The following is a 61,936-nucleotide window of genomic DNA, read 5'->3' as shown; positions in this document are numbered from 1 at the left end:
CCGTTCCCCGTTCAGTAAGAGTCAAATTCGGAAAACACGACATGTATTCTTTGATCCATAAGTATTTTGTTGCATGAATAATTTTTTGTTGTTTTAGTTTAATAATTTTTCTCAAACAAACAAGATGTACCTTTTTCCACTTGCTTGCATGATTTGTTCTACCTACATGTTGTCCCACTTAAATAACATTTTCTTATAGTTAAGCTACAAATATTTTTCTTATAAAATAAATATTTTTTATGGAAACCCAAACATATAGCTTTTCTTCTAAACATTGAATTTTGTTCCTGATTCAACAAAAAAAATTCCACCCACTTAAAAATATATTCTTAAATCTTGAAAAAAATTATTTAAATATACTCGAGTGTGTTTGAAGATCTTGCTAGTTTTATCTTGTTTTACAGCCAGCAATGGCCCAAGATCTTGGGTACCTTTTGAAAGCGTGTAGACCCTAATTTGAATTTTGATAATTAATAGCAACATTTGTGGAGCAACAATTTCATTCGACATATGAGTATATGTTAGTCCCAGAGATGAATTGAGCTTCAACTGAGATTCACAGTGGAAAGCACAAATGTATAATTGAAGAATTGAGCTTCAAGTATAGGTTGTCTATTTTACCGGTCAAAAGATGTTTAGAGGATGATAATTGATCGGATTAATAGGATAGGTAGCTATACTATCAAGAAGGGTCGATGTTCATTTGCTTGACGATTCTATAAAACCACTTTGCTCAACAGTTGCACTGGGTTCGGAAAAAAAAAGAGTGAAGAATAGTTTTGAAAGCATATTTGTGAATGGCCAGCTGGTTCCTAACGGCAAACTATCCAACCTCTTGTGGCTGAGAATCAAATTGACTTAGCTAAAAATTGACTTTGATCTGTCGAGCTAACGTGGACAGTCCCGTCATGGATGACGGACAGTTTGCCGACTAACAATTGTTTGTGGAAAAGTTTCAAAAAGAAAAACAATTGTTTGTGGATAGATCAGGTGAGGTACTGGGAAGACGAAACCTCACAATGGCTGACATTCGGTAAGAGCACGCAAACAGCCTGCCTAACAATGCTAACATTTACACAGATCTAGTGAATGTCCTATGCTGGGCGGACAGTTCGTCCTCCTAGGGCGGACAGTCCGCCTACTAACTTCTAAGTTTGGACATAACCTTACATGGTTTTGAGTTCGGGCAAAAATTGACCAAATGACAGTCCATTGTGGTAAATTGGAACTTGGACAAAACCAAAATGATTCTGTATGATTTGTCACGATGAACGGCGGATTGTCCGGCATTGTAAGGGCCACCAACCTTGTCATGGTCACCACCGACACGCATTTATTACAAAAATAGTGCTTGGGTTGAACGACGTATTGTCTGGATGGAAATTGAATGGAACGACATAATTTTGAGGGTTGCTCTATATATACCTCATGCTTGGTTATGGGTGAGGTCTCTTGGCACATTGAAAATCCTTCTTGACATACTTGAGGCATAATTCTCATCTCTCCCACTCAATTTGCTAAGAGGTTGAATTCTTTATGAGATTAAGAGCATCCTAGTGCGTTGCATTACGAGTTTGAGTTTTGAGGTACTAGGGAGTTTTCAAGCAAGCATCATCTACTTATTACTCTTGGATGTTGCCGCCTTCTAGATGGCTTGGAGGTTGTAGAGTCCTTCGAGAAGACTGTGAAGGAGTCTATTTTTCCTTATGTGAGGTTTTTGTGCTAACCTCTCATCGGAGCAGTGAAGAACAACACTACTCAATGTGTGGATTCCTTTTTTGATCCAAGCCGGCTCAACACATCAAACAGTGCCTTTGATAGAGTAGCAGTTGAAACATTGAATCCACCTCAACGTGGATTAGGAGTGACTGGCAAGTCATCGATACCACGATTCTCTTGTTTAATTTCACTATTGCAATTTACTTTGAGCATTTACAATTTTAGAGATTGAACTATATCTATCTTATCATCCTAGGTTGACCCTCACCAAGTTTAGAAAAGAGTAGAAAAAGAATTTCTTTTGTGACTCTAACTAAATTTGCTTAGTATCGTGTTTTTAAGTATTCACTCTACTCAGTATTCTAATCCTACACCATTTTATAAATATGTTTATTTTTTATAAGTTCTAAATTTAAATGCCTCTTTTGAAAGGAGACACTAGGCACTTGTCGCCTATATGTCATGGAAAATGTATAATAATTTGCCAAACCAAGGGTGTTATGGCTAGGTCTACCATTCTCATTAGTGGTAATATGTGGGCTGTTAAGTGGACTGATAAAATAAAGAAAATTTGATAAATTAAAACAGAGAGTTTAGCATTATCTTGCGATGGTAAGATCCACGACTACTCCATCCGTTTCAAACTATAAGTTGTTTTGGCTTTTGTAGATTCCTAGGTGTTTATATGCATCTAGACATATAATATATTTAGATGTATACAAACACCTATGAACCTAGAAAAACCAAAACGACCTATAATTTGGGGCGGAGGAGCAACTAACATCCTCTTTTCATACTTAGATCATGTATTAAACCAATCCATGCTGGGAACGCCAGGGCGATGGTTGTCGTACATACATCTATGGGCTTACCAGAAAGTTTGGACTGGACACTGAGACACATCTGACATGGAGACCATGGCGCAGGATGACATAGTCTACATGGAAAGGTAGGAACTAGTCGAGGATTAGGAAAGTACTTGCTGTAATAAGAGTAGGACTCCTCTAGTCGTATCCGACTAGTATTCTTGTAACCAATCGACCTGTAACCCTGCCCCCGTGTATATAAGGAGAGGCAGGGACCCCCTCCAAAGCAATTCAATACAACCAATGCAATACAACATACATGATGTAGGGTATTAGTATTATGCTATTCAGCAGCCCGAACCTGTCTAAATCGTGTGTCAGCGTTTACCTTTGAGTTCCTGATCTTGACGAGCCCCACCAACCAAAACACTACCTTAGGCACCCCCTCGGTAGGTTGCTGGGTCTAAACACCGACAGCTAGCGCGCCAGGTAGGGGATCTCATCGAGAATCCGCTGTCGAACTCGATGGCACAAGTCATCATCAAGCCAACCATTGCGTTCGAAGAAGGCACGATGTTTGTCTTCGGCTCCTAGGTCTACATTGCAGACGGCACCAGAAGTTTTCGCCACTACATTGTGCCATTGTCTTGATGAGGACATCGCCCTGCTGGACACACACAAGTCATGGTCTTCACAAAGTCACAAGTCGTCACCAACTTGGTTGTCGCGTTCGGTTCGGATTTAGCCGACACCCCTGCACGGTTTTGGCCATATCTCCCTCATACGACATCGAAATGAGATGTTCTTTGATGCGTTGGAAAGTGGATGATGACGCCATTCTTTTGGTTCTAGTCCTAGCTCCAGAAGGTTCGTGGATCATTCTGTGTGACCACAACAAAGTGCTGCGTCACCTGTTTGGACCAACTTGGCCTTATATCGTGTCAGGCCTTAAGCCCATGTTGTGGGTGCCTCCCCCCTGGTTGCCCCAAACCCTAGGATGCCCCTTTGGGAATAAAACTCAGTAGTCGCCACCTTTAGAACTCGGGTTTTGTTTAGTTCTAGTTTTCCATCGAGAAACTGAGATTGATTCATTGTAATTGTGATGACAAATTTGTTTACAATGATCCAGGGCCCCTGTTTTTGTTCTCCTCGCCTATGACGATTAGTCCATTCGAATCGAGAGCTTGAACCCCATATTAATCTTTGCTTCATCCATATTTGCAATTTCATATTGCGTGTTTACCGTTCTCTTGCTTGTGTTCTTCGATTCACTTGCAAGGAAAGCCTTTTCAGCGAGGTCAATCAAGTTGTGCTTGGTTGATAACCAACGGAGCAGCGGTGTAGCGGTTGCACGGTTCGGATCGTGTTTAATTTGAAGCCGTATCGTCAATGTCGAGTCTCCACCAAATCGAGTTTATCTATACCTATCGGAAGATCAGGCCAGTGCTACATCAAGTGGTATAAGGATTCCAGGTTAGCCGTGAGGTATACTATCATGTTTCCCCTTTAGATTCAGTTCGTGTTCATCACCTATAGTCCACAAAAAAGCCCAGAAATATTTACACTTTCCGCTATCCTATCACCTTTTTAGCCTTTGCAATTTTCGTTTCAGATTCGCTTTGTTGAGTTCGTGTTTGTGGTCAAGTCTTGTTGCTGATTTAGGTTGTGATTCGTGGTCGTAGTTCAATCGCGCCGTTGTTGTTTGTTTGTTTCTGCCACTATCCCATCCACCATTACCCAAACAACAAGTCGAGCCACCACATTACTTGACTTGCCCCGCTAGCCACCTTGTGTAAACTCTCACCACGCCGCTAGCCACCTTGTGTAAACTCTCACCACGCAAATCCTAGATAGGTTGCAAGACGTATTGTGTCGACTTTGCATCGCAGCCCTTCTTGTTTCATCTGGCGAATACCTATTGCTGCATACCAGGGAAGTTTTGCCCTTAGATTTGTTGCTGAGAACCTTTGCTCAACCGTGATCGGTGTTGCAAGGATAGGGAAGCTTTGCCCTAGCCGCTGCCATCTTACTAGCCGAGTTGTGCCTTCCGAAAACCCTACTTCGGGTGACCTTCCTTAAAACGGGCATAACTTTTCGCTCGTAACTCCGATTGAGGTAATTTTTTTTTCAAATTTTCAGAACAAAATTTTACACATAAAATTCAACCCTTTGGCATTTTTGCGATTCTCAGAACTCCAAAAAAACATCTGGAAGTGGGAGTTTTCAAGCTCCTAAGTTGTTGCATGGTTTTCAGCAAACGTGCCTGTTTTTCTGTAGACAATATCACACCTCTGTTTAAGGTGAAAATTTTTTGTGGTTCCATCTTGTGTGATCCCTGTTTGGAGAAAAATATAACAAAAATATTTGGAAAAAATAAACAAAGTGGTTTTCTACTAGTCCTGGAGGGAATATCAGGGAAAAGAATAAAAACAATTGTCTGAGATGCTCTTTGCTTGTTCTGTGAGTTCTATCCATCGTCCCTTGTTTCAACCTGTTGTGCTACGCCTAGAACACGCCTTAGCTAGCAATTATGACTTGTACTTTGGATACTTATTGAACTTTGCTAATCTGCTTCATCTATTGCTAATCCTTGCTGTCGTATTGTGCCTACCCATAGCCCCACATATACTTCTGTCAGCACATGTTCACCTTGCAACTATTACACCCAAGCTTGACAACAAATTGTGCCGCCCTGTTGGCTTTGGTAAGAACACTTGCAAGACGGTGGTAAGCCTCCTAAGATATTGCATTCAACTTTCTCCACCGTCTAGTAGTTCCTAGTTGATAGGGATAATATTTTGGTGTTGTCTTTTGTTGTCTTCTAACAATGGCAGGGAAAGGAGTGGAGTCCCCCTCAGACTTCAACGAGTGTGTTTCCAAGGATGAGCTTCAGAGGCTTCTTGATGACCAGCGCGCATATATTACCGAGAAGTTTGATGATCTGATGTGCAATGTCACCAATCTGGTCACTCGGATTGAAAATGTCGAGCAACGACCTCCCCCTGAGCAGCCACGCCGCCGACCCCGTCCTCGTGTTGATGGTGAGGTGCATGAAGATGATGCTGATGATGATGCTGATTTTGATTATGGTGATCGCGACGTGGACCATCTTCGGCATAATCGCTATGGTATGGGAGGTAATCGTAATCGTGGTAACAATGATCCTTTTGCTAAAGCTAAATTTACCATGATTCCTTTTGCTGGTAATGCTGATCCTGAGGCATATTTAGATTGGGAACTTGCTGTCGAACAAAAGTTTAATTCTCATTTAGTTCCTGCTGAGCATAGAGTTAGACTTGCTACTAGTGAGTTTACTGGTTTTGCTCTCTTTTGGTGGAATGATCTTTGTATTACTGCTAATAATGCCAATCCTACACATCAGACTTGGAATGCGTTAAAATGACATATGAAATCTCGTTTTGTTCCTCCTTATTACCAACGTGATTTGCGTATGAAACTATAAACTTTAAAACAAGGTGAAAAAGGAGTTGATGAATATTATCAGGAATTGCTTATTGGTTTAGCACGTTGTGATATACATGAGGATGATGAAGATAATTGTGCTAGATTATTTGGTGGTTTGAATCTGTGGACACCAAAACTTGGTGCTGGTTAACATAATTGTGATATACAGGATATTCTTGATTACAAAGATTGGAACAGATTCAACCAATTATATCATCTTGCTCTTAAAGCTAAAAGGGAAGTACAGGGACGACGTCAACAACACACTTTCAAGTCCAACCCTAGAAGATCTTTTCAACAGCAGTGTTCCAACATCGACAAGCCCAAGACTTCTGTTGCTAAGAAACCAGTGACACCGCCTGCTTCTACACATGCTTCCAAGGTGAGCAATTTGTCTTCTATGCAGTCCCAACCGCGGAAGAAGGCCATGTCCTTGGGTGCTTCTACGAGCAGCGCCACCAACATTGTTTGCCATCGCTGCAAGGGCATGGGACACATCATGAAGGATTGCCCAAGTCGTCGTGCTTACTTGGTTTCCGCTGATGGCACAGAATATGTAAGTGCTAGTGATGTTGAAGATGAATTGGCTCTTGCTGCTAACATTGTTGAAGATGAGAAGAAAGAGGAGAAGGTTGCCATTGATTCTCCGGCTGCCTCGGCAGGTTATGAGAGCCTTCTTGTGCAGTGGGTGTTGACTTCACAATTGGGACATGAGGAAGAGAAGCTCCAACATCGCAATTTGTTCCACATGTTTCTCATCATCAAGGATCGCCATGTCCTCACCATAATTGATAGTGGGAGTTGCAACAACTTGGTGAATTCTGATTTTGTCAAGAAACTTGGCTTGACCATACGTGCACATTCTAAACCATACCTACTACAATGGTTCAACAACAGTGGTAAGACAAAGGTAACTAGATCAGTGTGCGTGCATTTTTCTATTGGATCATATAATGACTATGCTGATTTTGATATTGTACCTATGCAAGCATGCTCTTTTTTGTTAGACCGCCCATGGGAATTTGATATTGATGCTTTACACCATGGTAGAACTAATAAATATACTTTCATGCATCAGAACAAAAAGATTACTTTGCTTCCTTTATCTCCTGCGGATATTAGGAAACATCATAACGAGCTTGCTGAAATTGTTAAGAATGATCCTGCATTAGATTCATGTCACACTAAACATAATGGGATTAAGTTAAAAGAGGGTGTTTATCTTGCCACCACTGCTACTACTGCTGCTTTATATGATAATCATGATGCACCTTGTTATACTGTGCTTTGTCAAGATGTTTGAGTCACCGATAATCCTATGTCTCGTACTTTGCATCCTGCTATCCCTAACCTTCTGCAAGAGATTGATGATGGGATGGAGTCGAGGACGACTCCAATTCAAGAAGGGGAGGATGATGAGGACATCGTCCTGCTGGACACACATGAGGCATGGTCTTCCCCAAGTCACAAGTCGTCACCAACTCGGTCATCGCGTTCGGTTCGGATTCAGCTGACACCCCTGCACGATTTCGGCCATATTTCCCTCATACGACATTGAAACGAGATGTTCTTTGATGCGTTGGAAAGGGGATGATGATGCCGTTCTTTTGGTTCTGGTCCTAGCTCCAAAAGGTTCATGGATCATTCTGTGTGATCACGCAAGGTGCTACATTACCTGTTGGGCCAACTTGGCCTTGTATCATGTCGGGCCTTAAGCCCATGTTATGGGCGCCTCCCCCTGGTTGCCCCCAACCCTAGGACGCCCCTTCGGGTATAAAACCCAGTAGCTGCCACCTTTAGAACTTAGGTTTTATTTAGTTCTAGTTTTCCATCGAGAAACTGAGATTGATTCATTGTAACTGTGATGACAAATCCGTTTACAGTGATCCAGGGCCCCTGTTCTTGTTCTTCTCGCCTGTGACGATTAGTCCATTCGAATCGAGAGCTTGAATCCCATATTGATCTTTGCTTCATCCATATTTGCAATTTCAGATTGCGTGTTTACTGTTCTCTTGCTTGTGTTCTTCAATTCGCTTGCAAGGAAAGCCTTTTCGGCAAGGTCAATTAAGTTGTGCTTGGTTGATAACCAACGGAGCAGCGGTGTAGCAGTTGCAGGGTTCGGATCGTGTTTCATTTGAAGTCGTATCATCAACGTCGAGTCTCCACCAAATCGAGTTTATCTATACCTATCGGAAGATCGGGCCAGTGCTACATCAGCTCTGGAGGATCTCGTAGAGAATTTCGACGAATTTTCAATTTCTGACCTAGTCAGAGGCTAGGGGATGAGTATGAGTACAACTCGACTTCTCGTTCTAGTCGTATTGACTCGCACGAGCCGGTACAGTAGCCATTGTGTGAGTCGGACTACCCCCAAACTCAATTCCCATTCGGACTCCTCAATGTGGCCACCGCCTATCAGGCGGTCATGTCCAGATCGCAATCCAACTCGGATGAGATCGAGGACCTCGACTACTACTCGGATCCAGATGAGGAGACTCCTTTATCAGGTCTGCAGCAGGTCCTGGTAATCACATCAACTCCACAAGGCAGATTCATCTATTGGCTCAACATGAAGCCACCTGCTCTTTCCAAGAACGACGACTCGTGCCTCATCGCCTACTTTGACACTCTCCCGTACCAGGAGGGAGCTCCTCTATCGCTCATTGCAGAAGAGGATGGCTCCACGTAAGTCATCACCTCTAGCTCGGGAAGTTTCTCACCAGAACAAGAAGTCTTCGTCGTCCTTGCTAGACAAGAGGACGACGAAGAAGAAGTCACGGAGGAGCACCCACAAGCGTGAATTCCATCCAGACGACATATCAGAAGATGAGAAGACTGCCGATGCTGGAGATGAGGCTGATGCGCAAAGAACTCGACAAAGAGCAAAGAACGCTGCGAGAGCAGAATGACGTCACCGCGTCATAGCAGAACTACCAATCAAAAACCTAGACAATGCCTTCGTCGCAGTCCAAACACGTCACCATCGTACTCCGCTGGCTACTGTCACGTCCATGGACCTAATTACCCAAGCAATGCCCCAGAAAAAGTACACTCAATAGTAGGCGGAGCTGGCAGAACTCGCGTACGAAGAACTTGACCGCCAGAATCCCATACAGTCGGTATAGCACTCCGGATCTTAATGGAGCCAATGTGGCAGTAGTCATAGAGACGCACCACCCAGACCGAGCCAGATCCAAAACGATGCTCCGTGGGGAGTGGCCGGTGGGGCTAGACTAAGCCAAGTGGGAGGCGGCAGCAGGGCAAGCCAGGAAGGACCCTCGGGAAGCTGCGACCACCGTGATGCCCCACCAGAGCTTGAACGCCCTATAGTAGACCTCCGCAGTAAGTTAAATGCCAGCTGCAATGCCCGCACTATCTTCAACGGCCGGTACCGCGAGCACGAGCAAAAAGTCGATAACCTAGGGGATGACGCTGATGGGTTTCATGCCTTCTCTAGACATGTGAGAAGGACAATTTTACTCGAGAAATTGAAGTCCCTAGGTATCACCAAGTATGACGGCAAGTAAGACCCGGTGCGATGGCTCTGATGCTACTCGTTGTCAATACAATCCACTAGTGTAAACAACGGCACCAAAGTAGTCTACTTCCCCATCTGCATGGAGGCAGCACCACTCACATGGCTGGAGTCACTCAAAAAGAACTCTATCAACTCATGGGATGACCTCAAGACGGTGCTCACTAGCAACTACGCAGGGCCAATGCAGCGTCCTGGCAACAAGATTGTCTTGTCCCACAAGAAGGTGAGACCCTGCGGAGCTACGTACGTTGCTTCTTCGACAAGAAAGCCATGATTGTGGATGTCACAGAGAACGACGTCATCCACTACTTCCAAATAGGCTCATCGATCGCCGGATGTTTCAAGACTTCAGAAGAAGATGCCCCAGTGACGTCAAATATCTCAAGATTATGGCACAGACCTAGGCGGATGAAGAAAACAAGGAGATCGAGAGGTTCGAGTCCAACCGCAACAAGGGCCAAAGCAACAACAACCAGAACAGTAATGGCCCGCGCAATGACAAGAACTGCAACGATCGTCCCAACAACAACAACAACTGAAACAACTACTCAGGAATCCAAAACTACAAGCGCAAGCCAGACAATATAGTCGCGGATATGCAACACTCCTCCAAGCCCAACAACAGCAGAGATTCGAGCAAGCCTTCATTCAATGAACTCCTGCAGAAGCAATGCCCATGGCACCCACACCACAAGCACTCTGCGTGGGATTGCTTCAGCCTACTCAAAGCCATGAAGGATGCGCCGGAACCATCTGGCGCTAAGGACAAGGGCAATGCCAAGGAAGATGAACACGATGGGGACAACAGGAAGTTCCAAAACCCGTCTAATATAGTCAACTTCATCTTCGGCGGAACCCCCGTCACCGCTACTATGTTGTCCCAGATGCTAACTCTACGGGAGATAATGTAGATCGAACCCGCAACACCTACATTCCTCAAGTAGTCTGAGGTGCCAATTAACTTCTACAGGGCAGATCAATGGACTAGTTTCTCAGACTTAGGACGTTATCCTCTCGTCCTGGACCCGGTGGTTGTAGGCTTTAAACTCACCAAAGTACTCATCAACGGTGGTAGCGGCCTCAACATCCTGTTCACCAAAACGCTGAAGATGATGGGCCTCGATGTCACTAACATGTTCACCCCCACGAACTCACCGTTCTACGGCGTTGTCCCATGCAACGCGGCTGTACCCCTTGGACATGTGATTTTGCCAGTTACCTTTTGGACCAGAGAACACTACCGAATAGAGTACATCCGATTTGAGGTGGTAAACTTTGAAACATCGTACCACGCTATCCTTTTTAGGCCAGCTGTGACGACTAACCCCAAATCTCTCGAGTTAATCTTAATCCGAGTCCCTAATCCCCGTCTCAAGCTTCCCTGAGTTTAAGTGCTCAACCTCCAGTCCGGTTCCGACCCCTGAGAACTGACCCCTTTCCACCGCTTCCCCAGTTCCGACCCCAACTTACCCGCCGGATTCTTCTAAGTCTCCCCACCACACCTCCCTTCAATCTGAGCAGTGGACCAACCGAGACTGACCGGTGGACCCACAAAATCTTTCCCCCAGATCTCCCACGACAGGCACACTCGAGTGGCATGCCCGCTTCAGAGTTCCTCCGCCGCGTGGCTCAACTTCTCCGACCCCCGCCGCTCCGCCCCGTCGCCGGCCGCGATCGGATGGATATCCTCGCCCCCTTCCCCAATCGCAGCGGAAGCTCCTCTGCTACCCTTTCTACAGCGTCTCGCGGCTCGCGCCCATCATCACCCCGCCGGACCCCCGGCTGCAGAGTCCGATGCCTCCCGGCTGTTTCGCTGCCCCTCCACAGTCGCGCTGCCCCAGATTGTGTGAAATCAGATCTTAGCTTGATCTCTGACTCTTTTGCAACACGTTTGGGATGCCAGACTGTGTGAGTTTGTGCTGTGACCACACGCTCGCTTTCTGTGGGTCTGACCAGAGTTTGGCCGACCCCGGGTCGCGAGGTTGGACACGCCCGACCCCTCGAGGCGCTTCTCCGCCTCACCCGACCCCCTTCTTGTGCGGTTCGTTTCGCCGACCCCCTTCCTGTGCGGTTTGCTTCACCCGACCCCTTCTGGTGTGGTTCGCTTCGCCCGACCTTTTTGTGCTGTTTCGCCTAGCCCGACCCTTTAGCCTAAAGTCAGATATGATGGAACTCCTGGAATCTGGTTATGGTTCGCCCGAAGTCGTGTGCAGAACTAAGATAGTTGCTAACTAAGATGGCAAAAGGAAGTGTGTGTCTCCTTTATAAAGCTGTTTGTGTTACATTGTCGACAAGAGTCGCATCTGAGGATTTAACTTGTGCGTTCCTATCTGTTTGGAATACTTCTGAGGTTATGTAATTAATGGAACATTGGCTCTTGCAGATGGCGTATCGCACCAGATCCGACTTTGTGCCCAGCAGCAGCGAGCAAAGGTAGGATCTTCCCCCGCCCCCGCCCCCGTCTCCGCTGGAGGCGATCTTAGCGGCTCAGATCGAGCTGCTGAGGCATCTTGTACAGGAGCAATAACAACAGCAGCAGCCCCATGGGGGAAAGGCACATCAGCAGCCTCATATTGCTCGCTATGAGGACTTCTTGGGGACGCAACCCCTTTGTTCCAGAAGACGCAGGACCCGCTCGACGCCGACGCCTGGGTTTGCACAATCGAATCCAAGTTCGAGCTTCTCACCGCCCCGTGCCCCGACCATAACAAGGCTTGGTTTGCGGCTCAGCAGCTACGTGGTTCCGCCCGGCTCTGGTGGGATCACTACCATGCTATGTTGCCGGCCGACCATGTTGTCAGTTGGAACGAGTTCAAGACCGCGTTCAGAGGGTATCATGCGGACTATCATGCACTACGCCCAAGCTTTCAATGACCTGTGCCGTTATGCCGGCTATCATGCGGACACAGACGAGAAGAAGCGGGACAAATTCCGCCGAGGGCTAAGTCTGGAGCTCAGAGAGAGGTTGAACCCCATTAAGGTGGACACCTATAACGAGTTGGTCAACTTGGCCATCTCGCAAGAAGATTGCATGCAGGCTCTCAAAGCCGACCAGAAGAGAAAGGCCTCCGTGGCATTTCCGAGCCTACCCGCTCGAAGGTTCAGGATGGTTCCTCCGCCGGCGCCCAGCCGACCCCAGCAGTCGGGAAGATGGGTTGCCCAACCCCCGCCTGCGGCAGCGCCTCGTTTTCCTGGTTTCCAACCACAGGCGTCCCGGCCGACCCTACAACCACCACCACGTCCTGCAACTGGTAACTGCTGCTTCACCTGCGGCAATGAAGGGCATTCTAAGGACTGCCCCAGGAATAGGAATCAGCAAACCGGCCAGAACCCCATGGCGAACAGAGGAAGAAGGCCCAAGGTTCAAGTCCGCCAAGAACGGCTCAACTACACCAGCTTGACCAAGCTCCCCGAAGGTGCGCCAGTGATGACGGGTACTTTCCTTGTCTTAAATCAAACTGTTGTTGTGTTGTTTGATTCGGGAGCCTCCCATAGCTTCATCGGGAGTAAGACTAGAGAAAGATGTGAGCTAAGTGTCGGTCACACTAAAGGATCATATGTGATCTCCACTCCTGGAAGGAAGATAGCCTCAGACCAGATCGTTACCCTTGTATCTATCCAGCTAGGCGAGACCCTTTTCAAGGAAAATCTCATCATCCTTGACCTGGAAAGAATAGATATCATCCTTGGGATGGACTGGATGACCAGACACCAAGTGGTTCTAGATACAGCTGCCCGAACTCTCCACATTAACTCACCCTTTCATGGCAGTTCTACCCTACCCTTGAAACACCTCAAGTGCGCACTTCCTTGTGCATACCCTCTATCGGAAGCCCGGCTAGAAAGCCTCCCTTTTATCTGTGAGTACCCGAATGTGTTCCCAAAGGACTTGCCCGGCATGCCACCCGATAGAAATGTGGAGTTTTCCATAGAGTTGATCCCCGGCACCGCTCCAATATCCAAGAGACCCTATCGGATGCCACCTGCCGAGCTGGCTGAGTTGAAGACCCAGTTGCATGATCTGTTGGAAAAAGGCTTCATCCGACCCAGTACATCACCCTGGGGTTGCCCAGCCCTGTTTGTGAAGAAGAAGGACGGGAGTCTACGCATGTGTGTGGACTACCGACCCCTCAATGCGGTGACTGTCAAGAACAAGTACCCACTCCCCCACATTGATGTCTTGTTTGATCAGTTAGCTGGAGCAAGAGTGTTCTCCAAGATCGATCTCCGATCAGGATATCACCAAATCAAGATCCGACCCTGCGACATCCCCAAAACAGTCTTCTCCACAAGATATGGACTATATGAGTACTTGGTCATGTCTTTTGGACTCACCAATGCACCCACATACTTCATGTATCTCATGAACTCGGTGTTCATGCCCGAGTTGGACAAGTTTGTAGTGGTGTTCATTGATGATATCTTAGTGTACTGGAAGAACGAAGAAGAACATGCCGATCATCTTCATGTAGTTCTCCAACGGTTGAGAGATCATCAGCTCTATGCCAAGTTCTCCAAGTGTGAATTTTGGTTAGATAGTGTCAAATTCTTAGGACACACTATCTCTAGGAATGGCATAGCCATCGACCCCAGTAAGGTACAGGAAGTCATGAACTGGAAGCCTCCCGCCTCAGTACACCAGATCCGAAGTTTTCTTGGACTAGCAGGCTACTATCGGCGTTTCATACCGGACTTCTCCAAGATAGCTAAGCCGATGACTGAGCTGCTGAAGAAAGAGGTCAGATTTGTGTGGAACGACAAGTGTGAAGAAGTCTTCAAGACCCTGAAGCACTTGCTGACCACAGCGCCGGTTTTGGCTCAACCCGACCACTCTAGGCCGTTTGATGTGTACTCTGACGCCTCTGGCACTGGACTTGGGTGTGTTCTTATGCAAGATAACCGAGTCATTGCCTATGCCTCATGTGCATTACGACCTCATGAGCTGAACTACCTGATCCATGATCTTGAGTTGGCAGCAGTGATTCATGCCTTAAAGATATGGAGACACTATCTGATAGGCACCCACTGCAACATCTACACCGACCACAAGAGACTCAAGTACATCATCACCCAAGCCGACCTCAACATGCGCCAAAGAAGATGGTTAGAGTTGATAAAGGACTATGATTTGGAAGTGCACTATCACCCCGGCAAGGCCAATATGGTGGCCGATGCTCTTAGCCGCAAGACCTTTTGCAACTGCTTGTCGGCAACAACCTTCACCGAGACCCTGTGTCATGAGATGGGAAAACTTAGTTTGGAAATTGTTTCCCTTGGAACCCTCGGCCACATATCTCTTGAGTCTATTTTGGAAGACCAAATAGGGTCAGCACAGCTAGAGGATGCGGAAGTGAGACAAAGCAAAATGAAGATCTCATTGAAGGATGAAGGGTATAAACAATTTCGGCAGGATGAAAATGGGAAAGTGTATTATGGAAACCGACTTGTTGTACCAGCCGACCCCAATCTGAGAAAGCAAATCCTAGATGGGGCTCATCTCTCTAAGTTCTCAATCCATCCTGGCAGCAATAAGATGTACCATGATCTCCGTTAGACCTTCTGGTGGAGTGGAATGAAGCCAGAGATTGCCCGGTATGTTTCAGGGTGTGACACCTGCCAACGCGTCAAGGCCAGTCATCTAAAGGTAGCAGGTACCCTGCAGCCCCTACCTATTCCCTCTTGGAAATGGGAAGACATCAGCATGGACTTCATTGTTGGACTACCTCTTACATCATAGCGACATGACTCCATCTAGATTATAGTGGACCGCCTGACCAAGACCGCCCATTTCCTTCCTATCCACACCACCTACACGGCCAAGAAGTATGCGGAGTTGTATCTTGACTGCATTGTTTCCCTACACGGTGTGCCTAGGACGATCATGTCTGATCGAGGAGTTTAGTTTGTAGCACGCTTTTGGGAACAACTACAAGCATCAATGGGCACCAAGCTCATCCGTAGCTCAACCTATCATCCTCAAACCGACGGTCAGACCGAGAGAGTTAATCAGATTCTTGAAGACATGTTGAGAGCTTGTGTCATCCGCTATGACAAAAATTGGGACAAGTGCTTGCCCTTGGCAGAGTTCTCCTACAACAATAGCTATCAGGCTAGCTTGAAGATGGCACCGTTTGAAGCCTTATATGGCCAGAGATGCCGGACACCATTGAATTGGTCACAAGCCGGCAAAAGACAAACTTATGGTCCTGATCTAGTGGTAGAAGCCAAAGAGCAAGTGAAGGTAATTCAAGCAAATCTCAAGGCTGCACAATCTCGACAGAAGAGTTACTCCGACAGGAGAAGAAGACCCCTGCAGTTTGATATTGGTGATCATGTGTATCTTCGGGTCTCCCCGACCAAAGGAGTGCAACGGTTTGGAGTACAGGGAAAATTGGCTCCCCGTTACATTGGCCCATATGAGATTGTGGAAATTTGTGAACCAGTTGCTTACCGGATCCGACTCCCAGAACAGCTCTCGGCCATACATGATGTTTTCCATGTATCTCAACTAAAGAAATGTGTCCAAGTCCCAGCCGAGATCTTAGAGCAAGAGCAACATCAAATCGAGCCCGACTTGACCTATGCCGAGTACCCGGCCAGAGTTCTCGACCATAAGGAGAGGCGCACCCGACGCCAAGTGGTGAAAATGTACAAGATCCAATGGGATAACCACACCGAAGATGAAGCCACATGGGAAATAGAAGAGTACTTGAACAAACATTTCCCAGATTTCCTTTCCAACCAAGGAGGTAAGGACTGCACCCCCCACTGGTTACTCTTACACCCGAATCTCGGGATGAGATTCTTTTTAAGGGGGGTAGGCTGTGACGACTGACCCCAAATCTCTCGAGTTAATCTTAATCCGAGTCCCTAATCCCCGTCTCAAGCTTCCCTGCGTTTAAGTGCTCAACCTCCAGTCCGGTTCCGACCCCTGAGAACCGACCCCTCTCCACCGCTTCCCCAGTTCTGACCCCGCCGACCCCAACTCATCCGCCGGATCCTTCTAAGTCTCCCCACCATGCCTCCCTTCAATCTGAGCAGTGGACCAACCGAGACTGAACGGTGGACCCATAAAATCTTTCCCCTAGATCTCCCGAGACAGACGCACTCGAGTGGCATGCCCGCTTCAGAGTTCCTCCGCCGCGTGGCTCAACTTCTCCGACCCTGTCGCTTCGCCCCGTCGCCGGCCGCGACCAGATGGATATCCGCACCCCCTTCCCCAATCGCCGCGGAAGCTCCTCTGCTACCCTTTCTGCAGCGTCTCGCGGCTTGCGTCCATCATCACCCCGCCGGACCACTGGCTGCAGAGCCCGATGCTTCCCAGCTGTTCCGCCGCCCCACCACAGTCGCGCCGCACCAGATGCGCTACGCGACGATTCCTCCGCCAACCCCGACCCCGCCCGCGACAGTCCCTTTCCCACCTTGTCAGAGCTGCGCCCCGACAGTCTGTTGTTTCGTGCTCGCCCACGCGACCGCAGCCCACCTGTCTTCTCACCTGAGCAACCTCGCTTCTAGCGTCGTTCCCTCGGTCACGTCCATCAGATCCGCCGCACGACGACGCCCGCCTCCACCAAATCTCAACCACCAGCAAAACCGCGCCTGCGCCACCCGGTCTCTGGTGCCCAATGGCCGACGGTGTCCTCCGCAAAGTCCTACACCGCCGCCCCGCTGCTCAATCGCCGCCCCGGCAGAGCACTCGATCGCTTCTTCTCGGTCTTCGTGCTGCTCCAGCTCTCTCTCTTCCGCTCAGCTATAAAAGAGGATGCCAGAGCCCTGTCGGAGTCCCCTTCGCCATCGCTGTTGGAGGTATGCCCTAGAGGCAATCATAGAGATGATGATATTCCATTTGTATCCATGATTTGTATATTGTGTTCATTGAATATCCATTAAAGGCTACTTGAATTGATTTGCAATTATGTGAATTGTATGTGAAACTCTTTACTTGTATGGTTATTCTAAAGTTGTCCCTAGTCGGAGTTCATGTGAGGACACACATGAATATTAGACTAGCACATGTATTAGTTGATGACTATGTTTCACAAGTCATGGACATGGAGATGTTGAACTAATAATGTGGACACATGTGGAGACATGTGCTAGGACTGACCCAACACGAGAAGTAGTTCTCTCTTTAAACAACATATACGCTTTGTCCTTAGACCTGAGATTGTCGCATGTATTCTAGATGTGGATCGACCTACTTAGGGGCTATCAAACGCTACGCCGTAACAGGGTAGTTATAAAGGTAGCTTTCGGGTTTGTCAAGAAGCATGCTATGAGACATGGTCAATCAAGATGGGATTTGCCCCTCTCTGATTGAGAGTGATATCTCTGGGCCCTTTGAGTAATCGGATCCGAAAATGCATGGCCATGCTACGTACGGTTAAGAGTTAACCTACAAAGGGATTCCAAATCACAGGATCGAGAAAGAGCGGTTGGCTTGAAGCTAGACCAAATATCATGAGGCAAAGGGAATAGCATGTATATTATGTTGTGATGGTTCGTCTGATATGATCTTCGTGTGCGTATAGGAGTTGGCACGTCTTGCTAGAGGCCGCTACCGACTATTGGGCCGAGTAGGAGTACTCGGGCTATGTCTATACGTATCCGAACCCATAGGGTCACACACTTAAGGGGTTGGAAGCCCAAATTCGGATCTGATCCGAGTTGGATTAGGTTTAGATGTACTAATGGGCCTCGGACTCAGAGGCCCATCAGGAACCTCTATAAATAGAGGGGTGGGGGCGCCCTAGGGTTTACACCTTTTGGCGAAACACACCTGCCGCGCCTCCCACGCCCTCGCCTATTGCAACTCGCGGATCTAGCAGTCCGACTTGCGACGCTTCCTCCCTGCACGTGTGGATACCTTGGAGGTGTTGCGCCTGCAGCACTTGGATGAGCCGCCGACGAGCCACGACGAGCCGACGATGAGCCGCGGCACCGGAAGCGATTTGCTGCACGTGGACGAGCTGCTGAGGAGCTGCTGGACGTGACGTGATCGACTACGTACGACTACGTTGATCGACTAAGTACGACTACGTGATCATCTTCACTGCATCGACGCATATCTACATCTTCCGCACCAGTAGTGCGTCGAGTGGTAATCCCGTGATCCTTATACGACAGTTCTTCCTGGTTATACGCGGTAGAAATTTTGATTTGCGCTAGCGTAGCCTACCTCGTATCCCAACAATCGCTGCCTTGCTGCCGTTCCTCTGCTTCGTGCTCAAAGCGCTACCGCCTAATTCCCTGAGGAACTCTCCTCTTCGCTCCACGCCCGCCCTTCCAATCCACCCAACCGCTTGCTCCTCTGTGCTACGCAAGAGCTTGCTTGTTTCCACAAGAAGCGCCGCCGCCGCCGTCGGAGCACCGTCGGGCATCGCCGTTGCCTAAGTCCTTGTGCTTCCCTCCTTTCGCCCAAGTCTGCTTCTTCCCGACCCCAAGCTTCACCTGGAAGACGAAGGTAAGCTGCCGACCCTTCTCCGCCTCGTCCGACCCCTTCTGCTCGTCCGACCCTTTTTTCCGCCTCATCCAACCCCTTCTGCTCGTCCGACCCTTTTCCGCCTCGTCCGACCCCTTCTGCTCGTCCGACCCTTTTTTCGCCTCGTCCGACCCCTTCTGTTCGTCCGACCCTTGTCCGTCTCGTCCGACCCCTTCTGTCCGCCCGACCCCTATTCCGTCTCGCCCGACCCTATCCGCTCGACCAACCCCTTCCTCCATCTTGCCCGACCCTATCTATTTCACCGACCCTTCCTCCACCTCGCCCGAGGGCTCGGCTGTATCCTTTTCCTTGACCCGAGGGTATATGTGTAAAAATCGGGGACTACTCTGCGTTAAGTCTGAGGACCCCCAGCACATCTATTCCTCTAGTCTAAGGGTCCGATCATAAGTTCCTTCCCGTCCGACCCTTATATCTTGATCTCCACCCACTCAAGTACACTTCCCTACCTTTTCTGTAGCTTTGCTACCAGTGTCCGAGCCTTAACTCACAAGTGTTGCTGTTGTTTAAATCGTCTAAAAGTGCTAACTCTTGCATTTGCATTTCGTGTAGAGTTGCATCTCGCCGACGGTGACTACGAGCTGTACCCGGCGCCCGAAGAAGGAGTTGCAGCAGAGCTCCCGCCTCCAGAAGCCGGAGCCGCCCCCGCAGAAGAGCAGTTTCCCTCCTCCTCGTTTGAAGGCAAGCCCCAGAGCATGAACCCAATCTTTCCCAAACTTGCGCATGCATGCTCCATCTTGTCTTGTGCATTTACGTATAGGTGTTGTTTGAAACCGTAGCTTGCATGACTTAGTTCCCTTGAGCTGAACACTAGTCTGTTGGGTCCGAGTAGTTGCTATGCTTAATAGGGAGCGGTAAAAGCCGAGTGATCTCTTGTCACTCGCGAGTTTATAGGAGTTGGTTGTTTCTCTTCTGTTACAACTATAAGGACGATGGACGGGGTAGGATTTTGGTTAACTCTTTGGTGGTCGGCTGATCGCCCCGTCTGTCTATGAAACTTGTTAAGGCCCGACAGTGGTGGTGTTCGTGATCAAGTGTTTTGAAAGTACTAACCTCATACTCAGTATGGGATGAGGAAGCCGAGTACCGGATTGAACCTAGACGTGAGCGGTCGCCCCGTTGTTCTTGGAATGGAGTTCCCCTGCGGCCGCACGTGGTGGCAAGTGTGGTCACAGAACGGCAGAGGCCGGGTCTGTGGAACATTGCACCAAAGGAAATAGGCCCGACACGGGTTAGGGAATTGATGGGGAAGGCCGACACAGGAAGCGACCCTCAGTGGTACGCGGATGTCGTGAGGTTAGGTTCGCCATGCATGGTTAAAGAACTCGAATCGATTCGTCTGCCTCTCACAGCTTGAGACTACTTGATCACTATGCTACACTGAGTAACAATGAAATATGATGATGATATGGTCTTGATGATGTTATACCCCTTTGGTTGGTTCTATGTATGCTTAGAGTAAGTTGCTAACTTAGACCGGATAATGAACTTAGAATCTGAGCTAAAACTTTGAAAATAAGGATCTACATAGTGCTTTTGGCAAACAAACCCCCTCAGCCAAGGAGCCGACATGTCTAGAAGTGGTGGAGTAGCTTACTCCCGTTGGTTAAGTCTTGTTGAGCTTAGTAGCTCAGCCTTGTTGTGGCTTTTCTTTTTCAAGTGAAGTTGCTACTCCCGAGTCCTCCCCTGTTGGCACTTGGCCACCCCAACTCCCTCCGGGTTGGACGGTCGAGTGGGATCCCTCCTCGGACGGCGAGGAGAGGGATCACTGATGTCTTGGCAGGCCTCACCAAGGACGTCCGACCCCTGCGTTTAGCTTCCGCCGTTTTACCTTCTGTTGTTTTCCTTTGAACCTTGTAAAACTTTGTTGTTGTTTTGTTGTTGAACTAAAATGGTCATGTTATTTAACTTGGTGGACTTGTTGTATTCTCTGGAAGCAAAGTGTTTGATGAAATTCTCAGTTATTTTCACCGATAAACCGCTTATAAGCGGAAACAAACAGGGCGAGGTCGCTGGCAAGCCAGTTAAGGCCCGCGACAGTGTTCACCCAGCGGTTGAGGTAAACCAATTTTGAAAAGTAAACCTACTACTTCGTCTTTGTGCTGTGCGCCACTTCGTTTTATTTTCATTCTGCATGCGTACGGTTAGAATGCAATAAATAATGCTTTGGGTCAGCTGGCAACGTGTATGCTATTTGCATCAGTAAAAAAAAGTAACTAAGTGTATAGTGGAATGGATCATCCGTTTTTCATCGGACCTCATTAACTAAGGGCAGGAACTAATTCTATATTCTTTATTCAATATTATGTTAGTATTAATCATGCCGAAGTGTTTATTCATAGCGAACATATTTGTACCTATTTTCCTCTATCGGTTAATTCCGGCCCTTATATACGAAGTTCAATTTGATGTCAACTTTTTTCAATTAGGCCTCTTGGTTAGTTCTGGGCCGTCCCCTCTTTTGGTGAGTTTTGGGCAAACATGTTTTATTTCTCGTCGTGAAATTTTGCAGAAATAGACCTATGCCGCCGTACGAAATGGTGGTATGTCCGCTTCCACCGGTTGGATTGGCGGTAGGAAGCCCGGAGTGCTGCACATGCATTGTTTTCGCCGTATGAAATGGCGGTAGCTTGCTTTAGCCGTTTCATACGGCGGTAGGTGCCTTCCGCCATTTCAAGTGGCGACAGGCTCCCCCTGCCTGGTTTAGCCGGCCTTAGCGTGGTGTAGCATCACGACTATAGTGGAGTTATAGCCGTTTGAATCGACTATAACTTTGTTTTAATTTTGATTAGTTATTTTTCGTGTAATTTTGTATGATATTTTTAGAAGTGAAATATGTAGTTCAATTGCAATATGTAACTTTGTAATTTGAGAGAGGTAGAGCGATTGAACGAAATAATTGGAAATGATTTAATCCCTGCCATTAGATACATAGCTGTTTCCAATGAGATTACAACGGATCCAAATGAAAGTCCTAAACCAAGTGGCATGTTGCTAAACCTAGCATGCCTTAGGTAATTGATATAGCCGGGGAAAGAGCCATGTCTACTTCCTAGTAGAACTGGCTCTGCGAGGACTGTGACAGCCCAACTCCATAGTAGCCAGCACCCCTAGAGGATGGCGGAGACGGGAGGCGATCCTTGTTGTGGTGGTAGGGGCACTTGTACCATGGATCGGTGCAAATCAAGTTACCTGCAATGTCAACCGCCCAAGGATTCGTGTCAATTTCGGATTGAAGATCCTCGACCTTAGGCTCTAGGGCAAAGATCTTGCACTTTAGGTAGTGTATGTACTCCTGGGTTGGCTCAAGAAGCGGTGAATCGACCCACTTGGCGTAGCGGCAGTTTCCTTCATCGAGATATGTCTGAACGTGATGTTAGTTTGAAGCACGAGAAGCTTAGGAAGAGTAATGAAGTAATAACTTTACTCACCAACCCATACGGGCATCGAAAGAAACAGCGACTTCCATCACCGTAGCCGTCATAGAGCTGGACAACACAAGCCACGCCATGGTGACATATTGGCCATGCATCCTGGCGGTCGTTATAAAGTCTAAGGGAGTTTGGAGGGGTGTAGTTAGCCCTGTCCTCCAGAGGGAACTCGTCGAGAGGTGCCTCATACTCCATTGGGCCAAAAGAACCTAGCCAAGTGATGGTTGGAATAGGAGCACCCCTCCTCTTCCCCTCCTCTCATGACCTCTCCCTCTTGCGGATGCCATAGTTCTTACTCGTGCTCAGCGGTGTGGAAGGATATGGGAGTCTTACTCGTGCTCAGTGGTGTGGAAGGATTTGGGAGAGGGGGGGTTCAATATAAGGAGTGTTGAGATGAAGACGCGCTGCACCCCCATGTTCTAAGTATGCTGTCATGTTCAATCATCCTAAGAAATGGTACATATAGCCTTTGCAGGTGTAGGGATGTAGGTGTAAGTGTGGAGTCCCATCCGCCCAAGAAGGCATCACGTTTAGGGTCCTTGCAGTCTATAGTGTAGCCTTTTCAGTGAAGGTTCACGTCAACAGTATATAGTGTAGGCTTTTTAGTGAGGGTTCATGTCAACAGTGTGTAGTGTATGCTTTTTAGTTAGGGTTCACGTCAACAGTGGAAACCACTGTTTGAATACTGAACTTGCCATAGAGTAGTGTAATTGGAATAGTGTGGAATCTTAGTAATCGATGAAAGGAGATGAAATGTTACAACAGTAGAAGCAACAGTACAAGCAACAGTACAATGGCATCCGAGACGCCCAACATGACAAACCTAAAAGAGCACCTTCGCTAGGATAGAATGACTTAGGTAATGTAAATTGGTGGAGAACAAGTAACGTTCTACTGGGTAAACCGGGGAAGTTTCCCCTTCCTCATTGTTTTGGAGGAGAATTCTGCCTCCTATTGTTCCATCTTCTTTTGTCGTCCTTCTTCCTGGAGGAGCTGTGCCTGACGAGCTTCGAATTCTTCCTCCTGCCATTTGAGTGTTGCCTCTCGAGCACCTAACTCCTCACGCCATCTCTGCAGTTGATCCTCCTTGACCTTTAAACGGATTTGCCATTGACCTTAGTAGGATGGGTTAATTAGCATAACTGAATACATGCATGCACCTTGCAAATTACAAAGATGACAGTCTGCATGTCCTTGTAACCTTTTCCTTGTTGGTTTCATAATTGAAATTCGTGGACTCCTATAACATAAGAAAGTATCTATATTGATCTTTTTGCTTATTTTTCCTGTTCATACATTGACAGGGTGAGTGACAAGAGCATTGGCTTGTTCTTGCGCTATGTATTCACCAGTAGGTACAAAGAGTTTCTAAGCAAATCCCACAATTCTTCCATGATGACAATGCCCATGTTTGTTTTGTGCCTTAGCAAAGAAGAAACTAGTGGTAAGCAAAACATCTGTTATACTTCTCCTCGTGCTATTGTCAACAAATTATAAAACCAACTATTACTGCAATGCACTGCCTAACTCACTATATTTTCCTGAAGTGTTTGAGTCTGCTAGGGAGTCAATGGCTGCTTTCAAGAGATGGCGTGCTGGTGGTGTGAGGCTGCAAAAGGCTTCCATCCTTGGTAGGAAGAGGAAGACGAAACTGCCTGATGCGCCTTCTACTCCTTGAACCTGGTTTACGGTCTCTATGGATGGAGTGCTTTGAGCAGTTCACCTGATGTTTCATGTATGTACTCTGATTTGAGCTGGTACTGTAAGGGAAAAGGCTAACGACACTTTTATAGTTGTTTAAGTTGACACATATTTGTGCTATAGTCTGGTGCACCTTTTGTGCATATCTATTTAGTGTGACAATACAGGCGACAGCAACTCTTTTAAGTCCATGCTTCATAAGAAAAACTGGATGTTGTATATCGCCATCTCCTCCCGGACTTTATTTGGAGCAAGTTTCTAATAATCTCAACAAGGCACCTAGCAGGTCTTTCGGACTTTGTTTGGAGCAGTTTTTAATATCGCCATCTCAACGTGGCAGAACTTCCTCACTCAGATTCGAGGTTTCAATTCAGCATGATTTCGGACTTTGTTTGGAACAGTTTTTAATATCGCCATCTCAACGTGGCAGAGCTTCCTCACTTAGATTCGAGGTTTCAATTCAGCATGATCTTTCAGTAATAGGTGGTGCGCATTGATAGTGATTTTATGGATTTTAGTGTTTGCCAGATGCAGGTTGACAAAACAAATAAGAATTAGTGAGTTTGATGAGTTTTAAATAAAAGATCTTATTGTAAATGACAAGCTTATGTCATATGAAGTATGGAAAAGTGAAGATTTGTCAAGTAAAGACTGAAATAAGAGAAAAATACATAGATGCAAGTGAAATTGTATTATTTCATTGGTTGTTGACTTGCTTAGTCAAATGAAACATGAACAGTGCATAAGGGTTGATTAAGATCAAATATTGAGAAGGAAGGTGACCAAGAGCTTAGGTATTAAGCATAAGTTTTGTATAGAAGCTTGCCCTGTCACAGAATCAATGTGAAAAAAAGTGATTTGGAATTACAATGATAGTTCACTTGGTCACATGGTTGGTATCATTAATCAAGAAAGAAGTTTCAAGTATTAGGCATTTCAAGAAAAAATAATATAGGAGGATTACTTGATCATAATATTAGTAATATTATGAAAGCATATATTTAAAATTAAAGATCATGGTAGTCTACATCTTTTCCCTCTGGCCCTCAAAGTGTTATTCTCTACGATAGTCGAGAATCAACCAATGATCCTTCACGATGAACCTCTTGAGATGGAGAACCCATAGGTCGTGGACAAACTTGAGGCATCGACACTAGAGTTCGAGAAAGGGACTCTGTAAATGAGCATGAAATCTTCTTGAAGCACCATAAGGTACATGCTCATATGATAAATCTCTAGAGTCAGTGACGCTTTGTGCCATGAGCGCACGAAGACTACAACCACCTTAATGTCCTTGTTTGTAAAATGTTTAGAAGATTGGTTGTAGATGCCTACGTTTATCGTCAACAACCTTGCAGCTAAAATGTCAATGACACATCAACAATTGGCGGCAAAGATGGGAAATACATCGCCAATTGTAGCTGCAACATGAAGACTACCCATGGTCGAGCTTTTTACCAAAAATAAAGCACTGCCGGGAGATGCCTCATATCATCATTGAGTTTCCCTTAATCAATAAAAGCAAATAAGCAAGAACATATTCTTATTATAAGTTGCTTTCGGGTATTTTTGGTCATTAACCATTTCAGGTGAAGATAAAAAAGAACGATGGTCATGCGATGTCCAAGAATATGGAAGTTGCATCAACATAACCCCTTGGTGCTCTTTTGTAATACTCTAACCCAATATATCATAGTTGTTGAAATTGTTGGCCCATGTGACCCAATTCGAGTTGTAGTTGGTGGGTTTAGTACCACCTTGGAAGTTTAGAGGTGAGGGCCAATTCTTATCATTCCAAACATAGCACCTTCGAGTTAATCCTTTTACAAGAAGCAAGGACGAAAGTGTAAGAGAGGTGTTATGCATATGCAGGCTCGTTCCACGTGAGGAGCTAGGCCGTAAGAAGATTTTGGAGCGGGGTGTTACAGATGGTATTCAGATCATGAACCCTCGCTGCATGTACGCATGTGCATGTGGCTAGGCCCATATAAGTAGTGTAGGGATGACATTGGAAGGCAACACTAGTTTCCCTTTAAGCAAGAATTGACTTACTGTGATAGCCCTAGTAATTAAGCAACTAAATTAGAGAATCATCAAAGTGATTAAGAAACTAAATCAAAGAATCAACAAAGGGATTAAGGAAAAAGTGAGAGCTAACTCTAAATTGCTAAGAGTTAAGATCTAAAAACACCTCAAATTTTGCCAAGTCTTAAAACTCCTTCCTGCTCATAATATCTTGTGAGGCAAAAAGTAAAAACAAATTTTATGAAAGAACTTAAATTGGCCGATATACTGTGGTAGCCCTTTTCAAATGGAACCCTTCCACTCATAATACTTCCTCTGATTTTGAGCAGAGAGTGTTCCAAAAGTCGAGTAGACGATCGGTCAAATTTCAAATCAATTCCAAAAATAGCTTTGGTCGATGCTCTGCCAAAGATCCCACCATCCAAATTCCAAGCCCATCGAGTTTCTCATATGTGACCTTTATGAAACTTATAGCACATACCTTGTTCTCAAACTTTCACTTTTGGAAATTCAACCACCTAGTTCAAACTTGTTGAGAAAACACACGTTAAACGCGACTCCTTTGCACAACATGCATCACGAGCATCATCATGCATAATTAAGCATTATGAACATCTATTTGTGCTTAGTTGACCATCAGAGCATCATCTGTGCATAAATGAATGTTTTGGCCATGCATTGTTAAGTGCCAGAAAATTTATATTTATTATTGAAAAACCAAATTTGTGAAGGAACCCCAATTTCTTCCATACAGCTGTGCCCCCAATTCTTTTATTTAAATACTAGATACCATTTAGTGATTTTATAATATTTTTACCAAATTTTTTAGAGATGTTTTCTTGTCCCAAAATTAATTTTAAGTTCAATTTTAGCTGTTTTATTTTGTCAATTGTGTGCAAACCATAACAGCTTTTGAGTTGATTCTTGTTGCATTGTGTTCTTGGTGATTTTATATTTCCAACGACTATTTTTGGGCAATTTTTGGTCACCTGTAGCTAGGTCGTTTAAGGGGACAAAGTTGATCCGTTCTATTTTTGTCGCGGGCCCACTAGTCAGAGTCTTCTTCCTCCTTCCTCTAGCACCAGAACGCCACCTGCACGCGCATGCAGCATGAGGATCGCTAGATTGGCCCCTCCCTAGCGACTGCAGGGCTCCTGCTCCACCCATAGGCCACTCGAACCTCGCCCACGTGATTCCCCTCTGCGCCACGCCTCTTCTCGCCATGGATTGGGTAGAACCCCGTCCGCACGGCATGAGTGCCACCCGTCCAAAGAACTCGGCGACCGTCCCTCACTGCCAATGCCACGCAACATCGTTGTGGCGTCCTTATCGCCTCACCGTTCTTATCCTCACCTCGCCCTGGCTATATAAGTAGCACCAGCCCCTCCAGAACCACTTGCCCCTTCCTCCCAACCTTTATTGCTAGTACTGCCACCTCCAAATCCCCAAATTTCGCTACCGAAATCCACCGCTGTGAGCGAGCCTCGGCTCGATTCCTTGCAGCCGCACCTTCTCCTCGATGTCGCGCATCCGTTTTGCTACTTCCCGGGCTCTCTCCCTCGCCGGACAGCGCCCTCCACGGAAGCCCCATCCGCCCCTTTGTGCTACCGTGAACTTCCTGGAACCTGCATCGCCTCCCCTCCCCAAGGTGAAGTCCCTCGCTGGTGAGTCCTTCATGGCCTCCATGCACCGCCCCTCTCCCTCCCCAAGCAGTGCCTCCTCCTTCCCCCTGTCGCCGGCAAGGCCATGGCCGGCCATGCCGTGTCTATTACTGTGCCTGTGATCTGTTATGCGTGAGGACCTGTGTGGAGGAGAAGATAGAAGTTCACGGGGTTATCCATAAAGTTTGGTTTTATGTTTGAAGGTGGAATCTTTCAAGGGGCTAGATAGTGAAACGCAGGGGGTAGATTGAAAGAAAAAGGATAGATCCGTGAGAGAGAAGATTTTTCTAGGGGGTAGCTTGCAATTAGTTTCGGACTAGTTTTTAAAATGGCTAGTTTTAAATGTTGCAACCTTTGAAAATGCATAGAAACTAGTAGAAAAATGCTAAAAATATGATTCTTGTTGTGTTAGATTCCTTGTGAAGTCTAGTTTATTTTAGATCTGAGTATGTCCATGTTGTTGTCATGTATTTTGTGCTATGTTTTATTTTGTGTGAAGGCCATTAAATGCATTATAAAACACCTAGTGCTCTAAAAATGGTGAAATCACTTTTGTTAGTTCACTTGTGGTATGCATGTTCAAGATCTAAAAGTTGTGCTACTAGATGAGATGGTTTTCATACTGTTTTAGATTTAAAATGCTTGTTGCCATCTTCATATTGCTAAGTGCATGACAAATAGTGAAAAATTGGTAAAATGATGAAACCAAGGTTAACCTTTGTGTCACATCTAGAATCTAGGGAAAATGATGTGGGTATCTTTATGGTTGATTTACATGCCTTTTTAGATTTAATATGTTAAATGGCAGTTTAACTTGTTTAAGCTATATCTACACATTAAAAATTGATTTTGAAATGAATCCACCTCACATAGTTTTGTGTTGTTGTCTCCTACTAGTGAGATTTATTTCATGTTTATTTCTCAGCAAAAGACTTGAATCTTACAAATTCGTGCTTGTTTAGCTTAGCTTATTGTGCAAAATGGTTTCTTTCGTCGTTCTTGTGTGATTTTATATTGCTGTTAGCAAGGTTGTTTTGTTACTCAGTGATTTCTTACTGTTTCTTTTATCATTCCATGCATTTTCATGAGCATTTGCACTCATAGCATCATCCCTAATGTATGCACACATTTCATTCCTTTAGAGAGCAAATTGTCGGAGAACGTCAACCTTGAGCCAAGGCCGGCATAAAAATCGAACTTGAACCGAAAAAGAATTAAGACCAACCACTTAGCTTATATTCGCTTACTGTTTAAAATGAAAGTGTAATTAGGCGTCACTATGGGTTTCTTTTAAGTTATCTTAGCACTTTAATAGAACCTATGTTTTTACTGTGAGGACCTTCCTAGCCTTGCTGCCATACCTCATCACTCGAGTAGTGTGAGTTAGTAACTTAATCTTGCAAATTTACTTAGTCCTGATTAGTCATAAAATGACCACTGGATAAAAGAAATGGCAGCAGGATAATCAACACTTTTTCTAATAAGGTTCTTCCTTAATATGGTTTAATAAACTTAAAATATGATAAATAGTTAACATGCTCAATAAATGTTGGAAATTCTACAGTAGCCTCTGTTAAGAGTTGGGAACCTTCTGTAAAATCTATAGATTCATATTGTCCCTGAAACCTGAGTTAAAAATAGATCCTTACAATCTGTCATAGGGAACTGTTTGAATCTTAATAATTTTTATAGAAGTCCAATGAGTCCCAAATTTTTACAATAACTCACTGATGACTTTAAGAAGCCTCTTAAAAATTTTCAGTCCCAGATCACACTTTATGCAACCAGAAACATTTTTGAAGTTAAAGCTAGTTAAATGGAATAAAAACCAATATTAAAAAAGAAGGGTAAGATAAGCAATGCTAATTTAAGTTGTTTAATAATTCAAAAAATAGGATAACTTTCCAAATGAATGCCAAGCAACACTAAAATGGCACCACCTTTCTTTTTATAGTTTTTAAGTTATTAAAATCTTATATGTGTACACAATCACCATCAACCTAAAAGCCATGTTTTCTTTCCAAGCAAGTTGTTTTGTGAAGAAAAGAAGTTTAACTCTTGTCTACGTAAATATGGCCCAAAATACACCCTAAGGTTTTACAATGTTTATGAAATGCAACCTACACATAAAAGCATGAAACTGAAATCTTGCATATGCATCTCGTGTAGAGCTAACCTCGTTGATGGAATGTACGAGCCTGGACGGAACACGAAGAAGGGCACCCTGTCTGCTGGGCTGAACGTAATCAAGGCAAATCAAGGCCCAAACTAAGTTCGAAAGAGCCCAAGGCTGAGTTAGGGAAAGAAGACAAGCCCCAGAGCATAACCCAATTTTCTAAATTTATGCACTACTTATGCTACTTATGTTTGTGCATTAAGTTTATAGGTATTGTTTAAAACCCTAGTTGCATGATCCTAGGTACCTATGCTCTGAATACTAGCATCATAATCAAGGCCCAAACTAAGTTCGGAAGAGCCCAAGGCTGAGTTAGGGAAAGAAGACAAGCCCCGGAGCATAACCCAATTTTCTAAATTTATGCACTACTTATGCTAGTTATGTTTGTGCATTAAGTTTACAAGCATTGTTTCAAACCCTAGTTGCATGATCCTAGGTACCTATGCTCTGATTGTCGGGCATGCTTCCCAGGCCCACGAGTAGGCCTTGGACAGCCCACTAAGGGACGTACTTGGACAAGATCAGAACAAGGATAGGCGTATCCTTCTCGGACTAGTCTTGTATGTTTATGGAAAACTACTCGGGCCAATACCGAGTAGAAATCTATAATAGTACCCGACTAGGACTCAGACTTGTAACCCTGCCCTCCCGGGTATATAAGGCCGGGCAGGGACCCCCCTCAAACAGAATCCTCAGGACCAGAACATACATCAATACAAACCAACACACAGGACATAGGGTATTACGCGATCTAGCGGCCCGAACCTGTCTAAATCGTGTTCCTTGCGTCACCATTGATTCCTTGATTCTCGACGACCCTCACCGCATAAAAGACCACCTAGGGTACCCCTAGGCGGGTTGCCGGTCTAAAACACCGACAGCTGGCGCGCCAGGTAGGGGAACTCGTCGAGTTTCTCAGCGCGAACTCAATGGCGAAAGTCATCATCAGGCACGTCTTCCTCATCGAAGCCGGCGCCACCTTCATTTTTGGATCCTGGCTCTGCGTCGCCGAAGGCTCGGGATCATTCCGGCGCCAGATCGTCGACATTCACGAGAAGAAACCAGAAGATTTGACCAGAAAAAATCAAGATTTCAAAGTCAACGAGTTCAAGTTCGACTACGCGTCGGATTCAACTTCGCCTCGGACTACTCCAATGTCTCGCTCAGGGGTCAGGCTCTCCCGACCCCAGAACTCGGGGTCGGGCGAGGCAGAGCTCCCCTTCCAAAGGGTCGGGCTCCGCCGACCCGAGGACTCGGGGTCGGGCAAGGCGGAGTCTCGCTCAGAGGTCAGGCTCTCCCGACCCCAGGACTCGGGGTCGGGCGAGACGGAGCTCCCCTTCCAAAGGGTCGGGCTCCTCCGACCCCACGACTCGAGGTCAGGCGAAGCGGAGTCTCGCTCAGGGGTCAGGCTCTCCCGATCCCAGGACTCGGGGTCGGGCGAGGCAGAGTCTCGCTCAGGGGTCGGGCTCTCCCGACCCCAGGACTCGGGGTTGGGCGAGGCGGAACTACTCCTCCAAAGGGTCGGGCTCAGCCGACCCCTGGACTAAGGGTCGGACTCGCTTTGGATTCGGCGGCCCCAGTCGGCATCCAAATCAATTTCGACTTCAAAGCGGTTCCCGCACGGACTCCGCAACGCGACAAAAGTCTACCAAGATTTTCTTGCTCGAACCCGAGTTGAACTCGGGCATGACGAGGATGTTGACTCCGACTCATCCTACTCACCAGAGATACCATTATCTGGTCCAGCCTAAGGGTTGGTAATAACTTGGACACCACAAGGCAGATTCGTCCACTGGCCGGGATTGCGACCATCTTTTCTCGATCGTGACTACGACTCGCGCCTCGTCGCCCATATAGACAACTTTCCATATCAAGAAGGCGTTCCACTTACGTCCAACCACGAAGAAAGCTATACAGAGATTGTTACATCAAGCTCCGGAAACTACTACCCGGACAGGGAGATACTTGTTATTACTCAGAATAACAACCTGGGTACTAGCCAGAATAGAACCCCCAGGCGACTAGCACAAGTCGACAACATCTCTGAAGATGAGTCTACAGCCGACAATGAAACTCCCGAACAGTGCAACCAACGAAGGGCGCGCAATGCCACTCGAGCTGAGCGACGACAGTCGATGGCTACAAATATTCCTATTACAAATCTTGAACGGGCTTTCAACGCAGTTCAGGCTCAGGAGCACAATACTCCACTCGCGGCTATCGCTTCAATCAACCTTTTAACGACATTGATGCCTCAAGATAAGGATAACGCAGCCACAGCTCAACTCGTGCAGCGTGGCAACGGACTAATCGCACAACTCGCGGAGCAAGCTTACAAGCTACTCGACAAAGAATCACCAATCCCGTCCGTTCCTCGCATTACATCGCATCAAGACGGAAGCAGGGGGCCTGCAGATAAAAATGTCACCCCACAAAACGATGATGCAGTCAACCAACCCCGGCAACACAGCCAAGGTCCAAGCAAGCATAAAGCTCCTACTCAACAGAAGGATGTGGGTGAAGCCAGCTGCACCAACTCGGTTAAAAGTATTCGCCCTACTCGGAAGATCCGCGAGATGTCCAACTTCAGCGACCTACGAGAAATCCTCAACAATCGGCGCGAATGGGAAGTCGACAGCTACAACCACTTTCCTGCTTTCACAAACCGGGTAATGAAAACAAAATTACCCGAAAAGTTTAAACCAACCGGTATTACCAAGTACGACGGCAAGCAAGACCCAGTTCAATGGCTACGCTGTTACTCGCTAGCCGTCCAAGCAGTCGGGGTCCATTGACTCTTGGGCAGACTTGACAAAGGCTTTTACCAACAACTTCGCCGGCTCCATGGCTAGACCAGGCAACAAGATCGACTTAAGACAAATTAAGCAGAAAGAGGGCGAGACCCTGCACGACTATCTACGATGGTTCTTTGAAAAGAAGGCTACCATAGTGGACATCTCCGAAGCAGACGTCATTGAGTGCTTCCAAAACGGACTCTATGATCGACGAACATACCAAGACTTCGGTCGCCGACGACCAACCGACGTCAAAGAACTCAAACTCATGGTGCAACAGTAGGCCGATGAATAAGACAAAGAACGAGAACGGTTTGGTTCCCACCGTAACCGCGGACGCGACAACATCAACAACAATGAACCAGATAAAACTCGGCATAACGATGCTCGGAACTCCTATCCAGGTAACCACAATCGCAAAAAGGAAGCCCGACAACACCGTTGTTGCCATGACCAGCTCCGGAAAAAAGGGACATCGCAGAAATGACGACGGACCAACCTTCACGGAGCTACTCAAAAAGCATTGCCCATGGCACCAGACTAGCAAGCACTCCGCATTAGACTATTACAGCATGCGCCGAGTCATGCAAGACTTACCCGCACCACCAACTCCTGAAGAGTACGCCAAAAACAGAGATAAGGGTAAAAACAAAGCCCGCAACGACGAAGATGAGGACGGCGATTTCCAACAAGCTTCAAAAATCGTCAACGTCATTTTTGGCGGCATTCCCAGCACTACATCCAAGCGAGCTAACAAACTCGTAATCAGGGAGATCATGGCCATTGAGCCGACAGACCCCACACCGCTAAAGTGGTCGGAAGTTTCAATTTCTTTCAGCGGAAAAGATCAATGGACAAAATTTTCAGAACCAAGCCGTTTTCCACTAGTCCTGGATCCAGTCGTGGCAGGTTCAAAGTTAACCAAAGTACTCATCGACGGCGGGAGCGGCCTCAACGTTATCTTCGCCAAAACATTAAGGAAAATGTGATTCGACGTCACTGAAATGCTTACTCCAACGGATTCACCTTTCTACGGCATTGTGCCCGGAAACGCGGCCATGCCACTGGGACAAGTTGTCCTTCCAGTCACCTTCGGAACTAAGGAACATTAACGCACCGAGTACATCAGATTCGAGGTCGCCGACTTCGAGACATCTTATCACGCCATACTCGGACGGCCAGTACAAGCCAAGTTTATGGCCATACCACATTATGTCTACCTAGTACTCATGATGCCAGGTCCCAAAGGAGAGCTCACGCTACGAGGAGATCTCCAGAGATCCTACAAGTGCGACACCGAAGCCGTGGAAATTGCTGCGACTACTCAATCTCCTAGTCCCATGCAGCAAGTCTTCACAGCTTCAAAGAAACTCCATCCCACCAAACTAGAGATCCCGGAAAACAAGTTGGGCTCCACAAAGGTGAAACCCGCCAGTGAGCAAGACTTCAAATCGATCGACCTCCAGACCGGTGATCCTTCCAAGACAGCCCTGATCGGAACAGGGCTGGATCCTAAATAGGAATTCGCGCTCGTCAGTTTCCTTCGGGCTAACCATGATATCTTCGCTTGGAAGCCGGCTGACATGCCAGGTGTGCCCAAGGAACTGATCGAGCATTCCCTCAACGTCGACCCCAAAGCTACTCCAAAACAGCAACGACTACGCCGATTCGCTCAGGACAGACGAGAAGCAATCAAAAAAGAGTTAGCCAAACTACTCAAGGTAGGATTCATCAAGGAAGTCTTCCATCCTGACTGGCTCGCCAATCCTGTGCTTGTTCGTAAGAAAAATAACGAATGGAGACTATGTGTCGACTACACCGACCTCAACAAACACTACCCGAAAGATCCTTTTGGGCTACCCAAGATTGATCAAGTGGTCGACTCCACCGCCGGGTGCGCCTTGCTATGCTTCCTCGATTGCTACTCCGGCTATCATCAGATAAGTCTCAAAGAGGAAGATCAAGCCAAAACAGCGTTCATTATGCCCTTTGGAGCTTTCTGCTACAAAACAATGTCCTTCGGACTCAAGAACGCAGGAGCAACTTACCAAAGGGCTATACAGATGTGCTTCGAAAAGCAGCTACATCGCAATGTCGAAGCTTATGTTGACGACGTCGTCGTCAAAACAAGACACCGGGAGTAACTCATTGCCAACTTTGAGGAAACTTTCTCCAGTCTCCGAGCTTTCCGATGGAAACTCAATCCTACTAAGTGCGTCTTCGGAGTACCTTCCGGCAAACTACTCGGGTTCATCATTAGCCATCGCGGCATTGAGGCCAACCCGGAGAAGATATCTGCCATCACAAACATGCAGGCACCAGCCAGCATTAAGGATGTGCAGAAACTCACAGGCTGCATGGCCGCTCTCAACCGGTTCATCTCGAGACTTGGAGAACGGGAACTACCCTTCTTCAAGCTTCCCAAACGCCAGGACAAGTTCAAATGGACGGAAGAGGTAGATAAGGCTTTCACACAACTCAAAGACTTTCTGTCAAAGCCTCCTGTACTCACCGCTCCCTCGCCGAACGAAGACTTGCTCCTATACATCTCCGCTACTACTCATGTCGTCAGCACGGCAATAGTAGTCGAACGGTCTGAACCGGGCCACGCTTACAAGGTCCAACGACCTGTCTACTTCGTCAGTGAAGTACTCTCGGACTCCAAAACTCGGTATTCACCAATACAAAAGCTATTATATGTTATTCTGCTCACCTCCCGGAAGCTGCGCAATTATTTCCAAGAGCACAACATCACAGTCATCTCCGATTTCCCGCTCGGCGAAATTCTCCATAACAGAGATGCCACGGGTAGAATCTCCAAATGGGCAGTTGAACTCGGTGCTCTCACTTTGAACTTCAAGCCAAGGACAACCATCAAGTCTCAGGCTTTGGTCGACTTCATAGCTGAGTGGGCCGAAAATCAAGTCCCAACTCCAGTCGAACGACCAGAACATTGGGTAATGTACTTCGACGGATCCCTCAAACTTGAAGGAGCCGGCGCAGGCGTCTTACTCATCTCCCCCAAGGGAGACCAACTCAAGTACGTGCTGCAGATATTCTGGGAAGCATCTAATAACGAAGCCGAGTACGAAGCACTGCTACACGACCTTCGCCTCGCAATCTCCCTCGGCATCAAACGACTACTGGTGTACGACGACTCCCTAGTCGTCATAAACCAAGTCAATGACGAGTGGGACCAAAACAAGGACAACATGGACGCTTATTGCAAAGAAGTCCGTAAACTGGAAAACAAATTCTCTGGTCTGGAGTTTCATCACATCGTCCGCGACAAAAACGTTACCGCCGACGTCTTATCCAAAATGGGCTCAACTCGTGCAGAAGTTCCAGCAGGAATTTTCGTACACGAACTACGCAAGCCTTCATACCTGAACAGGTCACATCGCCAGTAGTCCCGACTACTGACGCCTCCCGAGAGATCATGATGATAGAAGTCGATTGGAGGACACCCTTCATCGACTACATCAAAGATCACCAGCTACCATCCAACAAGAATAAAGCTGAGCAAATCTCCCGACGAGTAAAGAATTACGTTCTAGTCGGAGACAAGCTCTACAGGAAAGGTGCATCATCTGGAGTACTCATGAAGTGCGTCACCAGAGAAGATGGCCAAGAAATCCTAGAAGAGATTCACAGAGGAATCTGCGGCAACCACACCTCTTCGAGGACACTAGTTGGCAAGGCTTTCAGAGCAGGGTTCTACTGGCCAATGGCTCTGGCCGACGCCAAGCAACTAGTCCAGAAATGCTAAGGTTGTCAATTCTTCACAAAACAGCAACATGTGCCAGCTTACAAGCTAGTCACAATACCTCCACATGGCCATTTGCCTGCTGGGGGCTCGACATGATTGGCCCGTTACCAACTGCGCCAGGAGGATTCAACAGAGTACTCGTGGCAATCAACAAGTTCACCAAATGGATCGAGGTCAAACCAGTCACTTGCCCCAAGGCAGACCGAGTCCTCGACTTCTTGGATGAAATCGTACACCGCTATGGTTTTCCCAACAGGATTATCACAGATCTCGAGTCAAACTTCAATAATCACGACTTTTGGGAATATTACGAGAACAGCGGCATCGACGTCCGCTATGTCTCGGTTGCTCATCCGCGAGCCAACGGTCAAGTCGAGCATGCTCATGGCATGATACTCGATGCTCTGAAGAAACGACTACATGACGTCGGTAACACCAAAGGTGGCCGATGGCTCAAAGAGTTACCCAATGCCTTGTGGGGCCTACATACCCAACCATGCAAGACTACGGGACTATCACCCTATTTTCTGGTATATGGCTCAGAAGCCATACTACCCGCCGATATCATGTGGCAATCACCATCCGTTGAACAATACGACGAAGAGCTTGCAATAGAAGCGCGGCGAACGGATATAGACAATTTGGAAGAAACAAGATGCGCAGCACTAGTGCAATCTGCCAGATACCTTGACAGTTTAAGGCGTTATCACGACCGCAACGTCAAGGAAAGATCCTTCAACTCGGGCGATATGGTCCTTAAGCGTATCCAAGACACGTCAGGATTGCATAAACTCAATTCACCATGGGAAGGACCTTACATCGTATCAAAGGTTACGGGACCCGGATCTTACAGACTCCAGGAGCTCTCAGGAGAACAAGTGCCAAACTCTTAGAATATAGAACATCTCTGTCGCTATTACCCATAGCAGCACACGAGTAATCCCTTCAAGGCAATAACCCATGACAACTACTCAGGCCAACTGCCCGACTACCGACTTCAAGATATCTCAGCTTCGACAAGAGCTTTCAGTTCAACAAGGATCATTGCCCTAGTACAAAATCTCTGTATCAATATTTTTTTTACTGAAACAAGGGTACATCAGGTTACATACGAGTACAAGTACTTGGCATACACGAAGACTACAAGCAACTGCCTACTGGCGGGCTGCATTTAAGCCTCAGGCTTTTACTATATCACAAGGCCACTCAGGTCTGCCGACCACAAGAAGGGCCCACACGCAAGGAAGCTACGCAAAACGCAGCCATGCCCAGGTACCCTACCCAAGGCAATGCCAGGAAATCCAGCATCGCCACTGTCTTGACAGCGGCAACGCCAAATCCGACACGACGCGCCTAGAGGGAAACAAGGCTGCTCTTTTGCTAGCCTTGCGGAGCCAATCTACTCTACGGCCGCACCTCCACCTCTCTCAGAGCGGGATAAAGACCGCGGCACTCATCACCCATCACTCGCAAGTTCCAGCGCGTACCCCACTGGATCACGAGCTGCAAGATGAGGCGTGCGACGAAACCTCCTACGAGGATTCTTCGAGCATCGCGGCTATTCCTACGAGCGCAGGAGTCTGTGGAGGGAAGGTGGCCTCAATCTATGAGGAATCTTCTAGCACCGGTGCACTCTTTGATGGCTCTCTACACTCAAATAGAAGCAACCGACGGCAATCCATCGCTACTCAAGAGCTTGAGTTGGTTCGCTCACTAGGTGGTCTTATTTATAGTCGAAGGCTACAACTACCACCTGCCCAAGAGTTACTATGCACCCGTGCTCAATGAGTCTGATGCCTCCTGACTCTGCCCACGTGACCACACTCATGCCACAACGGACAAAAGAGTACAGTACACCCGTGCATCCACAAAGGACAAAGGAGTACAGTACACCCGTGTCCCTCAAAAGACGAGTACTCAACAGCATTACGACTACTTGACACTCGGGACTACTACAAGCCAAGCGTGGTCTACAGCTCGGGGGCTCGGACTACCCCGACCCCAGGACCCAGGGTCGAGCGAGAGAGTCTTCACCCTTGAAGGGGTCAGGCTTAGCCGACCCCAAGCCTCAAGGTCGGGCAAGACGAAGCTTCTCCCCTAGAGGGTCAGACCCAGCCGACTCCAGTACTCTGGATTGGACACAATGAAGTAAAACTTCTCTTCGCAAGACAATGAACTTCAAAATCCAAAGGCTTGATATTCAAAAGTATCAAACATACTCTACAAAAAAACAAGAGTACACACAAAAGTTCAAAGCTCTTCTAAGGAGACAAACTCCGACATCTTGGCTGCAATAGGCTCCGCCTCCTCGAGGTACTGCGCATATGCTTCCTCTGTGCAGTTGCGAGCCACGCCATCACTAGCTGTCGCCAAGTCTGCCCTCGGGTAGTAGGACTTCACAACTGCAAGAACTTGTTTGCAAACAGTTTTGCAAAGTCCCGCCACTTTACTCGGGGCAGCTCTTAGTCGCTCAACTAGCGATTGCGGCCCTGCGCCTTCCTCCACGGGGGCTATAGCATTCACCAATTCTTCGGCCGCTCCAGACAGCTCTTGGAGTTTGCCCCGAAGTCTTCCCAGGGTCTGGGCATGATCTCTGCATGCCACCTTGACCATGGCAAGCATCATGCCATTTTGCATCTTTCGGTCCCGCTGGTGCTCGCAAGCAGCCTGTGCTTCCGTCAGCGCGGCCCGAAGATGTTCGGCTTCATCTGCCACCCGGTCATGAGCGTTTCTCCAGTCGATGACTTGGCTCCTTGCAGCCACTTCCTACTTCTTGAGCTCTACAGAACAAAGAACTCAGACCACAGCCAACTATAGTTGGACACAACCAGAGTAGTCGGAATGCTTACCTTGATACTTCTTGTTCAAGGACTTGTAGCGGCTCTCCAGTTTTTCCTGCAGAACCGCGTGATCCGCGCGTTCCACGGCAAAGGACTTTACCCCGACTTCATGAACCCGAAGAGCTTCTGTCAGTCGGGCACATTCCTGCTCCAACTGATGGCTTCTTTCCTGAAAATATTCAAGTATGGTATGGTGAGTTTCAAGCCTCACAACTACTCGGGTCATGCAACAAACTCAACAAGGACATTTACCTGGAAGCCCCGGAAAACATCGATGGCTCTCTGGAACTCCAAGTCAGAAGGCAGGCTAAGTACTGACCTTTGGGTACTCTCCACAAGATGAGGGATCGTACCCAGAGTAGCACCTACAACATTTACCATGTCAGCTACCGACTACGACTACAATAAAAAGACTACAGGCACTTACCTGGAGCAGTCGCTTGTTTGGTTTTTTCAACTACGGCCAGCGCTCCGCCAGAAGATGATGATAGGCCAGCACTCCCCGAGCCTAATGCAGCAGCGAGAACCTCCACCGAGCGAATCACGTCTTGAAGCATCGACATAGTAGCTCCAAGACGGCCGGCGTCAACCTCGGGTACCTCTTCAACAGTCAAGTCCTCCAAAGGAACAGATGTTGTAGTCGAGGGATCCGACACTATCCCTGTCTCTACAGGGATAGTCTCCTCTGCATCTCTGCACCAAAAAAGTGTCACTACATGATTTCAAGACAATCCAATGTCATTCAAAAAGACAAGGAAGCTCACCTGGTTGAACATGGCGATAGTCGCACACGCTTCTTCTCAGCGACAGGCGGCCGAGTACTAGGCGCCGCGGGAATACCGACCGGCGCTGTCTTCTCGCCAAGACCTACAAAACCGAAGTTAAGACTACAATACTACTCAAACGAATACAATCGGAAGGGACAACGCTTACCACTGGTGATCACATTGGACAGCAAGGTACCAGTAGCGAGTACTGGCGACACCTCCTTCGCTGTACCCGCTACTCCAGCAAGCAGCCCCAGGACCGCCTGGTCAGCAATAGGCGGCATGGTGTCCGATGGAGTTGACGCGGTTAACTCGGGGGCTACCCCAGTTTCTGTTAATGGTACCCTCTCCGGCACCATGTCAACAGCCACATCACCGACTTCTGGGTCGGTCACGACCATTTCTTCAGAAACAACCTCATCTTCACCAAGCGTCGTACCTACAGCCTTCACGAACCAAAACAAGATTCGCCACATCAATAACGAGTTCGAATCCATCAGTAACGGACAAGTTACCGACTACATACCTTGGTACCCCGAGACTTCTTAGGGGTTGAAGCAGACTTAGCCGCAGACATCTTGCGGACTACTTTGTGTCTCTTAACAGGAGGAGAAGGCTCGTCCTCCGACTCCTCGACGACAGCTTCCGACTGCGCCAAGTAGCCGGCAAGAACTCGAGACTTCAAACAACAAATCGATATCAGCAACAAGAATCACAAGTCAAAGAAGAACAAGTCCGGAGCAAACACTTACCACTTCTGGCTCGTACCAGGTGTCATACTGACGAAGGGCTGCAGGGATTACTGGTACTCCCTGATAGTTCCTAAAAAACTTAGCCAGCAGCGCCTCTACGTCATCATCGAATATGTCCTCATCGGACATACGCGATGGATCCTTCAGACCAATGTACTCACTTCCCGAGTGAGCACGTTGTTGGAGCGGCTGGACCCTTCTCTTCAGGAAGCTGGCCGCCACGTTGATCCCAGTCAAACCGAGTGCCTTCAACTCGGTGATCTGCTGCATCAGGTGATCGAGCTCAGGGGTATCCTCGGGCTCGCTCACCTAGTTCTCCGCATGCTTGGGCGCGTGACCAGTCACCACAGGCAAGCGGGGTTCATGGTTCCCGATGTAGAACCACCTTTTCTTCCACTCCCCATGGGAGTCGGTCAGATTATACTCAATATACGCGCCCGAGTTCCTGAGCTGGAACCCGGCACCTCCAAAGACTTCCGTCCGCTGGGCACTCGGCTGAGGCTTACAACGGAACAGCTTCCTAAACAACTCGAGACTTAGAGGTACTCCCAGATAAACTTCGCACAGGTGTACGAATATAGACATGTGCAGTACACCATTGGGATTCAAGTGGACGAGCTGAAGTTTGTAGTACTCGAGAATACCTCTGAAGAAGTTGGAGGTGGGCACCGCCAATCCCCTCTCCACAAAATGCGCTAGCATCACCGTCTCGGTAGGATGTTCCTCAAACTGCCATGCATTGGGAAACGCGGGGCGCCACTCAAGAATCTCCTTCGGCTGAAGGAGCTTTGCCTCGACTAGCGCTTGGACCGCCTCCTCCTTCATCACCGAGTGTTGCCAAGTTGCCCCAGGCGGCGGCGGCGGCGCAGTTTGGTTCGTTGGCCCCACCTTCGACGCCGGCAGCACCAACTCCTTCCCCTTCTTGGATTTGGTCTTGCCTGTCGCCGAAACCTTGCCCTGGATCTTCTCGGGTTTCTTGCCCATCTTCTTGGTGCGCATTCGACGGACTAAACCTCAAGGAAGAAGGAGCTCGACACTCGGATCTTTCTCAAAAGGCGGCAATGGCGGCGGCAGCGGCTCTAACGGCGGCAAAATGCAGAGCGGAGGCGCAGAGGAGGAAGAAGAAGAGATCTAATTGCCGTACGACGTAACAACAATCGGAAGGGGGCCTCCCAGTTTTATGTCCGCCAGCCCCGGTTTCCACGCATCAGTTGCGCAACGGACAGATTAATTGCGTATTAATTGCCTTAAACACCCAACGGCTACTCTATCCAACGGACTGCTGACCACTTCAACGACAAAGATCGCCTAAGTGCTTGGGGGCTGCGGGTACCGTACCCGTTGATCAGTTTTTTCTTTTCCAAAGATCCCCAAGGGTAAAATGGACAAAAGCTGGTTGGACCCTAAGCCTGACTCTTCGACTCAACCTAAGGCTCGGGGGCTACTCCATATGGAGTGCGATTGACATAGCACTACCATATAAAATTACGCGGGACGGAAACAACTCGAAGGAACAAACCTTCCAGCCACGCGTCAGTACTCGAGCACTTCAGTCTGCAACCTCTACGACTAAATCTACTCGGATAGTGCCTGCAGTGCCCAAGACTGTGGCACATGACTACAAAGTACTCGGGGGCTTGTCGGGCATACACCTCAAGTCCACGAGTAGGCCTTGGACGGCCCACCAAGGGACGTACTCGGACAAGATCAGAACAAGGATGGGCGTATCCTTCTCGGATTAGTCTTGTATGTTTATGGAAAACTACTCGGGCCAGTACCGAGTAGAACTCTGTAATAGTACCCGACTAGGACTCAGACTTGTAACCCTGCCCTCCCGTGTATATAAGGCCGGGCAGGGACCCCCCTCAACATAACATCTTAAGACCCGAACATACATCAATACAAACCAACACACAGAACGTAGGGTATTACGCGATCTAACGGCCCGAACCTGTCTAAATTGTGTTCCTTGCATCACCATTGATTCCTTGATTCTCGACGACCCTTACCGCATAAAAGACCACTTAGGGTACCCCTAGGCGGGTTGCCGGTCTAAAACATCGACAGAGAGTAAATTATGAACATTAACATGTGGCAGATATCTTATTGAAAATAGCATATGTATTAATAAATGATTAAATAATTAAATATATCAAAATAAATATAAAAATAAGTATTTCAATAAATATATAAATATCATTTAATAATAAAAAGTACATTAATACATTTAAATATAATTTATTCATTTAATAAATATTATAATGTATTTAAAATTAATATGATTAGCAATAATTAAACTTTATCATTATATATCACTATTAATATTAGGTTAACATAATTAGTCATTTGTCATATATATTTTTTAATAGTTTAAATGGTGTATATAATTATTTAATTAGCAATATTAAAATAAACATCATTTGTAATTATTATTTAGTAATATAAATAATTTTTTTAGATGGTTTCATTGGATAATTTATTCTTAGCGAATACAGATAATGTTAATATGAATTTGGAAGCAGATAGAGAAAAACACTGACATTCAGATCCAATATGTTCATTTGACATTCATATTAAAATAAATACAAATACAAATATCAATATTAATGTTTTTAGCTGATACAAATACGAATAATTCGCATACATCTGTATCCATCCCGTTCGGCAGCGAGACAGCGAGTACGGCACTCGGCATCCGCCGGCTGCCGCCAGTTATGTTCCAGCCCAACGCAGCAGCGGGGGGTAGTCTGGTAATTTCCTTGGCTGGTGGCGGCCGACGACCTCTTCGAGAACAGGGAAAGACTCTTCCTCCTCGTTGCTTCCCCCTGCCCGCACTCTGACGCGGCAATCTCGCGCCCCGTCTCCCGCTTCCGCTCCGCTTACTCGTCGTTGCCGTCGTGCTCCGATCTCCGCCGCCGCGGCCGCTGCACCAAGTCGGGGCTGAGTGATCTCTCCGGCTGACGAGTCTAGGCCGAGGCGCCGTCGCCGGCAGCAGGAGGCGGGGAAGATCTCCGGCGCCATGTCGTTGGATTCGGACACCTCCTCGCAGGGCGGGGACCACAGGAGCTTCCGCCATATCACGCGAGATCGTAATTATCCCTCTCCCGTCCCGCTTTGGATTTGCTCGCTCGCTCGCTGCTGCTGCTGCTGCTGGAAATGGATCTGGCAAAATTGCTTGTGGAGCTGGAAATACCGGTGTGCAATTTGTTTCTCTGGAGCTCTAATGGCAGTAGAGAATTGTACGGCGTAGTTGGCTTTTACTTGCGAAGGCGCTTGAATCCGGCATTGCCATTCCCATCGAATTGAACGATGGCTTGTTGGATTAGCCACACTTGTGGCTTCAGTCTGCCCTTGATTTTGTTGCATTTGCTTCTCGATTGCTTACTGTTTATGTGTGCGGATGCCTTGTTCAAGAGACTAGTGGCAATGCAATGAAGTGGGCTGTGCTTTCTTCTGCACTAGTAGCCAAACCAGTTTATATCTGTTAGAAGTAACAGGACCAAAGTTTACTTGGAAAATCAACGAAAGTTCCTGGATTGAGTATAGAAAAATATGGCAAGATATTGTTGGACTAACAGAAAAAAAATAGATCTAGGAATGGTGAGAGTGTACCAATATCTAGTTCAATATGGCCTGTGTTGTTTGCTTATGGAACTATTGACTTGTATTCATGATTCACCTTGAAAATCAAACACATATATGTACATTGCCGGATGGACTCTTATAAACAACTGTCATCATGTTATTTTAGCATCCGTATTTTATTGATCACTGCACCATGTACGGGTCTTATTTGTTTTATGTAACTGATTACATATGTCGTTGGACCTTTGCAGCCTTCTTTTATGGTCCATTTATTCTGTCATTTATGCTCAATGATTCAGCTCCTGATGCCTGTATTTTACGAACATATTGCCTATCCCAAATTGCTTGAAACTAAAAGGATTTTGCTGCTGCTGCTGCTGCTATTGTGTTTTGAAAATATATTTCATGTTGTACATATTATCCATGATAGCTAACTTAGAGGTTTACTTGTGCTTTAATAAAAGCAGGTCTATTATTTGAAATGCTAAGATCAACTAGGAAGAATTCGAAATCAACATGGAAGGTATCCTTTTTCCATTTGACATTTTTATTATATTTGGAGTATTCTTGATGTGCCCTTATATTATAAAGTACTTCCCTTGATGGTTATTTTGTCAATTTCTAGTGTTTGCTCCTTACTATTGCTAACTGTACACACATTGTTATGACCTCTTCTAGGTTCTTATCATGGATAAGTTTACAGTCAAGATTATGTCGTATGCATGTAAGATGGCAGATATCACAGAAGAAGGGGTTTCATGTAAGTAGGCAGACACGATTCATTTTTTTTGCTGTGAGTTTTGTTTTTACTTGGAAAGACAAAATTTTCTTTTGCATTGCTGCTAAATATATAATATATGAGGCTGGAAATACAAATGTAAGTCAGTGTGTCGCTGCACTCACCTGTTGTTCAGGTATTTTAGATCTACTAAATACAAAAAATCATATTAGGACTTGCTAAATCAGGCATGGCAAATAATCTTAATTATACTCCTCTGTTTTTACGAGGCATATTTTGTTTTGCTAGGACAAGGCTTTGACCAACAATTACTCCATTAGGTTTTCATTTGTGTGTCACAAAACTATAATCTTACAAAAGTATTTCCGAATATATGAAAATAATGATACCAAGTTTATATACAAAAAAATAATATTAATGGGGTAATTTGTTGGTCGTATGCTTGTCCCAACGAAATGAAATAAGCCCTATTAATAAAAATGGAGGGAGTATTTGGTACATGCCAAAAAAATCTAGTTCAATAGCCATAAACATCCCCCTTTCTTTTATTGTACACTCCTAACCATATGTGCGTGGACATGAAATCTGTAGGTGACATTTGAAATAACATGCATCACTTCTTGATTTTTTAAACAATTTTTGGGACATTTCAAATGACTCTCCATGGTTAAGAAAGAGGCGTTTTTGGGGGTTGCGATGGTTCTAAAATTTTAGTTGAGTTACAGTAGAAGGCCTTCGGGTTACACTATAGGCATTTGTAAAATTGCCTGGCACCAAGTATTTCTTGAAGCAAAACCCTCTTGGACTGATGGAATGATCCTTTTGATATCGCCACTATAATGTGGTAATATAGTACTCAATGACTAATTCTTGTATTATGGTCTTCCCTGTGTGTGCAGCATAGATTCTGTGAAATTGTGGATTACCATTCTTGAATGGATCCCATCCCATGAGACCTATATTTTCCTTTTGGTATTTCTATCATGGTATGATGGGACCTTTATTAAACGACAACAATAGTGTTTTTGAACTCACTTTCTTGAGCACAAATTGAACCATCTCATGTTTTCGTATATATTCTGCTTGAACACCCTGAATATGGCATGCTGCTTATCACCTATTGCCTTGCTTTTTCATATATATTTTTTTGAAGTGCTATAACAATTCCTTGGGATTCAAATGCTTTTGTTAGAATATGGTATTGGGCCTTAAAGTTTTCCACAATATACGTAATCTGACATAAAGTCCCAACTATGAAAATTCTTCTGCAGTGGTCGAAGATTTATATAAACGGAGGCAACCATTGCCGTCACTGGATGCCATATATTTCATCCAACCAACTAAAGAAAAGTAAGTTATCATGCTTGAAATGTTTGTGTTACAAATCTTGGATCATACGGTGATAGCCTTTTCATTTTTTGCCGCCGGAAATGGTCTGTATGCCTATACAAAACTTAGTAACTGGAGAAGTGTGACTAGAACAGCTATCTATATTCCATTACTTAGTTGGTTTGGCTAGTATGCGATGCGGTTTACTGGAATTAGTGGCCCAATAATTGGACATATCGATCTTATATCCACTTTGCAGTTTATGCTATCTCTGGTCTTCGTACAAAAAAAATCTTTTAAAACAGGAGGCTACAAAATGCCAAATAGTTCAATTTATATGGACCCATAGCATAACTATTCAATGTGGGAGAAACCAATGACCACTATGATTCCTGTGGTTCAATGAGGCTAGCCATAATAAATTGTTAAATTTATCAAACCAGTCAGTTCACCCAAACTTAAGCTACCAAGGAAAGGTAGGCCAATGACTTGGAACTGACATGGGATAGGACTAGGGGCGGAGCCAGGAATTCGTTTTTTTCATTGTCAGAGGGAGAGGGGGGCAACAGTTCTAATTTTTCTAAAAATTTGATCGAATTTAAAATTTTCAATGGAAAACTGCATACCGTAGGGGGGCCTGGCCCCTGCCAGACTCCCTCTCCCTCCACCACTGGATAGGACCTGCTCCACCTCTGGGACCTTCTTTGTTGGCTTGTTGCACTATCAAACACCTCACTCATCACTTTTTTTTCTTCTTATAGTTGCATCGGTCAATTCTTGATCTGATCTTGAACTTAGGATCTCTGGTCATAACATCATGTTAAATTACTTTCAGCATGGCAATCCTTGAAGAGAATTCTCTGTTTCAGTGTATATGGGTGGCCCAAAGTAAGTGTGTGTGTGTGTGGGGGGGGGGGGTGGGGGGGGTGGGGGGTTTGGGGGGGGGGGGTCACATCACGGTTGTTGATCTGGTAGCACTTATCACCCATGAGCATGGCACATGCTGAATTGAGCTAGAAAATGAACCTTGAGCTTTTCATGCAGCCATACGTCTAACTTTTAATTTGATGCTCTTAACCATCATATTATTGTGATTGCAGCATTGTCATGTTCCTATCTGACATGTCAGGAAGAAGCCCTTTGTACAAGAAGTATGTACAGCATATACTTCCACCCACTTTTTATTATGTACACTGTTTTTTTGTGTTTAATCTATTGACATAGCATTACTTGTGTTGTAGGGCATATGTGTTTTTCAGTTCTCCCGTACATAAAGAATTAGTTGCTCAAATAAAGAAGGATTCAAGTGTACTACCTCGTATCGGCGCACTTAGTGAGGTTACATGACTCTCTTGCCCCTTTCTGTTTCAAGTATTTTATAGATTGTCATGTCGGTTATTCATTATATCTTGTTTTTAAATCTTCCAGATGAATCTGGAGTACTTTGCTATTGATTCCCAGGTAACCATCTTCCTTCAAATGGATCATTTAGGTTGCTGACATAGTCTGTTGCTGTGATATATATATGCTGGAATTGGGAATACATATATCTCATAAATTGGCTCATCTTGTATCATGTATCATATAGCTAGGATTGGTTAGAATGGAGGTTCCATATTTGTTTAACATAAGTCAAGAAATTGTCATAAAGAATAGGAAAAAATGGTCTTATTCAGACTCTTGTGGGGTAAATGAGGATGACGGTAACTAATAGTGGCTGGAGTTCGAGCCTCATCTTTGCTTTATAATTTGAGAGTTTATCACAAAAATGGGGAAGGGGAGGGGGGGTTAGCAAACAGTCTGGTTTGAGTCCCTCAGGAGTTCAATTACAATTGCTCATTTCTTTTCCTTTTAAATATTCTTTTTTAGATATTTTGATGCTAGGATGTAATGAAAGCAACACTCGATTGTAAAATGATTCATAAACATATCTGAGTATCCCACAGGTTTCTGGTAATGGATTACTTGTACAGGTAAATTTAGTGTAGTAATGGCATGAGCAGGGTTCCAGGTCTTTCATTGACACTAATTTTTGTGATTGCATGCAGGGTTTCACAACTGACCATGAGAGGGCATTGGAAGAACTTTTTAGCGAAAATGCAGAAGGGTCTCACAAGTACAATGCTTGTCTGAACACAATGGCTACTCGTATATCTACAGTATTTGCATCAATGAGGGTATGCATATATATGTTACTTGCGAAAGCTTCTGTTGGCTTGTACATTTCCATTTACTTGTTTGTGTGGTCATGATACATGAACAAAAGTGTTTTACTGAGCTGAGGAAGATGGAGTAGAACCTAGGGAAGCAGGCAGGTCGGGTTATCTCAATAGCCCTCTGAATGGACCAAATGCATGACCTTAAATTTACTAGCAGACTATGATGCACCACGCACAAGTTTTGGTGATCAATTGGGTACGGAGTATGGACAATGCTACCCTGACTCTTTAGGATTCTGAAGTCACCATGGGTCTAGCTAGTTAGGTCGATCCATTTCATCTCCATTGCATTGTTACTACATGTAAAGGCCTAACAAGACCGTAATGGTTGTTGATGGCAAACTTGGTGGAGAGACATTCTGGGTTTTCAAACAGGAGGTCAAGGAGTTGGAATGGCCTTTCTGTGATGCGCAGTTTCCAGGCCTTTGAACAGGCAGCTTCCAAGACTCTCCTATGCATGCCGGCTCTATGGCCACATTTGATTCTCCTGATTACCATGCCCACAGACAGCTCCTTTTGAGCCATCTTTTATTGATTTCCTCAAATTGTCATATTCATAGTTACTGTATGGCCTCCTCTAAAAATATATTAGCTGCTTATAATAGTAAGTCAAACTGTCAAAGGCCCTTTGAAAAACTTGTATTAGTGGCTGATGAGAATCCAGGCAGTCCTTTGTCATAGGAAAAGGTCAATAAGCAAGGCATGTTGTTGAAAAAGGATAATCCCTCGTCTCTGCGGAGAAGGCTGATACAGGAGTGCAGTGTTAGTTGTTGTCTATAGCCTCCACAAGTCTGGGACAGGCAGAGGAAATCTAGATGGAGTGTGGATAGTCCCCCACATCAGCTTCCCCATGTTTCTATAATTGTTGACCATGATGTCCTGTGGATCCTATTGACCTCAATGACAGAACTGGCCAGCCCGACTCAACTTTTCTGGTCATGGTGGCCTGACCCGACCCACATATGCTCTTACTTAAACTCTCCAATGGAAAAAGGATAGTCCTTGCAAAGTAATCCCTGGGTGGAACAACCACCATTTGTTGAAACAAGGAAAAATGATTCAGTAGGAAGTGAACTTGGAGGTAGTGTCAACTCCTAGAAAGTAGAGACAAAGTAGATGGTTTGGAGCTACCCTGATGTTATTGTTCCTGAATTAAATTTTGGTGATAACTTTGTTATAATTGTTATTTCTTAATGCCACCATCCATTTCCAACAAGAACTTCAATGCTTGACCTGTTGGCAAGTTGGTTCCAACCAACTTTTTGCTTACATTGTATGAAAATGCATTGTTCTATATATACATTACAGGAATTCCCCCGTGTACACTACCGTGTTGCCAAGACAATTGATGCTTCTACAATGACAACACTACGAGACTTGGTCCCCACAAAGCTTGCTGCTGGTGTGTGGAATTGTCTTGCGAAGTATAAAACGACAATACCTGAATTTCCTCAAACAGAAACATGTGAATTACTTATAGTAGACCGTTCAATAGACCAGGTACGTGTCGAACATACCTGTTATTATGGTTTAACCTCTCTGTCCAGTTCTACATTGAGTATATAGTGTTAATCATTTTATGCTACTTTGTTTCTTTGATGCTGCAGATTGCGCCAATTATTCATGAATGGACGTATGATGCCATGTGCCATGATCTGCTATGTATGGATGGCAACAAGTATGTTCATGAGGTGAGTATATAAACATGCATGTTGATGCTTTAATGTTGTATTCTGTTCTATTGTCTCTGTAGATATTAATGGATTCTTTTCTGTGACTGAAATAAAAAGGTTCCAAGTAAAAATGGGTCAGCAACTGAAAAAAAGGAGGTCCTGTTAGAAGATCATGACCCTATCTGGCTTGAGCTTAGGCATGCCCATATAGCAGATGTGAGATTACTCCTTAATCTACCTTCCTACGTGATTCGTACATTCGGGAACTGCATGTTTAACTATGACTATTGTAGGCAAGCGAGAGGCTTCATGATAAGATGACCAACTTCGTTTCAAAGAACAAAGCAGCACAACTGCACCAAGCAAGGTTTGTTGTTTTAACCAGAGTATTATACTACTTAGGATACTTTTTTTTTCTCAAACACGCAGGAGAGCTGCGTATCATTATATTAAGAACAAAAAACTCGACCTGCGGGGGTTAAGACCTTCTCACGCAGGCTGAGAAACCCCCCGAATCTCTGCCCCACCCTTACACAGGGCCCATAACCCTTGTGAGACTACCACTCAGGTAGGATGGTTCAAACCAACCACAGCTGTGACCTAGGCTGGGCTTGGGCCTTGACCCGTGCTTTGGTTATGGTGACAGACGAAGGGATTTTTTTAACCCCAGTCTGAAATTCGCTCCCACAGGGAGTCGAACTAGAGGAGCTCTGCCAAACAGTTTTCCAGACCCTAGTATTAAATTCGCTCCCACAGGGAGTCGAACTAGAGGAGCTCTGCCAAATAGTTTTCTAGAGAGAAGTGATCCTATCTATGAAGTGATTCTCTGAAATGAACTAAGGGGCTGGGAGCTGAAAAAACTAGCTTCTCTTGATTCACTTCTCGCACAGAAACCTTTATCCATAAAGTTTATCATAGAGAATCACTTTCAGCTACAGAATCACTTCTCTTGGAGAATTAGCTCCTGTAGAGAATCAGATTCAGGTGCAGCTCTACCAAATGGGCCCTTAGGATACTCTTTGTTAGCTAATATATATTCTCTTCTATCTATTTTGTCCTTCTGATTTTCCCATTCTGCAATGAGCATTAATAAGATATTAGATGTGGTCAACCCGTTTTCTGCAGACACCTTTTCCCCTTTTGTCTACAATAGGTAGATGATATTACTTTCCTGGATTGATCAAACTGTCTGTCATAAATTATCATTGCAGTAACTGTACTTGTGTTGGCAGCATTCCAGTTAGTTTAGAGCTGATATTGTGCTTTTGTGCCACCCACCTGATATTACCCTGGTGAAATGCATTAAGTAGTTCATTTCTTGCAGAATTTTTCTTTTTTTCTGCTGTTTGATAGGATACTATTTTTTATGTTGATACTAGAAATCTGTTTTGCCACACAGATCAAGAATTTTTCATAGATACCACTGCAGATATGTGAAATGTGATATATGCCACTGTAAATCATCTTATGTGATATATGCTTTTGTAAAACATCTTATTTTGATGCATGCCTTATGAAAAGTTGAAAATGTTTGTTTTACACCACGCAAAAATATGCAGATTTTGAACATGCCTCTGGATACTTCAGTTCAAATGGAAATAAAATGGAACTCAACTGTTTAGAGAAGATGATATGGTCACCCCTGCTCCCTGGCGACACCACTGACAGCCTAGCCCAAGCTTCTGACCTCATTCTGCCTAGTCCTCCCTCCCTCCAGCCTCCCAGTGCCGTCCTTCTTTTGTTACTAACTTGCCTCCCCCACTGTCAGCTCTCCTGTCAACCCATGGGCCATGGCTTTAGTGGCACACCATTACTGCCCTTTGCTATCTGCCTTGGTCCCAGCTTCCCACTTAGCTTGGGGGCATGGTGAACCCCTGGCCCTAATCCTGAAACTCTAATGAGCTCACCGAGGAGGGGCAGTGGCCGGAGGAAAATTTGTGTTACGACATGCGGTTGTAATGTGGTAAAACTGTTTAGGAAATGCAATCTGGCTGAACTGGTTTGAAGTAACCTAATTTGATACTTTGTCATCAGTTGTTTTGAGGAAGGGTTATCATTATTAACCATCTTAATATAATTGAACTACAGCAATCAGAATTGTATATGACTGTTTGATAAGTAGTAGCTGGAAAAAAGCTGTTCTAGATCAATCTATATGAGGTATGAATTATGATAGGTATTTGCAACTGAAAATGAAGTATAACTGTTGAAGTAGGATATTGTACCTGCATTGGAGTGGATGAACAAACTTGCAAACAGTTTTCAGGTTAACCCTAAATAACCATAGTTTTGTGGGACAGCTTGTTTCCTTAAATCTATATTGTTCTCGGACTAGTGGCTACTTTAATGAAAGGCCAGTTTTTGGTTTACTGTGCTTTGTTAACTCTGTGTTTCTGTTTAAGTCTGCTTTGGGAAGGTAAGATCTTGTTTTGTAAATCAGATAATACTTTAAACATATGCTTCCATACAATGGTCAGACTTTCCCTATTTTCTCCTTATTTTTCTTTTTTTTTCCTTGAGTAAGTAAATCATCTTTCCTTTGATATGGGAAATTATAGTTTGATGCAATGCCAAACAGATCCTTAATTGGAAGCACATTCTTAAGTTGGACAGTTGCCCTGACTTTACAGAGCACATTTTGGTACTTATGTTCTTAATTTCTTGTTTAAGTGTTGATTAGGGTTTAGGGTTCACTGTGTTATTCCTTATCTTAACTAGCAGAAACGGTGGAGAAGTATCTACAAGAGATTTACAAAAAATGGTTCAGGCTCTTCCACAGTACAGCGATCAAATTGACAAGCTTTCCCTGCATGTTGAGGTTGGTTTTTATATTTTCTGTGACAAACTTTAAGTTGTTTCATTATCACTTGTCTAGTGTTGCATTACATTGCTCATAAGTCAAACATAGACTTGCATTGATTGAAAAAGATCCTTACCTTTTCTATTTGGATTTTGGGGTCATCTTTTCCAATTGCCTTTTTCATTCCCTGCCCTGAGTAATTTTTTATCTTTCTCCCGTTCTGTGTTTTTTGCGCCCTGAGAATAAATTCATCTAAAAAAAACTCCAGTATTATTCATCCTGTTTAGAAGCAATCTATTTTCTGTTAGTTAATTGTTTAGCTCTTTGCTTAATCCTACTTTTGTTCTTTTGCTGAAAGTCAATGGAGCAGTTGGTGCTCCTCATTTTGGGCCTTGCCCTGTAGCAGGCGACTGACTGCTGTATAGAGCAGCAGTGCCATCAGTAGGTGGACAGTATGTCCTGCCATAGTATAGTTCTAGTAGTTGGTAGTTCTACTCATTGTAAATTGTACCCCAAGTTGACTATTGGTGCTATATAGTAGAGGAGCAGCTGCAGCTCCCAGACTAGTTCAGCAGCAGCAACTTGAGTGTGTGTGTGCTGTGCTCTATCATCTTCAACCTCCAGACTTGTGTGTGTGAGTGTGCTGTGTGAGGATGAGCTCTGGGAGCTTACCTGCCGCCGGCCAACATTTTCTGGGGTCAAGTTTATAGAAGAATCAGACTTTCTTTTCTCAAATTTAGACTCGATATATTCTTTTATTTGATGTTTTTCCCAAAGCAGTTACACAACTTATTATTGCTTTTAACTTATTGCCTGTTTAGTTAAGTGGTATGCTTTTCTTCCATATCCTATCCTATACAGTTATTTGCTTGATAAGTATTCTATACATGTTCTATCTTTGTTTACTACGTGAAGCAAGTACATAATGATTCTATGTTGTAATTTTGTCACTTAATTTTGTACAGATTGCAGGAAAACTCAATAACATAATACGGGAGCAATGTCTGCGGGATGTTGGACAGCTAGAACAAGATCTTGTGTTTGGCGATGCTGGAACGAAAGAACTAATCAATTTTTTGAGAACACAATTGGTAATTTACATTTGAACTACATAGGTTCACATATTGGACTTCTCCAAATGTTATATTTAGATTTACTGATTCAATGCAGGGTGTAAGTCGTGAAAATAAGTTGCGCTTGCTGATGATTTATGCAGCACTTAACCCGGAGAAGTTCGAAAGCGACAAGGGTGCAAAATTGATGCAGGTGAATCTTTAGTCTAAAATTCAACTGAAAGATGTCAATATTTTTTAAATTTTATTTTAACGTGTGAAAACTCTTTCATGGCAAGCTGTTTGTTAGATGCATTGTCAGTTTTCAGGGCCTACTATTTTCTTTTGATTCTTTTTAAATGGTCTTTTGCACATTGTCATGAATGGAACAAAGTTAGTTCAAGGAAAAAGTCTGCATTTAACCTTGAACTTTGCCCTTGTCTCAAAATGAACCCAGAACTGAAAATTTGGGTGAAACACAAACCTCAACTAACAAAATCAAACAAGTGACAGTGGTTTACACCTTGCTTTAAAGCTGACATGGATATTATGGCTGGTGGATTGGATTGGGAAAGCAAGGGTGCCTATGAAGGCTCTGAGCAGCGATTTGATGGACTGAGTAAATCCTTGCTTCCTTCGATAGAACAACTTGTGCTGCATTATAAAGCCAACCTCCAAACAATTGATACTAATAACAACCAAGCTAACAAACCCAATTTGCTAAACAGCCAAACCTTCTTGCTAACTGACCTTCTAAAGGGTGGATAACAGCTTATCTCTAAAGCTACTGGCTTTGCGGGCCCCATGGATGCCAATGTTTATGCTGCTGGCTGGCCGTTCTTTGTCCTTTTACATTGCTTCCTTCGATAGAACAACTTGTGCTGCATTATAAAGCCACCTCCAAACAATTGATACTAATAACAACCAAGCTAACAAACCCAATTTGCTAAACAGCACTTCTGGCAAACTGACCTCCTAAAGGGTGGATAACAGCTTATCTCTAAAGCTACTGGCTTTGCGGGGCCCATGGATGCCAATGTTTATGCTGCTGGCTGGCCATTCTCATCCTTTACAGCCCTTTGCCATGTCAGCATCCTCACTCTACACAGCAAATAACAAAAAGGACAAAGTGGCCCACATGTCAGGCTTACTACTTTCTCTCTCTGCCTTCTGCTCCCTGCTCTGGTGAACCATACCCCATTCCTGGACATCCCTGCCCGCTCAAGTCCTGCCACATCTTGGCTGTGGAGAACTTAGTGGATGTTTTGAGTTCATGAGCTCTGTCAGCATGAGCAAAGGTTGTACCCTCATGGAGATATGTCCGCTGCGGTCATGCACTGGATGATGCGCAAGGTAAGTGGATAAACCATGGCTCTCAGATCAGGGAAACGAGAGCCCTGCCAACTGCCGTTTGTGAGACGGTGAGGGGGGGGGGGGGGGGGGGTCTGAAATGGGCTCTGTTCCTTCCCCAACTATACTGGATCTCCACAGTCCTCCATGCCGTTTGGACATGCCAATCCAACCCAAACATGCAAGTAACACAAGCACACCTATCTTCCTTCTCCCCTGGAGTGGAAATTCATTTGGGCTTCAAATTGATCCTTCTTCAATTTGTTTTGGATGGCCTAGCTTGCTTGTTTTGCTCTGCAGAGTGTCGAATCTTTCCTCATGACCTTGAAGTTGGAGAAGAGCTCGTTAGAGGAGGGTGGCCATGGTGGTGGAGATCTGGAACACAAAGTCCTTGGTATTATCATCTTTGGTGTTCGCACGGGAGCAGCGGGGAGGAAGGAGGGTGAGACTAGGGCCCCGTTTGTATCCGCTTATAAGCGGCTTATCGGTGGAAATAAGCGAGAATCCCGCCAAACGCTTTGCTTATTTCCACCGATTCTCGCTTATGTGGTAAGCCGCTTCAACGATTTGAACTACGAGAAGCGAAAAGCGAGAAGCGAGAAAATCTTCGCTTAGATTATAATCCAAGCGTGGCTAGGAAAAGCGTATACAAACAGGGCCTAGGAGGAAGGGATCAAAGAGACATAGAAGAGGACATCACTTATTAGTTCCACCATCATTTAAAAAAAAGATTTTCTAATGACATTGCTGACGAGTAGCACCAGTGCAGCATCTACATGAGCCTGACACCAGGGCACAATTGGGTAATTTGCTTAGCATTGAGGTTTTGTTTTTCACCCATTTTACATATTTTGGCTTGATTTTGAACACCAGGGCAGAGCTCGGTGTTTAAAATAAATCCTTTTCCAACATAATATTCTTTCAATTAATAATAAACTTGCGCGTGCTTGCTATAAGGATTGGCATCTAAGATGCATCCTGTATTCGTATACATCAGTAGTTCAGTACCAATAACGGGTACTGTTTTTTTTTGAATTGATGAACAATAAACTGCTGCAGTGGTATGAAGTGGCCAAAAGAAAGGTCTTCAGTTCTACTGCAAAATATTAATAAGTGAAACTCCTAACTTCATGAATCTCTTCGATTGATCTCATGCTGACTCTCATCAACAGTCACTTGCCTTGAACCTGAGGAGATGTTGCTTTACAGTTGGCAGGATTATCTGTTGATGACATGATTGCTGTAAATAATATGCGTTGCTTATGTGGGCCTGATACAAAAAAGTCCTCAGGAGGAGGTTTTACACTAAAATTTGATGTTCATAAGGTAAACACTCTAGGTTATTTCTTTACTTCTATTTATATGTAATCTGGATCTCAGAATGTATTCATTTCTTCCTATTGATGACAGAAGAAACATGCACATCGAAAAGAGCGAACATGGGAAGAATCAGCATGGGCGCTCTCCCGATTTTATCCTGTTTTAGAGGTATAAATAAATGTATTTTTGTCTACATTATTCTATTTGCTTGATGCTAGTAAATAGTAATGAGTCATCAAAAACTTGTCTGTTCAGGTGTTCTTTGCATGGACTTTGTTTGCAATTCTGTTCTTCATGTCCCACATGGACTTAATATTCTTGAGATGCGTGTTAGAAATATAAACTACCCACTTTAGGTGCTAGATTGAATTTCCTCTGTTTTGTTTTTATCAAATACCCACACAATATTCAGGAAGTTTTTATATAAAGAAGTTCCCAAGTCAACATAAAGTTTCTTACTAGAAGATATCCTTACTTATGGGGGCTGGTTTTACATTGCTTAGAAAATGTGACAAATGGATAATTTAATCGGGGCAAAAGAGATATTTAACGCGGAAAAGCTTTCTTGAAAAAGCCAAAGACCCACAGAGCCGAAAGCCTGAAATCTACCATTCTGCTGTGGACAATACGACTATGGGGTACTAAAAGACTTTGTGATACTTTAATCTGCAGGGCTGCTGTTTGTACACTCAAACCATGCTCAACACCAGAAAACATGACCAAATAATTGTATTTTCCTCTAAAATCATGATGACGCCACCATAGAATATTTGAAATGCCTTTGTTTTACCAGTTTTTGGTTTTATCAGTGTATGGTGTGACATACATACCTGTTCTACAGGAATTGATTGAGAAGCTTAGCAAAGGTGAGCTGCCAAAAGATGAATATAACTGTATGAACGACCCTAGTCCTAGTGCTCATGGAGTGCCAACCAGTAGCTCTGTCCGAACAAGTCCAGCTCACTCAATGCGATCTAGACGAACAGGTGGCACATGGGCCAGACCTCGTGGATCTGATGATGGATATTCAAGGTGAGTGGTGGATACTCATTTCTTGGTACATGTTAAGCATGAGCTGAAACCATCCTTGTTAGAGAAAAGTTAGGAACAGAGGCTGCTTCAGTGTAGAGTCCTGCAAAACTAAGTAGGACATGGGTCAGCATATTTTCATGCTTGGATGTTGTTTTATTTTCCAACTTGGTAATATTAGTGATGGTGCAGAAATATTTCCCTAAATACCAAAAAGGAACAAGTTAGGAAGTTCTGCTTCTGTTCCTTAATAGATTCCTTTCAGGGATCTTAATAATACAAAAACAATTAATGTTATTCAAGGTCCATAAAATCCTAAATGCTAGAAATCTGAAAAGAAAGGAAAAACTAGAAATTCTCTCATTAACCAAGGAAAAAAAGAGAAAAGATTTGGAATACTTATATTTGTGATTCCAGTTTATAGCAGTGGATAGTAATTAGATGTAGATATGAATTATACAACTTTTTTAGATCTAATATGTAAGAATCCTAAATGAAGTACAACTCTTTTAGATCTAACTATGAAATGTGTTTCAATCATGGCGTGAATGTAATGACTATCATTAGTCCCTCCTTCCTAAAATATAAGGTGTGATCTGACTTGGCATTGTCTCCAATACTCTTTTTTGACTCTTAATTCCTTGTATGCTACAATGTTTGTAGTAACAAAACCATAACCATAGGAAAGTACTTTTAAATGTCAATCCAATGATACTATTTTTGTTAAACAAAATTTCTATTACATGAGGCTAATTGTTGGTCAAAGATTACAATATTTGAATATTGAAATGTTTACATGCTTTATATTTTGAGACGGGGCCGTATATTCTCCTAGCCATGAAGTTGTGCTGTTGCTCAGATATTCTCTTGTTTTGTATAATAAAACTTCATTTAAAGCTTTCATTTATAACATTAAAGAACCATGTATAATGCGGAAGGTATGTATGAAGGGAAATTGTCTTGTACGTTAGAAGCTTTTTATACTATTATTATGCCGAGGGATTTATTGCAAGCACCATGAGTCTTTGTTTGTACTCGTAACAAACCTTTGTGCATTCTATTTTCGAATTTGCGCAAATATATGTTATAATCTGTTATGTAAGTCTGCTGACAACTTAGATCATTTTTCAGTGATTCTGTGTTGAAGCATGCATCCAGTGACTTCAAAAAACTTGGGCAGCGTATATTTGTTTTTGTAATTGGCGGTGCTACTCGTTCAGAGGTATGTTCAGTACATTGCTTGCATACATTTGATCCATCATTTTGTGTGAACATTTTCATCCTCCACGCTCTAACCAGTATTATATAACCTAACAGTTACGTGCTGCACACAAACTTTCGTCCAAGCTGAAGCGGGAGGTCATCCTTGGTTCATCTAGCCTTGACGATCCCCCCCAATTCATCACAGTAAGTAGCTTGTCCTGCTGCTAGCCCCTTCTGATATGCTATGGCTTAGCAAAACTTAGCAGGATTGCTATGGTTTGCAGAAACTGAAGTTGATGTCAGCAGAACTGTCACTTGATGATCTTCAGATATAAATAGCGTCATACCCACTTGGAAGTTGGAATGGTGCTGTTCAATGTTCACCGTAAATTGTATGTATCCTTTTTATTTTCTTCATAATTCTTGTATCAGCTCGTGTGTGAGGCAGCATCATATTCATTTGGTAGAAAGTGTATCATCAACACTACCTGTAGTCTTGATTGCGAAAGTGTATAATCAACACCACCTGTAGTCTTGATTGAATGAATGTACATAATAGTGGGCAACAGCTCTAACCATACGGATCATCTTTTTTAAGATTGGGCCAATGATTTGTTGGTTTCTTTATCCACATATGTTGAAACTGGTTACATACACTGTAAATGTAATTGTATGATGGTAGTAGTTCATTAATGTTGGTACGGGTTTGAAACTATAACTTTACTTTCTTTTGTCTACTGTAGTTGGAGATTAATAGTCTGCTGGCTCTAGTTGCTGGGATTAGGAATCCTGTACAGATAACAGAGGGATTATAGAGAGATGGAGAAGAGAGAAAACAAGTCAAGTGAACCAAATGAATAAATGGTCAAAAGTCCTCTCCTTCAAGCTTTGAGGTGGCTTTTTATATTAATTCCATTGGTGGGATTGAATATTATAGATAGGTCTTTGGACTTTACAAAGAGATCCCTGGATGTTGCAATTGAGTCCTTAACCTTCACAAAGAAGTCCTTAGACCTTATTTCGGGTCTCTTTTACACAAAGGGGTTCCTAGCATTAGGTCTCCTAAAGCGCACCCCAACAATAGTCCCTTAACTATTCGGTCTTGGTCGGCACAACAAGATCTAATAGTTGCTCCTGTTAAAAGAGGCTGACAACTTAGACTCCGGTTGCGAGGAATGCCCTTTGCAACCAACCCGTGTGCGTCTCGCTAAAAACTCTCTCCCAAAAACCCAATGGGAAAAAGGGGCATGGAGAAAAGGGCACGCACACTCTTGGGTTTACATATGCAATTTCAGACACTACGCCTCCAAGTGCCTGGAACGATGAGCTTCGATCTGCATACGACTTTACTCCTAAGCCTCAATTAGTGGGCCTCGCTTCAAGAGCTGATGTAGTCGTAGGCGAAGGTAGCTCCAACATCTTGCCTTCTCTCACGAGCACCAAGCAACTAGGATGGATTGATCTTCTAGTTGACCCCCCAGCCCCTCTTGGTTGGTGTTTGTGAGAGAAGCTCCGCATGTAGTCGAAGTAGTCGATGTAGTAACGGTGGTTGAGGTTGAATCGTACATGAAGTCGGTGACGACGTTGAAGTTGACGGTGAGCCCCTCGAGGCAAAGTAGTGATGGCGAGGTAGATGGCGATGCTGAGGGTGAGCCCCTGAAGCCGATGTAGTGGAGGCAAAGTCGAGGGTGATGCTGAGGTTGAGCCCCTCGAGCTAATGGAGCAGAACACGCGAAGTCGAGGATGATGTTGAGGTTCGAGCTTGACACATTGCGGATGATTGTGTTTGTCGCGTGAGTTCGTCGCCTAGCTTGTCGCCGGGGGCGGAGAAGCTGCCGGCAACAATGATGCCATGATATAGCAGTAGATGCTCGTCTTGGTAGTTGGTAGCTCAGATGACTTGTCTGCCGACGGATGCGTGCACGTAGACTGCTTGTGGTAAGCTGCATGTTGATATTTTCCTGGCGTAGAGAGGATTTATATGGAAGCATCGTGCTTGTTCTTGATCATTAACCTTTTCGGAAACTAAGTATAGTAGTTTCGCACTCTGTTCAACAAATAACTGTCATCATTTTTGTGAGTAGAGTAGTCTCAATCGGGTTTGGCCAATATAATTTCATTCTGCCACCGTAACTTGGCTGGAAAATAACCAATGAAATTGAAAAAGTGCAAAAGATGGTGAAGAACAACAATAAGTGAAATGGTTTGAAAGGATACACCCTGCAATACACGGAGGTAAATTGACATGATGCAAATATGGTAAGGATGAGTAGTAATTAAAGCGCTTTACAGATACACCCACAGGGATCTTCGAGCGTTCACTACTCGCCGGTGGCACTCAGCGAGCTTCAGCTTTTTGTTGGATTAGTTGGTCTGCAACCTCGCGTCGGGTGTGCGGAGTCAGAACTGCGTGGTGCTTGGACCCTCACGATCTGCGCACTCTAGGCTGCGGCATGGTACGGAGCTCGGCGCCGGACCGTGGTTGGGAGCTTCGCTCGGAGAGAATGCAGCGCGACCGCTGCACAGCTTCGATCAGTGATCTGGACATTTGCTTGCTGTTGTAATAGCCTTCTTGCTACCTTGTTTATGAGCTTTGTTTGCATGCATAGGTTCCTAGGGCAGCTTGGTATCTGCGCCTCGGGTGGGGGGGGTGCAACTTGACTTGCGAGGGTTCCGCAGTTTCGATCTGGCAA

The 61,936-nt window shown here is 45.1% G+C and overlaps 1 protein-coding gene across 3 annotated transcripts; it reads left to right on the top strand.

The window, feature by feature from the left end:
- Positions 1-43,701: 43,701 nt before the first annotated feature.
- LOC101781921 (probable protein transport Sec1a) lies at positions 43,702-59,936 on the top strand. 3 transcript variants are annotated; one of them, XM_004952353.4, is made up of 21 exons: positions 43,702-44,033; positions 44,997-45,052; positions 45,208-45,289; positions 46,540-46,618; positions 47,698-47,748; positions 47,839-47,935; positions 48,026-48,058; positions 48,646-48,774; positions 50,125-50,316; positions 50,424-50,507; positions 50,607-50,705; positions 50,783-50,856; positions 53,208-53,307; positions 54,255-54,380; positions 54,460-54,555; positions 56,901-57,017; positions 57,105-57,179; positions 57,853-58,043; positions 59,172-59,262; positions 59,358-59,447; positions 59,528-59,794. In XM_004952353.4, exons 1-21 carry the CDS (start codon positions 43,964-43,966, stop codon positions 59,576-59,578), a joined length of 1,983 nt encoding a protein of 660 aa, XP_004952410.1. In that variant the 5' UTR covers positions 43,702-43,963; the 3' UTR covers positions 59,579-59,794. The 3 variants fall into 3 exon arrangements, with proteins under 3 accessions (XP_004952410.1, XP_004952408.1, XP_004952409.1); XM_004952351.3 differs by having other exon boundaries at positions 43,703-44,033; positions 57,102-57,179; positions 59,528-59,936; XM_004952352.4 differs by having other exon boundaries at positions 43,703-44,033; positions 53,211-53,307; positions 57,102-57,179.
- Positions 59,937-61,936: the final 2,000 nt, after the last annotated feature.

This window comes from Setaria italica, chromosome I (assembly GCF_000263155.2).
Source record: "Setaria italica strain Yugu1 chromosome I, Setaria_italica_v2.0, whole genome shotgun sequence".
NCBI classification, from domain to species: Eukaryota; Viridiplantae; Streptophyta; class Magnoliopsida; order Poales; family Poaceae; genus Setaria; species Setaria italica.
The sequence above is the reverse complement of the archived record's forward strand: the minus strand, read 5'-3'. Positions and strand labels throughout refer to the sequence as shown.

Excerpts from the sequence above, each read along its gene's own strand:
- LOC101781921 (XM_004952351.3), top strand. The coding sequence starts at position 43,964 with ATGTCGTTGGATTCGGACACCTCCTCGCAGGGCGGGGACCACAGGAGC. Across the intron at positions 48,775-50,124 it reads CAGTATTTGCATCAATGAGG|GAATTCCCCCGTGTACACTA; the intron begins GTATGCATATAT and ends TATACATTACAG. Across the intron at positions 57,018-57,101 it reads TAAAATTTGATGTTCATAAG|AAGAAACATGCACATCGAAA; the intron begins GTAAACACTCTA and ends TATTGATGACAG.